This window comes from Mauremys mutica, chromosome 4, assembly GCF_020497125.1.
Source record: "Mauremys mutica isolate MM-2020 ecotype Southern chromosome 4, ASM2049712v1, whole genome shotgun sequence".
NCBI lineage: Eukaryota > Metazoa > Chordata > Testudines > Geoemydidae > Mauremys > Mauremys mutica.
Window position 1 is genome coordinate 54,684,373 of NC_059075.1, and position 72,089 is coordinate 54,756,461.

Consider the following 72,089-nt stretch of genomic DNA (forward strand, 5'->3'; position numbering starts at 1 on the left):
AGCTTATGGTACACTCCAAGGTCCCCATGTACAGCTCATTTCCTGGTTATCCTTTACTCCAGCTCCACAGTTTCATGGCTCAGTGGCTACCTGGGAAAAGTTAGTGTTCATAGCTCAGGAAGCTTTTGGTCAATGGAAGTTATGTTCGAGTTCTGTAGTTGAGGAAGAGGATCCTAATTTAGCTGAGCACAGTGCATTTAATCCCTGGATTGTATCTGATGGGGGCACGGCCCCCTCCCCTCGAGCTGGTATCCTTTGTCAGCGGTGTGACCTGTTTCATGCTGAATTTCTCCCAAGCCACACTTCAGCTCAGTTAGCTGAAGTTCAGGGAATATTCCTAGCCGCTTCTCACCTTGCCCGTGCCCATCCTCGTACCCGGGTTGTCCTTGGCATCGATTCTGCCTATGGGGTATCAGTCCTCACTCGTGAGGGACAGCCACGAGCCCATGAAGAGTTGTGGGAGCAAATTTTCGCTCTCATGTCCAAAACTAAACTCCCTTGGTTTGTTACTCATTGTCCTTCTCACCAGCCTGACAGCAATTCACTTCATACTACCCTTGACCGACGCCTTCGTGCCTTTGAGGTTGAGACCTGTGATAGGCCTGAGGTATCTGTTGCCGCTCCTCCTGGTCCTCAGGATCCTTTCCTGACCTGGATGCATGAGGAGTGGGGGCATTTGCCTGGAAAGGCCCTTTACCGGGTTCTTAAGGTACGCGGGCACGGGAAACCGGAATTGACCCGTCAGCACTGCGTTAATGTCTTGCGCGCCTGCCAGCAGTGCCAGGCGACCCGTCTTACGTCCCGACCCTTTGTTTTCCACGGAGCTCTACGGCCCCAACTTTTCAGACCCGGACATCACTGGCAGTTAGATTTAATCGGTCCTTTAGCTGGGGCTAAATTTTTCCCCAAAGGTTTAGTAGTTGTGGATTTAGGTTCCCGTCAAGTCCATTGTACCCCCCTGAAGCGAACCACAGCTTCAGATGTTAATAAAGCCTTGCTTCAGGTTTTTGCTGCTTGGGGCATTCCCTCTGAGGTGCAAACAGATGGAGGTCCTCCATTTACCAGTCAGAGTTTTGAGACCTTGGTTACCAAGTGGGGTGTTCAACTCCATGTTCACCTTCCTTATCAGCCCCATAGCAACAGTGTTGTGGAGCGTCGCATTGGGATCCTTAAAACACAGCTCCGTGCTATTCTTGGCAAGCCAGACTATAAGGGTTGGCATCTGGTGTTATCCCAGGCCCTTATCACTTTAAATGCAGCCTATAGCCGATGGCCAGATATTGATCCAGAGCCTCCTCCTCCTTGGAAACCAGTTTTCTCCCCGCAGGAGCTAGTGTGGTTGTCTGCCCCAGTAGCATCTGGGCATCCACAACCCCTTCCAGCTGTTGTGTCTAAGCCTGGTCATTTTCCTAACACATACCACGTTGTGTGCACTGGCCAGTCAAAGAGTCGGCTGGTCCACCATAACTGGCTTAGCCGGAGATCACAAGGGGACCCGCCCTAGGGCTCGTCCTATTCTCTCTTCTTTTCGTTTCAGGTTAATTCACAGCGACGCCATCCCCATCCGAACCCTCTAGTCAACTGGACTTTGGCTTACGCTCGTCAGGAACTTCTGGCTGCTAATTGGAGTGATGTGTCCTCCATTCCTCCAGACCACCACTGTGTAGTATGCTCAGGGTCCCTGTTAGACCCCAAGAAACCTCCTTATTTCTTTAAATTCCTTCCCATTTATAATGTGACTCATGAGGAGCCTGCTTCTCGATGTAAGGATCCCAGCTGGCCTTGGCGGCACCTGTTCACCTGTAACTCCATACGATCAGACCGCTTTACAACCCCTAGTGCCCCTATCTCTGTGTTTCATCCCAGGCCACCAGCTGGTCCCTGTTTCGTGTTCTTGGGCCCTGAATCTCTCCGTTCCTGGGGGTCATATCCTAACTGTTCCCATTTCTATATGCCCCCAGCCCCTTGTCAATGGTGTGGTAAGCAATATCATTGTAGTGAGGAACACAATTGGCAGCTACCTACTTCCCCTAATTGGTATTGCCAGGCATTTGAGTCCACTTTAGCCACTCTTCAACAACTTAAGCTCCCTGTTATTATTTTCGATGCTATCTCGTGGTTATCCTCTCCCAGCCGGGTATTTGGCACTCCCAGCCGTGCATTTGGTACTAGACAGGAAACGGTTGGTATTAGGGCTGTTGATTGGGCACATCGTTATTGGATTGCAGTTGCCCGCGACCCCACAGCTGTAAATGAAAGCAATACCCTTAGCCTGCATTCCCCTCCTGGGATCTATTGGTTCTGTGGCAATGGCATCGCGTATAATCATCTCCGCCTCCCCAAGGGCATCTGCGCCCTTGGTCAGGTTTACATTAAAGGAGGAGGTGTTTTCCACAGGCCTCCCCCCATATTTGGTCCACAGAAGCGTGAACTCACCTGGTGGACTCGTCTCAAATCTGCCACTGAAACCCTCTTTTGGGGCTATGTACAGTTTAACCCTTATAGTTATGCTTTCACTCTTAGTCAGATCCGTAGCCTATCTAGAAATTTAGAAACCCTTACTAATCTCACAGCCCTTGGATTTCAACAGGTTGACAATTCCCTCACTATCCTAGCTGAGTATGCTGAGCAGAACCGCCTGATGATACAGACTCTGCTGCATCAGGACTTTTGTGAGGCCCTGGAGAACCTTGATTCTCGTTTTGAGGGACAATGTTGCCTTCGCCTGCGTCCTGGCTGGAACAATGTTTCTGCCATCACCCAGCAGCTGTCGTCCCTGGCGGTCCGCATCCGTGAGGAGCGTCAATCCTGGGACTGGTGGCAAACAACCTTGTCAGGCTGGGGACTTGGACAATGGGCACAATCCTTAAAATATTGGTTAATTGCAGCAGCAGTAATTATTGTTATTTTCTGCTTAAGCCTTGCATGTACCAAAGCTCTAATTAACAGGGCTGTGTCAGCACTTCCTATTCAGACTGTGCACTACACTGCCTTCACGTCAGCTGACGACCAGTCGGGCTCTGAGCTTTCCGCTTGAATTCGGTTTTCCCTTATGTTCCCTAGGTTCGTTCCCTCCTAGGTGTAAGCTGACCCTCCCGTGATGGACCGCCAATCGGCCACGGGGGCATGTCGCAATCCGATTCATAGTTATGGCTATGTATGGCCACTTGTCGGTCCATGGCCATCTTGTCCTGTTAAAAGGACAAGGCAGCCTCCATTTTGGACCAGGTTCCTGTTGTATAAGAGAGGGCAGAGACTCAATCCTGCCCAGCAACACTAGCTGTGTATGCTCTCCTGTGTTTTTGTTTTTTTTCTCTCCTGCTGGGCCATCTAAAGGTCAGGCTAGTTCTGTGTGTGGAGGCCTGATTCTGCCCAGCAACCTGTTTTTTTTGGGTCGGTCGTCTGGAGGTCAGGTTAATTCTGCCCAGAGACTCATTTTCCTGCTCTTTTTTGGACCCAGTCATCTAAGGGTCAGGTTTGTTTACTCGTCAACTCCAGTGTGCCGTGTGCAAAGCCTTCCGACGTGGGGTGGCAACAGCTCGAAACCTGAAGGGAGGAGGGACCAGGGAGCCAATCAGATGCTGACACGAGGGAGTGAGACCCTTCTATAAAACTAGGTTTCCCCCCAAAATTTGTGTGGAGCATCCGCGTGTTAGCTGAAGGACCTGATCACTCGTTCGGCCAGGGTCTCCTCCCGGTAAAGTGCACTCGTGTCGTATCGTTTGGATTCGTTGTCGTTTGGACCCGATCCCTGTCTGCTCGTCATGCTTCTGGTGTCTGTTCTGCTGGTCAGCTGCGCCTGGAGTGCGGTATTTGCTTTTTGATATCTGACAGTTAGCTTATCTAGCCTTTTATTTGTTCCCCTCCCTAACTTGGTACCAAATATCTACTCAGGATATCAGGATTGTATTAGTGAGCTCAGAATTGCACAATTGCTTAGCTAGCTTGTATAATAGTTCTAGCTGTTATTAAATTGTTAATTGCCAACTGCTTTATGTGTTTGAATCACTGCTCTGTCTGTGTCCAGTGTGTGTGTGTGTTTAACTTGGGAGCTGCCTCTACTTAGAGGGTAGCTGACCAAGGGGGTCCAGTCCCCGCGGTCTGAGTGAGTGGAATCTGCCCAGCTGCAGCCGCACCACACTCTGGGTTTACCCTCTGTGTGAAAGCAAGGGTGGCCGAGGCAGTGGCCCGTGGGTCTCTTTTCTGTGTTTGCACCGGGCATCGCCCTGACGAACCCGATTCCTATCTGTGTGATTGGTGTGTCTGCCTATTTGGTGTGGTGTGGTGAGCAGTATAAAGTGTATTATTACTGTGTTTTGGGGTGTGTTTGTACTTTTGATACCATCCCAGCCAAAGTTGCCTACTCCCCCAGCCCAAGTTGTAATTATCCCCTAAATAAACGCAGCCACTTGGCTTTTTAGTGTTACCCTGGTCCTGCCTGTCTTTTCCTCACTCAATACCAAGCTTGACGAACCCCCAGCTAATTCAGACAATGGTCTCACCTGGCATCTGATTTCTTTTAGAGAAACTGTGCCTCTCCCAAGTGGTTTTCTTGCATGGATCTGAGTATTCCTGAATTTTTTAATGGCATTATCCGGTAGTTTCCTGTACCCTTTGTGGTCCCACTGAAATTTTTATTGTCTATCTTCATTGCTACTTGCACCACTATAGAGGATTTCGCCTTCTCCAATTGCCTTCAGATACCACTTGTAGGCAGCACTGTAACCACCTCCTAAAATTGTTGGCTATGTTCCCTTCCAGATGGATGACTGCAAGTTGCTTCATTTGTTCGTTTTGCCAAATAGTTGTTTATTTCTGACATAATGTAATAATGAATGGTGTGACAGACAGGAGTGCTGGTAAGAGACCAGTGTTTATTTTCTGGCTTTAACCGCACGGTATACCTATGGTTACAAAAGGCTATCCCCTCTGTCACATAGTCAGGGTCAGTTGCACCCCCACCCCCACCCCCACCCCCAGGAAATAACTTTAATAAACTGTCAGGTTATCTGTAAGGATGTTGAATTTTTAAAGGCAACATTTTAAAAAAGTCACTTATTTTGTGGCCATGTTCAAAGTGTTTCTTTGGGATGTAAATGTTCAGCAGCTACTGAGTTAAGGGGTATTTGTTTTGCTTTACAGCAGTGAGGTAAAGAAGCCCCATAACCTATTATTTAGCAGTGGGGAGGACCTGTAATTAGAAGATGATTCCAGATATTATGGACTGATAACGCCTTTTTTATTTTAAGAATGTTTCACCTCCTTTAATACTGTGTCAAACCTTTTTTCTCACCATGAGTGAGGAATCAAAGGCAAATTCCACTGTAGACCTACATTTCACAAGAAATAGTTGCCATTACTTCACAGGGCTGCCTGTCAAAATGCTTACTCAATATCCTCAACTAGTTTAAAGGGTAGAAATAATCATTTTGGCATGGTCTGCAAGATATCTTATTGTTTAGCCAAATGCTTAGTCTCAGTGGAAGCCCTTCAAATTCCTGCTTCAAAGTAGTGCTTGGTGTGACACTTCTGATTTTAACAGCATCAAATTATCCCCAATTTGTTTTGTTTGATTTCCTTCTTGTGAACCATTATGTGTTCTTAAAGCCCCATTTCTGTGCATTAATGCACAGCAGGAAGGCAGATGTCACAAGGTGACTTTACTACCTGTAAGTTCTCCTCTGTGATAGAACTAGTTCACATGCCAGTTTTAAATGGCTTCCCCAAAATGCATAATGGTCACCGCCCACTGAGATCTAAGTCAGCCCTGGCTGGCTTGGAGCCTGGCCAAAATTACACCGCTGTGATGCAGAGCATGGCACTTTGCTTCTCCCTCTGATGTGGAAATGGAACTTTAACAGTCAGCAAATATCCCCAGTTTGAATCTCTTCCGTGTAGGATACAGGTTGGAATCTTCACTCCTAGCAGCAGCAACAAGAACAAAACCATCTCTCTCTATGTTTAAATAAACTTTCAAAGGTGTGTAAAAGCAAAGCTGCTGAGTTCTAAAGAGAAACTTGTAGTAAAAGAACAGCCAATCCTCAGAGTAAGAAAATGCATTTTAAATTACTTGTATTCAGTGCTCCATTTCGGAAAGTATCTCCTTAAAAATGCTTCATTTTTTTGCACCTGTCTGTCCTAAGTGTATTTATCCACATCTCCTAAACACTCAGATGCAAGAGACAAGAAGTTTCCCTGACACTCATGAAGACAACTCTAAACTGCCTTAAATTTTAGTCCTGGGGTGAGTCTTCATATACATGTTGTATATTACATCAAATTGTGTCTACATGAGATTAAACATTACTGTATATGAGAGATGACAACATTTTGCAATAAGACACGCAGGCTAAAGAACTTGCTTATTTTTGAATAATGAATCTGCTTCTAATCTAAACAGGACAGAACAAGATAGGGCACTATAGAATCACTCTTATTCTGCCTTATACTAGTATAAAACCAGACAGAGATCTGTGGTGGTGGATAAGATGACAGGTAACATGTTTTCAGCAGCTAAAAGTGACTGCAGCTTCAGTGCTGAGGGCAGGAAATCTCATGGACCAGAGCTGTACAAAAAGTGGGTGGGAAGTACACGGATTCATCACCTTATGCAATAGGCTTCAATTAACAGAGCTCATTGGAGACCAGGTAATTCTACCTGGTCTCCAATGGAAACCTGATGATAGGACAGTAGCAGTGACACCACTTGCTATGTGCCAGAGAGAATCCTCTCTAATTTACCTTTCCCTGTGGCAGAATTGCTGAAATTGGCCACCAGTGTCTGCAATGAGCTTGACATGCAGAAGGGTGTTTTGTTTTACATGTGTAACTCTCATTACATAAAATAAAAGTCTGAGGTCTGAAACTCCTAACTTCTATCTTAGGTACTTGTGTGGCCCCTATGACTGTAGTATGGTAGTGGCTCATAATCTTTAATGCATTTATCCTCCCAACATCCCTGTGAGGAAGGCAGGTGTTATTTTCCCTATTTTACAGTTGAGGAACTCAGGTTCAGAGAGGCTAAGTGACTTGCCCAAGGTCATACAGGAATTTGTGGTGGAGTAAAGAATTAAATCCCAGTTTCCCAAATCCTAGGCTAGTGCCTTAACCAATGGACGATTTTTTTCTTGTAATGGACACAGTTGCTTTGTTGAGGAGAAAGCTCCTAACAAGTGGTTACGTTTTGTAAGTGCAAATTCTAACACAAGTCTTAAGCTATTTAAAGGGTATGCCTAAGTCCTCGTGCCCATACAGATGTCTTCAGGGCCGCCCGGGGGTGGGGGCAATTTGACCCATGCCCCCATGAGAGTTTTTAGGGGACCCTGGAGCGGAGTCCTTCACTCGTTCTGGGGGCCCGGAGAACTCTTCCTTCTGCTCTGGGACCCGCCTCCGAAGTGCCCCAAAGACCCGCGGTGGGGGGTCCTTCCGTCCTGGGATCTGCCGCCGAAGTGCAAATGTAGAGGCTGCCATTTTAAATTTCATTGTTCTGAGTTTAGACAGAACACCATAAATTAGACAGAAACAAAACAAAACAGTAATATTTTTAGAATGCATATTCAAAAAATGGTATTTCCCATTTGTTCGTGAATAGATTATACATGCAAACAAGCTGACTCTCACATGGCAGGTTTTATTCACTACATTTAAGAAGCTTATACAGAAGTACACAATGCTCTGCATTTTAACTATTATTCCATGATAGAGCCTACCGAAAAGGCAGGCTTGACCTATGAATGCTAATAAATGAATTTGACAGATTGGAAGCACAAGCATGCTTTTCAGTAGTTTAACATGATGATCAAATGGGGCTTTTCCATTTAGGTCAACCAGAGAGTGTTAGCTAGTAGTTAGAGAAGAGGACTAGTAGTCAGTAGGCCTGGTTTTATTTTTGACTTTGCCCCTGTTTTGCTGTGTGATCTTGAGCAACTCATTTAACCATGCTTAGAGCCTCAGTTTTCCCATCTAAAGCTTGAACTATTTGTGTCATGGTTTTAGCTATGCTATGGGGGAACTCTCTATGAAAAGTTTGTATTTTAACCCCAAATTCCCATGAAATACAGTTAGAACCAACTAAAAAAGGCCTCATTTTCTAGGGGAAGAATCATCTCTTATTGCTCTCTTGTGGCTCATCAAAATATGTCAGGAAAACTAAAGGTTTTATTTTTTTAAAGGAAATACCCAAGTCAGGTATTTCCTTTAAAATTTGAAATTATGTTTTCAGACTTCTATAGACAAGTACTTTTTATGGGGGCTCAGAATTTTCCTCCCGTACTTTTCCACCCACTTTTCTTCAAATGACTTTATGTTGTTTTTACCTAGCTTGTACTGTCCAAAAGCAGCTTTCATCACCAGACTGGGGCTCTCCGTTCAGCGTTTTTAGTGCAGTCAGGGGTGAGGGTATGGAACTCCCATGCCCATATTAGTAAATTGCAATTTGGCTCCATGGCACTATCCATTGCTCCCTGTGCAGCAACAGATCATAGATTGATTGTAAATCACATCCAGTATGTTTTCCTAATTTTTAGGTTTCGGCTAACAGTCTATCTAATAGTAAAAACATCTGGTCTAGTTTTGCTTTTATTCTGTTTTTTATAGCAGGAACCTCATCACCATGGGACTAGTGCAGTCATACAAGGTCAAATTTTGTACCTGTGCACAGTTAATGTGCAATATATGTGAATAATAAGGAGTTGCTTTATATTTGTGTTATACAGCTTTTATAAGTATAACATTAACAATAAAACATTGATATGACAATCAAATTTAAGCAATAAATTCCAGATAAGTGAAAGGCCTGGAACCTGATATAGCCGGGATAAAATGAAGCAGGGAATGTGACAGCCGAAGCATTTTGATGTAATATAGGTCAGCCACTGATAATAAGTTTGCAGAGACACAGGACATCCGAGCTTTAAAACATTCAATGTCTGTGTTGAATTTTACTTTCATACACAACAGTAAGGCATGCATTACCTGAAAGACTTTCTCATGTACCACTATCCTGGAAACATCACAGGAGAACCAATGTCATGTGAAGTTGCTTTGTTTTCTACACATATTCAGCTTCTGAGATAAAAATACATTGGAAAATAATTCCAGCCCCAATAAATAGAGGAATAAAAGTAACTTTAATTTTACTATTGTGACTGAAGCAGAGCAATTTGAGTGCTTAAAATAACTTCAAGAGGCCCTAAAAACAATATTTTCATGTAAATTTTTCACTTGAAGTTCAGTGTTTAAAATACATTTCTTTTAAAATACATTTGAACATTTTGGAGAATTTTGATAAAAAAACTTCTTTGTTGTTTGTTTTTTGTTTTAATGTTGTGAGACTTCTTCAACTGTCAAAATAGCTACTAATTCACTACTTAGTTATCCATCTCCTATGAATTTGATAGAAATTCAGGGTCATCCAGAGCATCACAGGAGCATGCAGAAATAAATTTCATATAGCCTGGGGGCTAAGAAAAAGCCCTTCCCAAATGTACATTATGTTAGGGGACTTCTGCTCCCCAAAGTAATGTTAATGTTTATGCACTCCTGACTCAAAGTTCCTTTTAACTGGGCCTTAGCAGAAGTGCATAAACAGCAACATTTGTTTAGTCAGCAGGAATTAATTATTGAAATCAATTATTGCTTCTTTCAGATTACTGCAGTCAGTCCACAGTGAGCTGATATAAAAAACAGTTGTCTTGTTTGCTGCCTTTGTGGCAGCAGAACAAAATAAATCATAAAGAACAGGCATTGCCACAGGATTTCTGCTCATTTCTATCACCATAGATTTTTTTAAAAAATTATCCTATTCTTTATTCTGTATTGGCAGGGCAAGACAGGAGTTAGGTTTTGCTCTGGTCCAAAGGCATTTAAAAAAACCCCAATTACAGTCTATTTTTATCATGTCTGTGGTGCTGTATAAAAAGGAAGATGACGGGTACACTAATACAGTCACCACTGTTACAAAGTTGCAATAAATCTAATACAAAGTACGTCATGTACAGTATCAGTGGAAAAGTTATAGACTGCTAAGTATTATTGTCCTGTTTAAATCCATGTATCATCTTTGTTTATGAAGTTATGAATATTTGCTATGCGTTTGTATCTCAAACATGTTGTTTTTTTGGGTGACTCCCCAAGACAGATTTGCATCAAGGCTAGCACCAGCCTCTGAAATGGCCCATTAAGGACAATCAGCTCTCCCAGTGAGCCCCTCCTGGAGATGTTTCAGGGGACACTGAGGCAATGGCTGCCTTATGATTCAGCGAGGCACATAAGGACATATAATAAGGACATGTGATTTAAAAACTCCAGCTTTTGCCAGTAACTTTCCATGCACTGGGGCTGCAAGTATAAAAGGAACCTATGACATCACTTGTCTTAATTCCTGCTCTACATCTCTGGATGTGATTTCTAACAAAGGAGAGCTTTGAACAAAGGACTGATGACCTTCAATCTAATGAGTGAACCAGGAAGACATATTACAAGCTAACAGATTTACAATCACTGCTGTGAACCTGATCTATAGACGCTGAAATCACTTGTAATTTATATGATTCCTTTAACCAATAACTGTCTTATTTTCTTTTTAGTTACTAAAGGATTGGCTACAGGGGTGGTATTTGGTAAGATCTAAAGTATATATATTGACCTTTTTCGCTCTTTTTCTTGATCAGATTTCTTGTTCCTTTGTAGTAATGTGCATCCCCACATGCTGTTGTGATCCAATCCTTACATAAATCCTTTTGTAGATATCTATCTTTTCTGGGAAAGGTGACTTCACATTTCCCAGAATGGGTATTTCCTGTCACCTGTATGTCAAATGGCTTCTTCAAAGATGTGTCACAGAGGGCAACAGCCAGAACTTCCTGCAGCCACCTGAATATTTCACTGAGCATTATTACCCTAGAACTTGAACTTGACATTAGGGACAAAAGGTAACACCACACATGCTACCTTCTTGTGAAATTCAGGAGAAGATCTGACCTTCCTTACCAGCTGTTCTCACAACTCCAGGATGCTGTGTGCTGATATAAATGGTTTGAATTAAACCTTGATGTCTGAGGAAGCCTATTACACACACACACACACACACACATATCTATCTATCTAAATTATTAACAAAAACAATTATTTAATGAGAAATGCAACAGGTTCCTTAATAGTATGGCCTAATGAGCTCAGAACTCTAAAATCTTCAATTAACAATATATCTCTATCTGTGTAATCTACAAATATTTATATCTTTTATATCCAGAGAGAGAGAGAGAGAGAGAGAGAGAGAGAAATTCTGGGTCATGGTCCTTACTTGGTTTAAATTGTCAAAGTGCTATTGGAGTCGATGGATCTATGACAATTTATACCAACAGAAGATATAGCCCCCACCCCCATATTTTAAATTGCATCTTTGACAGCTGTTGTAACACATCTGCTACTTGTTTGATAGATTATTTTACACCTGGCTTATGCTGGCCGTACTACTGCTTCCTGCTAGTCATGTGAAAGGTGCTAACTTAAACAAATATAATACATCACCTCCAACAGTTCTTGGCCTGCAGCAAGTTCAGTGCTTTTCCAAATAGACAAACAGGGATCCAGTTATAACCTTACATAGCAGTCTGACTGGTGTTTGAGACCGCTCGATACACAAAACAACTGTTCAGTCTTAAAAATCAATATTGTAGTCAATCTATGTAATGTCGATGATTTCTGTTCTGGCACTGGATAGACAGGCATCTTACTTGTTATAATGTACCATAAAGCTCCTCTTTCAGTTTGCCATCACACACAACATTTCAAGCAAAAATCTTGTTTCCAGCTCAAAACACTTTGCACTGCCTCAGCCACAGAAAGCAACTGGAAGGTAGCCCTAAAAAGGAGCAGCCAAAGATTCTTCCTAACTGATGGGAATCTTCAGATCATGTAGTTCCAGCATAGCTCTATGTCATCCATTCCTCATGCAACATATAAGATGTATCAGGAATGGGGAAGAGGCATGACACACATGGTTGTGGGTGGGGAGAGGACATGGGACTCTGACTGGCCCTAGCTGGTACCAAGTTTCTTATGGCACCACTGCATATGACATAATTTAGAGCAGCCCCCAGACTGTTATAATTTATGACAGGGGCCTTTTTAGCTTCTCTATAGCCCAAGACTGGGGGAGCGGAAATATGGCTTAGATCCATTTTCTTCCTTAACTCTTTAGCTGAGCTGATTGTTCATTCATCACAGCTGAGGATCTGTCTCTTCATAACACACACTTGTCTTCTATTTCTGTCTTTCTCTTTTCTTTTTGTGTGTTTGTAGTTTTGATGCCATGCCTAATCTAGAGGAACCTTGATATGCTTAATAACCAATATTTAACAAAAAAGCAAACTTTTGCTTCACTCCCCTTTTGAACAAATGTCTAATGGAGAAAAATATATTTAATATATAAATGCAAATCTGCAGTTTAGGTTATCCCCAAATTACATCCTTTCCTGAGAAGGTTGATTTTGCATCCCATATTGATTTCAAGCATTTAATCCTTTTAATTGTAATTTGGTGCATACATTACAGAGCTTTATAACATAAAGCTAATCACATCTGATATAAATGAATGACATCTCTCTTTTGATTTTAGGGTGAACTCAATAGGGTGACAAATAACTATTCAAAGGCAAATTTATTGGTATTTCTGTCCACCACCTGATACATAAAATATATTGCTTGTTATCTTAGTCTGAGTCTATGAGTCTGACAACATAGGCTGCAAGACAACACCGACTGGTTATCTAACAACTCCAGGACTGTTGGTCATTCATTGTTCCACTTGACATAAAATAGTTAATTAGTTTAATGAAACAAGTGTTGTTTGAAAAATACATGCTTGGTTGATTCTTGGTGAGTGAAAAGTTTACTTGCTTTACCCTTTCAATACTTACATCTTCCCAAATAAAGATTACATAGTTCCTGGGACACACAGACAAATATACAAAACTGTGATTTGTAGAATGCTAGTTTTACTTTCCTGATGGATTTTGTTGGCATCATGAGGACAGATTTGTGGCTGGCCCTGCATGAGTATACAAAATGGGGAAAACAAAAGATAACTGCACATGGATTTTTTAAGGAAATCCCAGAAGTTTTAATCATCATGTCACACTTGCCTGTACTCCATGAAACAGAAGGGCTAACAAGATGCAGTATGGTGTGTGGCCAGCTAAAATAATAATGAGAGACAAATCACCTACCTCCTCTCCTAAGGGAAGGTTCAGCAAGTCAACAGATCTTCACAGGGCCTTGTGTTACAGTGGGTTTAAATACCTTGGAAGTGGGTGGATGAGGGAAAAATACATCAATATCAACTCTTCTTCTGCGGGTGTGCTCACCCACAGAGTCACTCTTCAGGGGCCCAAATCAATGCCCATTGAGACCAATGGATGTTAGATCATCTCACCTGGTGAGTGCTATTGAGATGTACTGGCAGGCAGGCTGACCCTGACACTCCTTCTGTCTCAGTTCTTGCAGCTAGAATGTTTCCTCTTCTGCACTGTCTGGATTCTGTGACGTCTGGCTCAGATTGATAGAGGGAAAACAAAGCTCCACCTGCACAAGTACTTCCTAACTCCTTACTTCCTTTTATCTCTCCTACCTGTGAACTTAATTTCTCAACTGTTACTCTAAACTGCCACGAAACCTTCAGGTTTCAACCTTCCATTCAACAGCTCCCCAAAAGCTTTAAAATGCTACCAAGCTTTCAGGCCTCAGTATTTCATCCAACTACAATTGTCTCTTTAGAACCCCTCAGATCCTATTTAACCAGCAAAGAAGAGAGAAATAACATTATCACACTGTCTTCCTGTTTCAGAAGCTTTTCATCTCTCTTCATTGCTTCACCCTCTTCCTTTCACCTACTTCTTCACCTGCTTTGGCCACAAGTAAAAGGAGAACGGGAATATGATTAACTAGAGATATTTCAGCAACTGTGGACAAGAAATCATATTGGTAACCTCATAGAATAGAGGTTTATGTTTCCTTTTGGAGCTCAAATGTACACTATACCTAGTGTATGCAGTATTATTGTAGCTTTGTCGGTCCTAGGATATTAGAGAGATAAGGTGGGTGAGGTAATATCTTTTATTGGACCTACTTCTGTTGGTGAGAGAGACCAGTTTTTTCACTTAATCAGAGCTTTTCTTCAGCGAAGACACTTGTCTTTGAAAGCTTGTCTCTCTCTCACCAACAGAAGTTGGTCCAGTAAAGATATTGTCTCAGCCACCTTGTCTCACTATACTTAGTGTATCTCTGAAAAAATTCCATTTTTTGAAACTTTGTTCAGTGTTCTTTATCTGGCTTTTCACTTTTTGTTGATTACTTGTGACTGATGTACTGGCCTATTAACAAAAATTGGACTTATATTTGATAAATTTTAATGATCTTCCCTTCAAGAAAGAAAGAGAGAAAGGAAATTTTCAAAATATCAGCTGAGTAACTTCCAACACAGAGAATCATGTATTTCACCTATGAGGAAAGCATTTAAACACAAAGTCACTATTTATTTTCTGTATCATCAATGACCCTGAGGCTAGAGTATTAATGGTCTTTGCCATTTGTGAAGTAACTGGTCTTCAAATCAATACACATACTTAGCTGCTTGCCATTAAAATTGATCAGTACTGCCCTTCCGATTGACGTCACATCCAATTGTAAATATCATCAACTGAGCTGTCACCTTATTTTCATTATGTGTATTCTTCCTTTCAAAAGATAGATTTCTTCTCTAAGACTGAACATTAGAATTCTTCTTAATTATTTCTGACATTTCCCCAAAGGCATCAGGATCTTCCTCTGAGGACAGAAATGTCTGGCCAGTATCCTTAAAGAGTCAAAAGAAAGACCAGTACTACAGGATGGTACTGCGGGCAACTAAAAGTTCTACAATTAACACTATAACACAATACAAAGTTCAGAAGAATGATTCAACAAATGAATTTGGATGTAAATTGATCATTTAACCAGTAGAATGACTTTAATGCCTGAAGTTTTAAATTGCATAACTTACGTATCCATGTACATATATTTCCAACTTCTGTACATATGAGACAAATTCTACTGCCATTTACCTGTATATTAATAAAGACTAATTCCATTAATTTCAGCTGAGATGGTATTCAGCCATATGGTCTAAGGGAGCCATTCACAATTTACATCAGGAAGAAAAAACATTTAAAACATAGATGTTAAAATGAATAGACATTGGGCTTGATTAACTCCCATGGATACAGAGCAGTGCACATAGCACCCTTTGTACCTTTGGTGGAAAATACACCAATGAAAACATACATCCCATTCCCAGGGAGACGACAGGTAGTGATACTGCTACTGCTGTTTTATACTGTAGCTGGGCTCCATAAAAGGCCTTCTGGGAAATACATTGAATCATCATATTCTCTGAGTGTCCAGGCCATCAACCTCCTTGGCTGACCTGCCCCACTCTCTGGGCTGTGCCAGCCATCTCTGGGGCCTCTGGTGGACTGTGTATTGTGGATTATTTCTGTTGCTGTGACCCGGCTCTGTGCAGTCTTTCACTACCAGGGGTCCGCTGGCGTGGTTGTGCCAATGGAATCAATCAGGCCTCAGAGTCCAAATCCAGGCCAGATTGCTTCTGGCACATACATATTGTAGCTGGATTTACATAGCTCTAGTCTGTATTTCATACTTGACAAAATTTTGATAAGTGCAATTTCAAAACACTTCACATTCTGTAATGGGGACTATGCAGTGCTTGCTTTTGGTATGTTAAGCAATCTCAAGTGTTTAAATAAGAAATTAAAAAAAAAAAAAAGAAAAAAAAAGGAGATTCAATTTACCCGAATAACAAAACTACAGCTTGTCTGTTATTTATGACTTCCATTAGAAGTCTAGGGGAGGATCCTGACTAAAAGAAATAGAATGACTCATAATTTGACTTTATATAACACTGTTAGGGTACATTTAGATCTAATTTAATGACTGACTGATGCACATTCATATAGCTCCTTTCCTTCAAAGATGCCAAAATACTGGACAAAGTTTACAAATAAGTTGCAAATTGTACATATACGATTGCTTCATTCATCACTGAAAGGCAGCCACCTCTATGGTGCAATACAGCAGCAATTAATGAGTGCCCCTAGTAACTCCCCAGTGGCTCAAGGCTGAGAATAAGATATCTTATCCAACTGAAACTGCATAGGAATCTTAGGCAGGCATTTTATCCCACTGGAATTTGGCCATGATGACTTGGCTATCATTTCAAATCTTGCAGAAATTGGCAGGAGATTTTAACTAGGGGGAGGGATAGCTCAGTGGTTTGAGCATGGGCCTACTAAACCCAGAATTGTGAGTTCAATCCTTGAGGGGGCCACTTAGGAATCTGGGGCAAAATCAGTACTTGGTCCTGCTAGGGAAGGTAGGGGCTGGACTCAATGACCTTTCAAGGTCCCTTCCAGTTCTAGGAGATAGGTATATCTCCTATTATTAACTAACCACAAGTCATTAAGAGTTTGGTTTTAGACCTCACCAGAAAAATAGCATTTTTATCAGCCCCCTATTCCCATTCTGGAGTATTGGTACAGTACTCACTCCGAGGAGAGAAGGACACCTACTGAATCACTAGTCCAACTGCCTGCAGCATCCTGGCTTTGACATAGAGATGTTCAAGAACTTATGCTACCCATATCCTGAAATTGCATACAATTTGAATGGAAAAGTGGTGAAACATGGCTGACTCACTTAAATATGATGCTTATGGTGTCCCTAATAGACTCTTTTCAGCACTGTGAGATTTGCAGATATAAAGTTCTATAGAGTTAGGGGTGTTTGTGTGTGTGTGTAATAAAGCCATTCAGGATAGACAGCCCACCTCTGTGCTTTTCTGTCAAATTGGGAGTGTTTTATCAAGTCCTTACATTGTAAGTATTGCTCCTGCTACTGAAAGAGAGAGTTACAAAGTTTCCCCAAGCAGTTTCTAAGGGGAACTAACACCTGCATTCAGGATATGATTACAGTTATCCAAATGTTCTGGACTTCTCCTGGAGAACACCTGCAAGATTCCAGCAACCTCATGTCTCTAGCTTAAAGCCTGAGGTCTGTTTCCCAGGGCTAAGTGGGTAAGTGAAGTGTCACACAGCACATTTATAAAGATTTATAAAGATGATTAAAAATAATATTTAGATTTTATCTCTTCCCCACGTACTCTTTTGTCCCCTGGTCTCCTTGTATTTGTTTTTCTCTCCATTTGAGCATTGCTCCATTTTTACCTGTTCTTGATTTTTGCCCCTGTCCTTTCTTTGCTTTTTGTTTCTTCTAAAAGAAGAACGTGGACCCAATAATAGACTTTCAGATTGAACACTCTACTACTCATCACAGCTGAAGGGTATTTGTGTTTGGTGAGGGGTGGTTTGGTGAGGGGTGGTGGTTCCATTTGGGCAGATGAAACCACACAAGTCTTGGGTGTTTATCTGAAGTATCTGAACCTACGGTGTTGGCAAAATGGGATGGACATCTAATAAGAACTGTCCCTCTCACAAAACTTCTCTTGCTTCCTGCTTCTGGTCACACTAGAAATACCCAAATAACTGTTTTTTGTAGGCTTTTGTCACATCTCTTTCTAATCCCAGCAGGAACTAAAAAATACAGAGGAGTGTGAAAATGAAAAACAATTAAAGCCAAAATTCTCCAAAACCTTATTATTTTCCTTTGGCTTTCCTTTAGAACTGGACGTCATATTGAACACATCAACCATAATTTAGGCAAAATCTCACCTAATGGCAATTCAATTCTCCATGTTTTGACATTCTTAGGCAGAATACCAGCCACCTAAGAAATCTTTCTTTCACCATAGAGAATACACGCTATTAAGAGATCCATATACCTAGAGACTCTGATAACTTCCAAAGACTTTCACTACATAATTCAACATAAGAGTGCAACGTACCCTCTTCCATCACCCTAGAAGAATATGAAAGGAATTGTTCTTTTGCAGTCTACACTTAAAATGACATGACTAGAATTTGTCAATGACCTGAACCCTGATTCTGTCATCCATAAGCTCACCATATTCACATTTTAGCTATTCCCTTAAGTCCAGTAGTTACAAAGACATATATTGATTCACCCTGCTCTTGAGTTACTTGTCTAAACACACGTGCTTCAAAGGTATATTTTTCTCTGCCTTCAAATATTCACTTAGTCTTTTCATAACCTTGTTTGAAATCTCCAGCATGACCTCCAGCATTTCAAAGACATTTTTACCTTATGTTTGACTACAGGAGAAGTTAAGGTAAAGTACTAGTGAGATAAGGCCATTGTTCATTACATTAGCACAATTATCCATTTCAGAGTGACTGTTTCCTAGTCACTTAAATTACTCATAGCAAAATGTTACATGCCCTGTGATTAACAATGTCCCACTGCTGAAACATAAAGACATTGCATCAACATCAAATTGGACTATTTTGTTCACACAAAAAATGAACAAAGAAATTGTGAGTCAAAGTCAGGCAAAATAGTATGTCATTAAATTGTGTCTATCTTCTGTAATTAGTAGGTCACTCTAGATGGCTTCTGTTAATTGTCAGAAATTCACCATTTGAGTGTTCAGACACTGAGGAATAGATAGAAGCCAAGAATATGCTAGATGTAGTCAGTGCAAGGATTGGCTAGTCATTAACAACAACTTTCAAATGACTTCCACTGAAGCTCTGCTCCTGGACTGGATAGCAAAGCCATTATTTGGAAGATTTTGGCCAGGATCCTTCATCAGATTCCTCACACAAAGCTGCACATTCTAAAGCCACTGATGCTCAACTCTCCTGCATTTCAGTTCAAAGTTAATATATCACCAGGTCCACTCATAAATTCTCTTTAATGATTGACTAGTGTGGTCCTTAACAGGATGGGACAGATTATAAATGAGAAATATATTTGGGGCATAATTATCATTTTAGTAAAAATGTCTGTGTACAAATGAGGATCTCCAAGATAATCTGACCATAATTTATATTTTGCTGTGCATCACCATTATTCTAAAGGCTGATCTAGACTCTTTTTCTTATCTTATCCTTTTATTCTCATTTTCCCTTATCCCCCACCTCTAGGGAGTTGTACTAATTCCCGCTAATTAAAAAAAAATGAAGTTGCCTTTATAAAATAACACCTCTACCTATTAAACGCTTTTCAGTAGAGTTTTAATTTTATGGGTAAAGTGTGCTTACTTACCAAGGAGATAGGTGCCTCTAGGGATACCTCAGATAGATAAGATATATTGTATACATGTGTTTCCTTTCAGAGACCAAGGTATATGAAAAAATACATTATTTAGGTGACACAGAGGGTCATATTCATCCCTGGTATAGCTCCATTCAAGTTAAGTTGTTTTAAAAATACATTCTTATTCAATTTTCATTTTTTTATTTATTTTGTGTTGAGTTATAATTTAGCTATATTACCATTTGCTGGAAATCCCAACTCAGTAACACTCTGTTAAGTTCAATGAACAGTGAGTATCCTGCAAGAAAGATCAGGATTAGTCTCCTTGAAAGAGACTATTTCTTTACTTTATACTCATGCTGAGCCTCCCAGGGCCTGAGTGAGTTTGAATTATCCTCAACGGAGAGGACAATATTTTAATTTGTAAACATTAAAATGATTAATCATCCTACATTCAAGAATATACATTTATATACTCTCAGATCACACTGAACATACTGTACACATTCCTGTTTTCCATATCCTTTATTTTAGATGAAATGTTTGATCTTATTTAGTTTACTACCTTTATTATAATTGCTTTGCTTTTTCAATCACAACAGGTACTCTGTTTTAATGTGGTGTTTAATTTTCTCCAGTCTTGACAAATGGCATAAGCTGCTTACAGTTTCCATTCTGTGTTGTGGGTTTTCTGTTTTTGTTTTTTTTCCCTTCCATTCACTTTCCATGGTTGCTTTTATTTATTCTCAATTAATTTATTAATTTACAAGTAATTAATTAATCCCTCTCTGACAACTTTTTAGAGGCATCACAACTCATATTAATAGTGGACTGCCCATTCTAATTAAAATCAATATGTAGTCCTTAATGCATTTACTCCTAGCACTACCAGCAATACTGGATCACTAGGTAGAAGTAATTTAGTCACTAAATTGGAGAGAGAGCTGTGTGATCTTTCCAGTTGATAGCTAGTGGAATTGTGGAAAGAACCACCTTTTTCTGGTTTTACAATCCAAGATTACTGGGTACATTTCTAGATCAATAAGTATATACTTTATAGGAGACCATTTTAATTACATGTAAAGATGATTGTAGCCCTGTTCTGAAGAAGCCTGATCCAAAGCCACTTTCGGTGATCTGTAGAGGGCTGAATTTTTTAAATAGCTTGAGGATAAAAAACAAACCCTGGGACTAATTCTTGATTGCAAACTTGAAAGCACTCCTGGGAGCTATTAGGCTATATCATGACAGAGGCTATATTGTATGCTCCATTATGTGGCTTCTATACAAACTCCCCAGTGGGACTACTCACTTGAAGTTAAGTACATGTTTAAATATGGCTTTGCTGGGTTCAGGTGAGGGTGCTTAACTTCCTGAAAATTTGAGTCCACAGAGCTGCCCTATTGCCTCCTCAGAAAAAGTCCCTGGTACAAGCACTGCCTGCCATTTCCCGGAGTGATTTCTCCCTCAATGTTTTGGTCTCTCCCTCTTTCAACAGGTATGAATCAAGCCAAGTGCATTCAAATATTCATTAACATGTTTCTCCTGACTCTGCCTTGTGATCGCCTCCTTTTCTTGTTAGAGATTATTACATTAAATACCCTGCTACTATTATTTTTACTGAATACTGTAGCTATTAAGCATTTCCATCTTTGTTGTTCTTTTAAGTAGCAGATCAATATTTTTCTTTGTCATCCTTCTACTACAGTAATCAGATGTTGGAACCTTTTCTTGTTCCCACTGATATACTTTGCAAATAGCATGACCCTTCATGTGCCCCCCACCCTTACTATGTTTCTATATTCACCATGTAGTTTTCTTTTTCCCCATGTCCTATTGCTTGTGTGAACTTTAATTCATTTTCAGGTGTCTAAGTGCAGAATAATTGCAATCCAATCTTCGAAGACAGGAAGTCTAAGTATAGTATCTACTTCTATACTGCACCAGCATGATACAATCTGGTGTATTTCTCCCTAGAGATCCACAGTATATGCTTTTTGGGAGCCCCAATGGGGTAATGTAAAGAAGACATTCCTTCTCATTATTGCCAATACTATACTTCATTTAAAACTACATGAGAAATAATGCACCTGGTAAATCTAAAGACCAGTGTAGTTTGTCCTTTCAGTGAGATATACTGAGGTAACAGATCTACTTTTTAGGTTTAGGAGCCTCCTGAGCTTTCTCTTTTTAATCAGAGTATCAGACTATTGATTTTCTCCCAACATTCATTATCTAAAACTTGATCACTGACATAGTTTTCACCTTCATACAATGAAACACTCTGGTAATCCCAATAAGGTATGTTGAGGCAGATAGAGTCTCCATCAAAAATACAAATCTGGCATTATTTTGTAGTTAGGGGGAAAAAATACCTTCAGCCACATAGGTAAACTATGGGAATTGCAAGGTAGAGTGATTTGGCATTTGTGTTGCTGTTTACTAATACAGGCTGTAATAAATATAGGCATCTACCCATTAAAAAATTTGGTTCATTTTGTTTCTTAAATAAACATGCTAAGAAGCATGTTTTATAGAGTTCTACAAGATACTGAGCACAAGTCTTGTGGAAAGTAATCCATATGTGCACAAATCCACTTCCCAGAAAATGGCCTTCAACATTGCTATAATGGAATAATTTCCTACTCCACCAGTAACCAGACTGGAGAGACAGAATTAGGAAGAATAACTGGCACCACTGTGGTCTAGCAGAACTTTGCAGAGAAGTGAAGAGTTTGAGCCCACCTCATAAAAAGATTTAACTGAATTATTTTATTGAATTTCTCAGATGAGGGAATGCATTGATTGATACTCCTGTGTCAATAATTTGATGTGTCACTCATGAAATCATCTGAGAGCATTGCTACCTCCTCATTTTGTTTCTGCTTCCCATTTTTTCTTTGCTGTCTCCTGATCCTTTCATGGGTCTTGGTGTTCTGCCAATACATCCACCACATCTTGGAAAACTCTTTAAGAAGGTACCATTTTAGTTACTTTTCACAAGTGAACTATACTTTAAAGTACTTAGGATCTATTGCAATCCAAGTAATACAAAAAAGGCAATATGCCCTTACAAGAAATATAATCTATAGTTTTTCAACCGCTCTACAGATTTTCTCTTTTCCTTTCCACCCTCTACCTCCTTTCTAATATTTCTAATGCATTTCTTCACTTACTGTACTTGGTAAAAACAAACACCCCACCCTCCAACAATCAAGGATTATGTTTAGAGGTAGAGGAAAACATTAGGAGGTGCTTTTAACCCTGTGGATGTGATATGCCAACAGCTAATTTTCACTTGAAAAAACAAATTTCTTAAAAAAAATAAAAAAATAAAAAGCCTGAGGCAAACAAAACAAGTTATTATTGGAAAAATTAAAGATATGTATGCAACTAGAGGGAATTATATTTTTTTTGTAGAAACATGCTGTTTGATCTGCCTGCAGAAGGTAGGGTTAGGTTGATACAATCAGTCTGAAAATAGGGGGCATTAATTAAACAAGAATGATGACAGAGCCAGATATTTTCTGGGGATTAATGACCAGCCAAGAGGAGCAAGATGATGACCCAAGATGCAGATAAAGACCCTTAAATCTATCCAGTCATTTATCCCCAGGAAATATCCTATACTGAAGCTCTTCATTGCTATTATAAGCTGAAAATGAAGACAAAATATAATTGTACTCCTGCAGCACCTTTGATCTGTCAGTTTCAATGCATTTCACAAACATTAAGGAAGCCTCATGATAATGGTCAGAGGAAGGAAAATCTTATCCCCACTTTCCAGATGGAGAAGTAAGCAGAGAGAGGTTCAGGCCTGCATTTTCAAAAGTGGCAGCTAATTTTCAGTGCTTCAATTTTAGGATGTCTAACTTTAGCTATGTTGAAGCCTGATTTTTGGAAAATGTAGATCGTGATGACTATTACAGATTAGACAGAAAGTCTAATATAACTCAGTTTTCATGATTCATTGTTTTTTTATAAGATGACAGATCATTTCATTTATACAAAGCCTTTCTCAAATAATTATTCCCTTGCATATATGTGAATCTGCTTGCTTGAATCATCTTTCAATGTTTCATGCAGTGTACAATACTGCATAGCACAGATTAGAAGATTTTTTAGAGTAGAGGTGGATTGAACAGGTATCATGAAGTTGGAATGATTTCAGAACACAACTGGCATGTAAAAGCTATTGAGACCATAAAGGTGTACATGGAGTAAAGCTTTGGTAAAGAAAAATATATATTTACATTTCGTTTGGGTGCATGAGTTGGGCACCTTTATTTTGAAGCAATGGAGAATGACTGGATAGTAATGAGATTCCAAGAAGACAGAAAGTGCCAATTTACCAGAGGAAAAGAAGCAGATGAAAGGAAGATGTAGTCTATTGAAAAAAATACACATACATTAAAAATAAAGAATACAGAGGGACTGTCAGCCAGCACCGATCAGCTTAGACAGATAGAAATTAATTATATTTTGTTTAAGAAGCTTCCTCTTCAGCCTTGGTCAATTTTAAAAAGCACATGAGAAGATTTTTCAAACTCACTTTCCAATTACCTTGGATGGCAGGCAAAGTGCTTTGAAACAAAAACTTGTTTTAAATTGGTAAATGCAACCAATCCTGACTGACAGTATTTTCAAAATTCATAACATTTTGTTACTGGTCAAACTAATTCTAAAGGGGACACACAAAGATATGCTGTCTTCTATTAATAAGAGCATGAAGACAGGGATATCCAAGGAATAAATGCAAAAATTATTTGAGATGAATTGGAAGAAAAAACTAGAAAGGAGGAGAGGGTTTGCCCAAGTGAGGAACAATTTTACATCATCTGTAGGTATTACAAAATTAAATACCAGTCCTTCCAGGCAACCACAATCTTCATGGACAATATACCATTTCCTCTCAATCACTTTTCCTGTGACCCACTAAATATTATAACATGTACCAGTTGGCTATTGCTTTTTATTGGGCCTTGTGGTATATGTGACACCCATGAAAGGTAAATCAGCTGTCAGAATTGCTAAGCAATAGATTCCTGCCCTTAGGATGTCTAAGCAGCCAATGACAGTTATGCTGATTATGTAATGGATCCACCTTGTGTGTCATTGGGGGGATATAAAGTGACAACACAGTCAGCCAGAGAGCTATGTGGGTGGCATCCTGAAATGAGCCATAATGTTCCTGCTTCAGCCATTTGTGTCATTTACATTTAAGTTCAGTTGAATTTAGTTCTTAATAAACTTGTTATTTTTTTCTAATTTACCTCCATGATTTTTAATGCTATTAACACAACAAAACAGAACTCTTTAAATTCAGGGCATTCTGTTAAAGAACTGCCAGAGAAAACTCAGAGAAATGGAAGGAATCATCAATACAAACAATAAACCTTTAATAAGGTTTTAATTAAAGCTCTCAAGCAACAGAAAAATAGACTGTGTCCTGTTTCTACATGGCAGATTATATGTATTTATGTATACATACATAGAATGATTTGTTGCTAAGTTGTGTTGCGATCACTGCTGGCTTTTCCTGAGCTCTCAAAGCAAAAACATTTTGTGGGAGAAGGCCATCTATCATATTTATGTCATTTTAGACTCAAGGCATATAGTTTCCTAGCTGCTGATATAAGGTGCTTTTTTTAAAAAAGCAAAACAATAAAACATAGATCACAGCATTAAATGTATATGCACTGGGATATGTTGCAGGATGTCCAATATACTGCATCTTTCTCTCAAGCTGGGAAACGATGCTGTTCATAGAATAAGAATGAAGAGGGACAGGCTCTAATGTTAAAAATGTTAAACAATCTAGCAGTGAACATCACCATTTACATCTTTGAAACAACAGTTTTATTAGGGAAATTAAAATATGTCTTTGGTTTAACACTTAGCCATCAGTAGTTTTTCTTCACTGTTCATGCTTATGCAATTGCTAAATTATAATACTTAAAGAAGGAGGACAGAACTTCCTTAATAAAGAACGAAGAGGCTCTAAGAAAACTCCAGTCAATCAGCTGTGAAAAAGACACCTACCCTTCCTAGCTAATGAAGTCAGGTGACCCTTGCTAAATGAGATCATCAACACCCTCTTTAAAGTAAACAAGAAGATAATCTAGCCAATTGCCTCTCTGACTCCAACCTCCCTTTTCTTAGGGTATGTCTACACTACGGGATTATTCCGATTTTACATAAACCGGTTTAGTAAAACAGATTGTATAAAATCGAGTGCACGCGGCCATACTAAGCACATTAATTCGGTGGTGTGGGTCCACGGTCTGAGGCTAGCAACAATTTCTGGAGCGTTGCCCTGTGGGTAGCTATTCCGTAGCTATCCCATAGTTCCCGCAGTCTCCCCCGCCCCATGGAATTCTGGGTTGAGATCCCAGTGCCTGATGGGGCAAAAATCATTGTCGCGGGTGGTTCTGGGTAAATGTCGTCAGTCACTCCTTCCTCTGGGAAAGCAACGGCAGACAATCATTTCGCGCCCTTTTTCCCTGGATTGCCCTGGCAGATGCCATAGCATGGCAACCATGGAGCCTGTTTTGCCTTTTGTCACTGTCACCGTATGTGTACTAGATGCCGCTGACAGAGGCGATTCAGCAGCGCTACACAGGAGCATTCATTTGCTTTTGCATGATAGCAGAGATGGTTATCAGCCGTTCTGTACCATCTGCTTCCATTGTAAATTGACAATGAGATGATGGTTACCAGTCCTTCTGTACTGTACTCTCTGCTGCTATCATGGATGCCCCTGGCTGAGGTCAGCCAGAGGCACAGAAGACAAAAATGGGAATGACTCCCTGAGTCAATCCCTCCTTTATGGTATCTAAAAATAGAATCAGTCCTGCCTAGAGTATGGGGCAACTGTACTAGAGAACCAGTGTATCAGAGAACTAGAAAGCACAGCTTCTCCGTGTCAGATCCCGCAGAAATGATGAGCTGCATGCCATTCACAGGGGGTGCCCCTGCAACAACCCCACCTGTTGCTTCCCTCCTCCCCCAGCCTTCCTGGGCTACCATTGCAGTGTCCCCCCATTTGTGTGATGAAGTAATAAAGAATGCAGGAATAAGAAACAGTGACTTGTTAGTGAGATAAAATGAGGGGAAGAGGCAGCCTCCAGCTGCTATGATAGTCCAGACAGGACATTAAGCAGTGTGGGGGAGAGGAGCCCAGCATCCCGCTGCTATGATAGTCCAGGCAGAACAGAATCTTTTCTTTACACATGAAGGGTGGGGACTGATGGAGCTCAGCCCCCTGTTGAGATGATGAAGACGGTTACCAGCCGTTCTGTACCATCTACTGGGAAGTAGTAGCACTCATGGGCTGATGATGAGGACGGATACCAGTCCTTCTGTACTGCACCATCTGCCACAAGGCTGATGATGACGATGGATATCAATCATATTGTACTATCAGCCACCAAGGAGCAGGGGTGAGGATGCTACAGTTCACTGCCGCAGCATCATGTCTACCAGCAGCATTCAGTACACATAGGGTGACATTTAAAAGAGTCAAGAGACGATTTTTTTCCCTTTTCCTTCTGGGGGTGGGGGTAGGGGGTAAATTGACGAGCTATGCCTTGAACCACCCCGGACAATGTGTTTGACCCTACAGGCATTGGGAGCTCAGCCAAGAATGCAAATGCTTTTCAGAGACTGCAGGAACTGTGGGATAGCTTGAGTCCTCAGTCCCCCCTCCCTCCCTCCATGAGCGTCCATTTGATTCTTTGGCTTTCCGTTACGCTTGTCATGCAGCAGTGTGCTGAGTCCCTGCTGTGGCCTCTGTCTGGAGATTTTTAAAAAATGCTTTGGAATTTTGTCTTCTGTAACGGAGCTCTGATAGAACAGATTTGTCTGCCCATACAGTGATCACATCCGTACGGTCCATGCTGGAGCTCTTTTTGGATTTGGGACTGCATCGCCACCCGTGCTGATCGGAGCTCCACGCTGGGCAAACAGGAAATGATATTCAAAAGTTCGCGGGTCTTTTCCTGTCTACCTGGCCACTGCATCCGAGTTCAGATTGCTGTCCAGAGTGGTCAAAGTGATGCACTGTGGTATACCGCCAGGAGGCCAATACCGTCGATTTGCGGCCACACTAACCCTAATCCGATATGGTAATACCGATATTAGCGCTAGGAGTACAGAAACCGGTTTAAAGAGCCCTTTATATCGATATAATGGGCCTGTTAGTGTGGATGGGTGCGGCGTTAAATCGGTTTAATGCTCCTAAAATCGGTTTAAACACGTAGTGTAGACCAGGCCTTAGGCTATTGAGAAAGTAGTGGCACTGAAACTTCCATAACATTTTTTTCTCTGCCAATATTTGGATTAATCACAATCAAGTTTCAGATGAGGATACGGCACAAAAATGGCTTTGTTCAGCAAATGGACCAGCTGCTTTCACATGGCCTTAGGAAACAACCCAAACTCAGTGCTCATATTGTTGGAACTCCCTACAGTCTTCCATGCATTGATAAATTCTCACTGACCTCAGTGGTGATTATTTATCTGAGTAAGAAGTGAGCACAAGCTGGGAAGGGACCTCAGGATTTGACCTAATTATTGCTAACCTCAAGCATTCAAAAATCATGATTTAGTCTGCTAAAAGCTTACAGTCTCAAAATGTTCTATTCTGAAGGCCATCGGGGAAGGTAGACGATTTGTGATCCACAGGCAACAATTTGAGAACAACCATATCAAATTAGTCCTCAAAAAGAAGTAGTGACATTTCCTTTACATGAGATTTAAAATTAGTTTAGACAATATGTTGATCTAGAACAAATATAGAAATAGGGAACAATCTTGCATAGGAAGGATGATGGAATGAACAGGCCTTTTCCACCTCCAACGTCTATGAGTCAAAGCAAAATTGATAACGTATACTGCACAAAAAATGTTTCTACAGGGTCACAGATATGTGAAAAATCACTACTGTTACATGGCCACGGTCAATGAGAGCTATGGAGATCTTCTGTATGTTTCCTAGGTTTGAAACTACAATGCCGAGAATGTCCAGGGTTCAGTCTTTTGTAAGTCACACATGTAGATTGTCCTGCCATGAGATGTAGGCTCTATCAAGCTAGCCCCCTATTCTGCTGATTTTGTTTCTTGTTGCCAAACAATAATGCAAACCAAGTGAGATCTGAAGAAAAATTACACAAAAAATTCTGGGAAATAATGCAAAAAATGTATAAGGCCCTGCCTTCCTAGCACCCCAGTTGGTGATTATTACAGTTATAGATGCCAAATTACACAAAGGGAAAATTGGGAGTATGCACAGAGCTAGTGTCAATCCAGAAAATACATTATAATTTATTCTCCTGTGATGTGATATAATCACCAGAGAGAGGCACCACTCATGAAACTGGGCAAAAGGAGAAGGCTGATTAGAAATGTTTAATTGCAAATATCTGAGCAGTCAGCAATGATGGAAAAGAAAATACAGAACATATACATGACAGAAAAATGAAGGTATGATAAAATACTGATTTTTAAAGTATCCTGGAGTATGCAAGTAGTTCTTCAATGTGAAAGTAGAAAACATGAAGTCTCAGAATTTTGTAATTCTTTGTTTCCCCTCTCACCCTTTGTCTGTCTTGTCTACTTAAACTGTAAGTTGTTTGAGGCAGGAACTCTCTCTCAATATGTATTTGTACAGCTCCTAGCACAAAGGACCCATGGTCTCATAAACACTTGCACAGCTAATAGAAATTAGATAATAAAGATCTCTTTAATCTAACAGGTGTAACAGCAGCCAATGGCTGGAAGCTGAAGTTAGACATATTTATATTCAAAATAACGTGCAAAATGTTAACAGTGAGGGTAATTAACCATTGAAAAAAATTACCAAGAGTTATGGTGGATTCTCCATCACTACAAATTTTTAAATCAAGATTGGATGTTTCTCTAAAATTGATACTCAAGTTCAAACAGGAATTAATTCAGGGAAATCCTATGACCTGTGTTACAGAAGAGGTCAGACTAAATTATTACAATGATCCTTTCTGGCTTTATAATCTATGCCTATTAAATTAAATAACACATTCTACAGCTGCAAAGGATGTGTCTATTTTGTCCTCTAGCAGTGGTTACAGAAACTTGCTTTTAAAGTGCTTTTTTGCCTTCTCAAGGTGGATATGGATTTCTTTTTGTTAGAAACACATATCCAATATGTATAATAGCACTATACTAGCCTAGATGTATGCTGCCCTGAAACTGCTTAAGTGGTAGATCAAAACTGCAAAAGGATAAACAAATGATTATCTGCTGCTTTTATAACACCAAATGCAGGCTATAGGTTGCTAGGCCTGATATTAGGCAAAGTCAAACAGGCCATGTGTATGGAAAATTAAGATTGTCATGCTTTTCTCTTAGTATTTTCTTTATATCTCTTCATAAGAAAACAAAAAGGGGAACAAGTTCCCCGTTTCAGGACAGATTTAATCTCTCTAAATTATTAAACCCAAATATATCCATCTAGTTACTTCCCATCCCAAACCCTTCTCTTCTTAGTAGCCCACTTCTTGAGGATATGCACCAATGTGAAACCAAGAAACAACCCTTTCCTCTTCTTATTTATGCCTAGATAGTTTTAATGAGGCAATTGTGTCTTAACTGATCTCAGCAGATTCTCTGATTACAGGACAATCTCTCTGCTTTGATTTGCCCTAATTCCTATCAGCTGAGACAACAAGTGTGGGAAGGGAAATTTTTCTTTCATTACTCCCTTACAAGCCTTGACACACGCCTTCCTCATTTATGACCCGTAACAAAAAAAGGCACTTAGCTGTTATCCCAATCATTGAAAATTTCATATACTCCAGTTTTCTCCTCCACAAAATTCACGGGTCCTTTGATATGTGCAATAGATTAAGACAGCAGTCAGTCTGTTAAAACTGCCAGACCTGTTGACACCAGGCATGATAGATTTCAGGCAGTGTATCAATTAGCATAATGGGCATGGATGAGTGGGATTTACCAAATATTTTCCAAGAAGTTCTGAAGGAAAGAGTTGGAAAGCATGGTAAGAGGAGACATCCAAAGATTGGGGGGGGTGGTTTATAGATTTTAAAGCCAGAAAGGATCATGGCCCTGATCCACAGGAATCTAGGCACCTAAACCCCAGATTTAGGCACCACTGTGATCCACAAAACCCCACTTAGTTGCCACCTAACCCTGTAGGAGCCTAAACTTAATTGGTGCCTAACTTTTTGCAGTATAAGTTCCCTTGGTGCCTAAGTTTCTGCCTCTAATTCTCCACACAATTCCTGACTTTAGATGTTCTGATACCTATCTCATGCACAAGCCCCAGGAGGATCCTCAAACCGGGTGAAGTTAGGTGCTCCCTTGTGTAGCTTATCCTGTAACTATGCTCAGAGCATTAGTTATTGCAGTAGGAAGATGGACCCAGGGTCTCCCACCTCCCAGGTGAGTGGCCTAATCACTGGACTACAGACTCATTCCCACTCTCTCCCTCTGGTCAAATGACACTTTAAATATTTATTTAAAATGGAACAGCTTCAAAAGGAGTGACTGAGAGAAAACAACATCAGAGCTTAGTGGGAGACCCTAGTTCAATTATTTTCATCTCATCAGGCAGAGAGAGGAATTGAACCTAGGTCTCCAATATCCTGGAGGAGTGTTTTAACTACTGAGCTGAAAGCTATAAGGGAGCTGATACTGCTGCCAAAAATTGGCTTAGGTGCCTAAATTGCCTGATTCCAGGAGAGAGGGGTGTCAGTTCTGGATTATCTCCTTGCAACCTGGATTTAGGAGCCTAACTCTGTAAGAGGGGTGGGGGTTAGGACACACTTTTCTTGTCAGCATCTCCCATTAGATAGCTTAGTGCTCTCCACCGACTATGTTGGCTTTTATAGATCTCATTCTTAAGTGCCTATGTCTTTCCTTACTTGCATAGGGAGCCTAGGCACCTAATTCAGGATTTGTGGATTTTCTAGGCACCCTTTGTGGATCTGGTCCCATTAGATCATCTAGTCTGACCTCTTGTATAACACCAGACATACATTTTCATCCATTTATTTCTGTCTAGAGTATGATCACCTATGTTTGATTACCGGATATCTTACAGAAGGGCATCCAGTCTTTATTGAAGGATTTCAAGAAATGGAGAATCCACCATTTCCCTTGATAGTTTGTTCCAAAGATTAATCATCTTCACTGTAAAATGTTGTGCCTTATTTCTAATTTGAAACTCCCATTGATTTCATTAGGGTCTGGATTTCACACACACACACTTACTTCTGTTGGGAGGAGAGAGAAAGCTGGTACATAAAGAAGTCTGAGATGAGACAAGAAGGAGAGCCCCATAAGCTTTAATATTGGAGTAGAGATGTCGACTTATCTGTACAGGATAGAATGTTTGATTGCCCATCACTAATGCAGAGGCCAATGTCAAAAGTGTTCAGTGATTTTGGGTGCCTCAGTTTTTGCATGACCAATCTGAGATACTTTGGGTATGATTCCTAGCAATGGTAATATTGACTTGACTTGTGATACTCAACCCTTTTGAAAGAAGGTACTTCACTATGAACACTCAAAAAATGAAACACACCAAATCAGTGGCCTCTTCTGAAAATTTGGCTGCAAGTGTGTTTTATAGGTTTGGTGTGGGCCAGCTCCTAAAAATGGCAAATAATGCCATACATCTAGTGAGTAGGAGAATGCCCATTCTTGCTTGCATGTTTCTACATATCTAATCTCACCACATATACTTTCAAATCAACACAAAACGAAGAGATTTAAAAGAGTTTAACTTTTCATTTATAAACTTTAACACTTTTTCAATTATCTGTGTTTTAGCAGTTAATAGGACTTAACAAAAACAACTGGTTTTCCATAACATTAATTAAAGGAGAATTAAGGTCAACTCTATTTTATATAACTGTCTCAACTAAGAAAAAACATCTCTCTTCATTAATCAAAAACATCCAGCCCTGCGTTTCCTCTACTAATACAGGTATATATAAAGTGCCTAACATTTGTAACCAATCATTGCCTGCTCTAATGGATATTTGGAGCCTTTATTGATTTGGGTAAATTTGCTTCTACTAAGGTCAATAATGATAAATGACTCGTTCTGCATGAAGTGCCTTGGTCCTTTGAAATTAAATGATTGTAATTATCTGTAGTTATTCTGTAACTGCAACCGTTACTGCTGCTGACAAAATGCCCATGGTAATTGTGATAGGGACATTTTTTTCCTTTAAAAATGCTTGAATTAATTTAGAACCAATGACCTGACCATACATTGTGATTGCAAAGTTCTGCATTAAACTCTGTGAGTTCTCCTTCATCTTGACCTGCAACACCTTTGCTATTTCAGCCCATAGCTTCCACTCAGCAAAGACTACCAAACATACTAAATTATGCCTGTTATGATTTTTTAGCGTGGACAAAGAAGTTCTAGTTGTATGAGACCTAAGTCAGAGTACGCTTTTATGTCTCCAGATATAAAAGTTCACCAGCCCACTGTTCTTTTAAAGTCCCATGATTGAGACTTTTTGTGGGTTTACACAGTGGATATATTTGTAGTGTTCATGGGCCACCCATAAGCAACAAGAAAACACCTGTTTCCCTCAGCTTTTGCTATACTATCATCTACAATAATCTTTCATAGTGAATAACCTCTGACCAAAATACTGCACACTTAGAACTCAACTGGGATGTTGAATGTATCAGACATAAATGAATGTTAGAAAACCTAGTGTTGTGGTGAGCCATTCAAAGGTGTCCAATAATATTGAACAAATATTCCAAGGTCCAAGGTTACAAGTTCATGTCACTTAAGATGGCATTTGGTGGGAAGAGTGCTGCTATTGCTAATAGTGAACAAGCCTCATTCATTAGCATCAGATGGACTCAAGATCAATTGCTTGCATTTACAGTAGGAATTAGCTGATAAACCTTGATCCTTGTTGCTTTCTTGATCCTTCAGTCTCTTCATATGTTTCTAAGTGATTCCAGTTGATCTCTACAGCTCTGAATCTGATGGAAGCTGTGTGTTAATTCTGTGAAGATTTAAATTTGATATTATATTTGGGACTTGTAAAGGAGCAGAAGATAAAGACATTTTTATATTCAGCCTGACACAAAACCTAGCAGTTTTGGTTTGCAGGAGTTCATGCAAGATCTGTTCAGTTCTTGTGAATTAGCATCCCTGACTTTCATTGTGTATTCTGAGTTTGAATGTGGCGCTCAGCTAAAACCAAGTTTTGCCTCCTTAAGAGCTGAAGCCATTTTAAACATTTTGTGATGTTTCCATTGAAATCATAAATACCTCAAAACTCAGTTCAAATTCACTAGCAACTCAGCCCAAATATACCAAAACATTTTTTTCTAGATCTTTCAGAAATCCTGGACCAAATGTCAGTTTTGTAATGAGTAGGCTAGAAGAGTTCCACCTGCATTGGGATTTCCTTTTCAGTGTTTAATATAGCATGAACAACAGAAATTGCAAAAAAGACAATAGAGTACAGTAGACCCTACTTCTTGGGTTCCTCCTGCTTCCGTGGGAAGAAACAAATAATATGTGATTGCAAGTCTGGAAACTCAGATCTTGTCTTGTTGCTGATGTAATCATGTGTACCTATGCAAAAGAATGCAGATTAGAGGTGGAATATTATCCAATCAGAATCTAGTTTTTTACACCTTGTCTGCATTCCTATTTTCACAGCTGTAAGGGCAAGGCAGTAGAGAATCAGGCCTGTACTCACCCCCTGGAAACAGTGTATCCTTTCCTATATTCTGTTGGTTAGCTGAGCTGAGGAAAGCAGCAATAAGCTTTTTCAAATTCATCTTACATTGAAGAAACTATTAGAAGAACAAGAACTGCTCTAAATCCAAGAACTAATGAGCTTAAAGCAGGTGTCAGTATGTAGCCATCTAATTCATGTTAAACAATCTTCTCCCAAGTATCCCGAGTAATGGACTCAGGAGGAAAACAGAATTAAAAAAAGAATTGGATAAATCATGACGAATAGGTCCATCCGTGGCTGTTAGGTAAGATGGTAAAAGACACAACCCCATCCTCTGGCTGTCCCTAAACCTCTGACTACTCCAAAAATCAAATGTGGTCACCAAAAAGCAATTATTTTTAACAGAGATGCAGCTGAGAAGAGGGTGGATTTTGGGTATACACTTTATTGCTGATTTCTGATGTATAAAGAAGGCATCATGGGTATGTTTCTTCCCTTTATAAAATGTTTCTATTTGTTCTTTACTTTAGGGTCAATAGGAGTGTTGTCTTGTCTCCCTTGTTTCACAGAAGACAAAGAGAGACATGGGGCGAATGAAATCCTGGCTCTCCTGAAGTCAATTGCAAAATTTCCACTAACTTCCATTGGGGCAGGATTTCACCATAGTTCCCGCTACTAAAGGCTTAAAATATAAATTTATTAGTAATATGACAAGTGGGAGAGAAAATCCAGTGGGAGGGATTGGGAAGGAAGGAAAAGGCTTCAAGGAATAGGATCACATGATTACTCAATTAGGACACATGTACATCATGATTGGTTAAATAAGTATAAAAGTTAAGAAGATGGTTATTTGTGTACCAGACAAAATGCACAGCTGTCAGTTTGCCACTGCTGGTTATTTTGCAGAACCTCATATCCCATGTGTTTACGAAGGGCTAGATCCAGGGCCCTTGGTGAAGTCAATGAGAGTTTTTCCGTTGACTTTAAAGGACATTGAATCAGGCACTGTAGTTGTAAGGACCTTAAAGACAGAAAGTATGGTTGGTGTAGTTTAGTAGTTTGTGTGTGTGTGTGTATTTGCTGTACTATTCTCCCCTTCCACCTCCAGCCCTACCCCTTGTATAAGTATACAGTATTGACATAATCATAAGCACTGTTCTAATTAACCCATACTTGCTCAACTCTCAATATAACAAAATACTATAGCACTTGCACAGTCAGAAAGCATATTAAGTTGGATTTGTGAATTTGTTGAACTTCACCCTCCCTGTTAAAGAACAGGCTGGTGCTGATCAGAAGGCTAGAACAGTTTGATGTAATTTTCTTTTAAAGCAACAATGCTTGGCTAAATTGCAGTAGACAATCCTTGAAAGTAATACTGCGACTTTCTTGTTTGCTGCTATTGAGGGTCAGGGAATAAGAAAAGGCTGTGGTACATAACATATATATAATATTATGATTTTTCAATTTAAATATAAATCATATACGGTAGTATCACTTAAATGAATAAGGCACATGCTTTTCATATCCAGTCAAACTTGAAGAAAATGAAATATGTTTGCCCATATCAACTTGCCCCAGTAGACAGGAATACACATCACAAGAACACTTAATTGAGCCCATTTGGCAGTCTCTGCTCAGCAGGGGCCCTGTAATGAAATAACATGTAATAATATACCTCTCATCCATAGAGATGGTGTCCCTCCAGGTCAAGGTTGAGGTCATTCGAAGGACAAGGTTGGGGAGCTTACACTCTGGCTGCTGTCACAGCATCAAATTGTACCTGGGGTAAAAAGGGTAAAATTCATTTTACAGGCCATTTTCTAACCGTTCACTCTCTCAAAGCATGTTTGCACTGTCTCCTTGCAAAGAAATTCGTAGATGATAAGGAAAAACCCTTTAAAATGAGAACAGCACATTACCACTGGAAAGAAATGTCTCATGAAAATGACTCAATTTTGCATATTAGTATCTTGTAACACTATAGTTTTATACTATTCCCACTGGATGAGCTCAAGACACACTATCTTTTTACATCTACAAAGGAGAATTACTATAGACTGAGCCCTTTGGGCCCCATCATGCAAGGTGCTGAATGCCTCTCAGGAGATGCTCAGCATGATGCAGAACTGGACCCAGGTTAGCCAGGGTATTCAGAGTTTACAAAGATTAGGTAGTGAATACAACTGAACTTCCTGGTTATGGTCTATGATATTATAATACATTAATAAAATATCTTCATAGCAAAATAAATAATTGGCAAGAAAAATCTGTTTTTATAATTGGTTGTAGTCACATAAAAGTAATAACATGCATTATTCTTATCTTCCTTTGAGAAAATGTGTTACAACTATAAGTAATCTAAAATAATTAATGGAATCTCTATCTTTTGAAATTATATACTCAAATTATGGCCAGGATCTTGTAATCAGATATGAATGGGTGACCCTTTGTGGGAGCAAGAATCCACCCATGTCAATCCAGTTGGAGGATCAGGGACAGGATTTGTAAGGTGGATATAAACGGAGTGGTTATAGTCTCTCTTAATTCTTTTCTTCACTGAGAAATCAGGACAGAACTTTTCTGTGTGCTGTATTTATGAAATCAGAGAAACAGAATCATTTTCTGATTTAAGACTAATTTTCTTTTTTCCTGAAACAACTGAATCTTACTTAGGTGAAAAATTGTGATATCCATGCCCTGTGATGAAACATGCAAAAGAAAATGAAAATTACATTCAGTTCTACTCGACCCCATGTGAACGACATCATTGTTCTATGGAGAATGTCATGTTAATGAGACAGAACATATGGATATCATTACATCATGAACTACAATGGGGTACATAAAATATAGGTAAGTTCAATTTTTATACATTTAATTGTTTTTTGCTGTTTCAAGATTGTTTATCAGAAAGACTTTGAAAATGATCTGTATTTCTACTAAACTATGGATCAGGTCCTCATCTGGTGTAAATTGGCATAGTTCCACTGAAGCCAACAGATCCATTCTATTTTACATCTGTTGAGGATCTGGATCTACCAATTTCTTAAGTCACCTGCAGTTTCTGATATCATACTGTGAGTTTCCTCAAAGAAAGAAATCAACAGTCATTCTCTCAAACCTTTAAGGCTGCATATATCATCTTTTCCTTTGAGGAACTCATAGTACTGTGCACTGAGAAAACATAATCAAGAACTGCATGTGTGATATCCCAGTAGTCCACTTTGGGTGTCAAGGTTATGCCTTTCTTGACTGATACAGGGCGGGGTAAGAGAGCAGGAGACAGTGCCAGCTAGCATTGCTTTCCTAGAGCAGCTCTCTTTAGCTAATGGCTGGAGCAGGGTTGATAGGTTGGTAAGGGCATCATACCTAATCTTATTCTTACATGAACGTAGTGCACACAAGTTCCAGCATTCACTAGTGCTCCCCACAGCCTCAATGGCAGACTGAGCAGCATGTTCCCATGTGAGTAGTCCCAATGCTAGTAAGGGTGGTCAAACAAGGCCTTCAGTAAACTGTAATTTGTGTGTATTTGTCAATGTAGGGAAGAGAAGGGATGGAGAGCAAGCAACTGTCTATAAATTAAATTGAATGTTAATGGGTACTGTCGCAATCCGATGCACAGTTATGGCTGTGTATGGCCACTTGTCGGTCCATGGCCATCTTGTCCTGTTAAAAGGATAAGGCAGCCTCCATCTTGGACCAGGTTCTTGTTGTATAGGAGAGGGCAGAGAGTCAATCCTGCCCAGCAACACTGGCTGTGTATGCTCTCCTGTGTTTTTGTTTTTTTTCTCTCCTGCTGGGCCATCTAAAGGTCAGGCTAGTTCTGTGTGAGAAGGCCTGATTCTGCCCAGCAACCTGTTTTTTTTGGGTCGGTCGTCTGGAGGTCAGGTTAATTCTGCCCAGAGACTCACTTTCCTGCTCTTTTTGGACCCAGTCATCTAGGGGTCAGGTTTGTTTACTCGTCAACTCCAGTGTGCCGTGTGCAAACCCTTCTGACGTGGGGTGGCAACAACTCGAAACCTGAAGGGAGGAGGGACCAGGGAGCCAATCAGATGCTGACACGAGGGAGTGAGACCTTTCTATAAAACTAGATTTCCCCCCAAAATTTGTGTGGAGCATCCGCGTGTTAGCTGAAGGACCTGATCACTCGTTCGGCCAGGGTCTCCTGCCGGTAAAGTGCACTCGTGTCGTATCGTTTGGATTCGTTGTCGTTTGGACCCGATCCCTGTCAGCTCGTCATGCTTCTGGTGTCTGTTCTGCTGGTCAGCTGCGCCTGGAGTGCGGTATTTGCTTTTTGATATCTGACAGTTAGCTTATTTAGCCTCTTACTTTTCCCCTCCCTAACTTGGTACCAAATATCTACTCAGGATATCAGGATTGTATTAGTGAGCTCAGAATTGCACAATTGTTTAGCTAGCTTGTATTATTGTTCTATTAGTTATTGAATTGTTAATTGCAAACTGCTTTATGTGTTTGAATCACTGCTCTGTCTGTGTCCAATGTGTGTGTGTTTAACTGGGGAGCTGCCTCTACTTAGAGGGTAGCTGACCAAGGGGGTCCAGTCCCCGCGGTCTGAGTGAGTGGAATCTGCCCAGCTGCAGCCGCACCACACTCTGGGTTTACCCTCTGTGTGAAAGCAAGGGTGGCTGAGGCAGTGGCCCGTGGGTCTCTTTTCTGTGTTTGCACCGGGCACCGCCCTGACGAACCCGATTCCTATCTGTGTGATTGGTGTGTCTGCCTATTTGGTGTGGTGTGGTGAGCAGTATAAAGTGTATTATTACTGTGTTTTGGGGTGTGTTTGTACTTTTGATACCATCCCAGCCAAAGTTGCCTACTCCCCCAGCCCACGTTGTAATTATCCCCTAAATAAACGCAGCCACTTGGCTTTTCAGTGTTACCCTGGTCCTGCCTGTCTTTTCCTCACTCAATACCAAGCTTGAACGAACCCCCAGCTAATTCAGACAGGTACCACACTCAATTAAGAATTGTTTTAGTTTAAACCCCAAGCACAGTTTTTGGACTCTCTAAGAGCCATATTATATCTATTTATCAATCATCAACATAACAGTCTTCTTTTTCATATGAATAAAGTATCTTCCTATTGAATGTGGAGCTTGCCAAGCCAATTTGAGGCAGTCTAATAGCCTGATTGGGAGTTTCACCTTTCTTAAAAACATAATGATATTGTAAATGGATTCATACAGAGGACACACAGCATAAGAGTTTTAGAAGGAAGGAACATGAATTTTAATGTAAATGTTTTAGCATCATTAATAGGCAGCATCCAAATGAGATCACTGCACTCTTCATGAAGGATGATCAGACTGACTGAGTCAGATGTCTGAACCTTGCATTACTGCTGCCCAGGCTATCCACATAGTAGTAAATGGAGAACTTCATACTACAAATGTCAATCGGAAAACTTTCATGAACACTATTTTTCAGATTTGCATTTAAAAGATTAACATTTTGTTTGTGGAGTTGTGCTTTTTGTTGAGGTGGCCAACCAGCATCATTGTAATTAATAGTAGAGAACAACCCATTGCTTGAATCTTCCTCCATCTTAGCTAAAACATGTAATCATAATACACCTTTACCTAAGGATAATTTTATGTAACCCAGGTTATATCTCAATGTATAGAAATAATTAGAGCAAATTATATTATAGGAAAGTTTAATTAATCAAGCACAGTTTTGAATTAAAGTGCAATTTCTTTGGAAATTGGAAAAGCCTAAGTAATTCTTTACTTCGTTATATCATAGTTTAACATCATACATAATGTTAGTAAACATGAACAAGCAAAATGGACTTCCATACTCTATGACCCAAGCTTTAGTTAGTGCAAAGACATGCTGTTGCTCTTCTAGGGTTGTCAGGGAAAGGTCCTATGTCTTTCTTTGAATAGGAAAAAGTACACTAAGCCAGTATTTGCCTGGCTTCGTAATATAGTTAGGCTTCTGTAACATACTTCCACAGTAAAGTACTGGTACTCTCAGCACGATTATTACTTTTTCCACATAGTACACATAATTTACTACTAATACTGAAAACTCCATGGTGAGATATTTAATTCAACATCACTTTATAAAAGTGTCTAATTATGATTGATTGTCCCGGTATTTGAATTTTCATTAAATATGGTGACTTAATTTGGGTTAATGTGGATGTAATCTTGTAATTTGATAGGAATTTAGAACAAACTAATGTCCATGTATTGCAAAGAGTTATTTATATATACACAAGGACCCTCTTTTGCCCCTAAATTGACTCTCAGATTTAAATTACCGCCATGTGAATTCCACCATCAGTAAAACAGCACAAGAAAAGTCACAGGTGATGCACAGTGTGAAGTGTAAGGTCACAGTGCACACAAGTTCCTGCACTCACCAGTGTTCCCTACAATTTCAGTACCAGATTGAACAGCATGTCTCCATGGTGGGGAGGGATAGCTCAGTGGTTTGAGCATTGGCCTACTAAACCCAAAGTTGTGAACTCAATCCTTGAGGTAGCCTTTTGGGGGGAAAATATATATATATAGTCTGCTTTGAGCAAGGGGTTGGACTAGATAACCTCCTAAGGTCCCTTCCAACCCTGATATTCTATATAAATAGTCCCAATGTGATTTGGGATTTCCAAAAATAAGCCTTTAGTAAACCATATTTAAACAGCTTTTGTCAAGAGTATAATACATAGCACAGTTATGAGTAAAATGGAGATTATGTTTAAGAGTACTTGGAAGAGAGATAGAAGAGAGAAGAAGAGGGCAGAGTGGAAATAAAATGAAAGTGAACAGATCATGACAGAGATGGAGAAATGGAGCTAGGAAGGTGAAAGAGAGGATGCAATGGTCAAATATCACCAAGAGATTACAGCTGGGGAAGGGATAGTTTCAGATTATATTTTCCTGTGCTGCAAACATAATCTATTCAATTTACATTAAAACAACAGATTTAACATGCTTATTGATCAGCTCCTTGGCCTGGCATAAATTGTTGTGGCTCCTGTGAGGTAGGAACTATTTAGGATCTAGCACTAAATTCTCACAAGTTAAATTATTAAATATTTTGTAAAATACTAGTAGTTTCTAGGAACGTTCTAAGAGTTTCACAAAATCAGACATTAATCTGAATATTCACAAAATATTGTAAATATTGTAACTCATTCTCACCATATAGATTTAGATATTTTGTGACAGGATGTGCCATGGACAGAAAACAATTGCATTTTCTACCTTTGGGATGAAACCTTGGCCTCGCAGCAATCAGTAGCAAAACTCCCATTGACATCACTAGGGCTAGAATTTCACCCTTGCTTTCCTTCATTTGTGACACTCCTATTAAGCATCCTCCAAAGTAACTTCATATGTTTAATTTGATTTAGAAAACTTTAACTAAAACTTCAGAAGTATTTTTCTGAACTAACACTGATTTTGGGAAATGCACCTATTTGGTCACTGGTAACTTCTTACAGCAATGGCTTTTCTATTTTATATTGGAATGAAACTTGGCTCTTCATCATCAGCATCCCAAAATAATTTGCTCTTCTGTATAAGAATCAATTGCTCCAACTCTGCAATAAAACATTAAGTGGATCATGTCTGAAATAGTTCTGTCAGGCAGGAAATTTGAATCCAGTGTATTTTTGAATTATTTCCTTTATTAAAAATTGCTTCCTCCCACCCAATACGCTTGCATCTCACTTTCAACTTGGCTCCTTTACTCAATGAAGTCACTTTGTGGAAGTCTCTCTCTATAACCCAGAGGAAATGCCAGCAAAGTTCTTGACTGTAAAAGATAAATTAAATGGAATGGGTGCTTAATGCACTGTCTTGTTCCTGGGTTGTTGGTTTTTTTGAAACTGAGTTTTTACATTACTCACTGTGGATCATTTCCTCAGTTGGAGTAAACTGGGATAGCACAACTAATTTCAAAAGAGCAGTTGTCATTTCCACTAGCTGAGGATCTGGCCCTATAATATGTATGTGAAAAGGAGTGAGGCAGAGAAATTATGAGACTGATATTGCCACCCTTGCTCCTGTTCTGTAGTACCCTACTAATCAAAGAGTTCAGCTGAAATCAATAGAGCCACTCACAGATAAAGGCGCTACTAACTATGAGTAAAGGTCTGACCCCTGAGAAAGTAATGTTCAGATTGCTTTCATTTTAATGACTAGGAAATTCCTTCCATATATCCATGTATACATTTTGGGAAACTGAGTATTGTCCATTAAGTTACAAGATTTATGACTGATGTCCAGTCCAATTTCATTAAGAAGAAATTGTTTACAAAATTGGTTCTCTGCCTTTAAAATTAAAACCAGATGCAATACAAAAAATCTCAATTGACACAGCTACTGCTAAATGGTAATATACTTATTTAAATAAGAAAACATTATTAAAGACATATTTACTATTTAACAAGGATCTTTTTTAAAAAAATAAGCAGAATTTGCCTTTATGATACTCCCTACAGGCTCTTGTAGGGGAACTCCATGCAGTAACTCAGAACTGAAATTCAACAGTTTGACCCTTTGGGTCTACAGCCAAGGCTAGATCATTATGCCAAAAAGTTTCCAGCCTAAGGTCACAGCACAGCCTTAGACCCTATCCCCAGCTAGAGAGTGGTTCCAATCCCCTTCTCATCCCAAATCCCATCATTCAGCCAATACCTCTGAGACAATATACCCTAAATCTGCATTGCATAGCAGCTAGGTTGACCACAATAAGACTGTGTCTTTGTAGTTTCAAATATGTGAGATATGAAATGTCAGCTCCAAATTTCTGATCTTTTTAATGTGATCCAAATACTGTTCATTACAATGAACACTCATTCCCCTGGACTAAGTTTTCCTGGTAAACACAGAGCAAATTCTATTACCTTCTTGGTATTTCCAGAAAAAAGTCATTTCAGAATCAAAGTGGTTAAAGATCTCAACCCAGCATCCATCCATAGATTTATCATTCACTTACTAGTCATTTACCAAAAATGTCTAAGTGACTTAGGAGCCTAAATCCCCAAGTTAATGTGACTTTTTCTTCTAAATTATTAGGGTGCTTCTGGAAATCTCATCCTTATTCACCTAACCATGGTCTTAGGAGTTTACTTTTATTACCTTTATCTTAGTACAGCAATACATCCTGCACAAACGTTTTATTGATGAAATGAAAACTAAACAAGGGTTTGTGGAGTTCACCCCCCAAAAAAACAAAGCAGTCCTTAGGACTGTGCTGCAACCTCCACAGCCTCTTTTCCAGGACACCAATGGGACAAGGTGTTGTTTTCCTGTACCTCTGTGATTCTTAGGGCAGGATTTTTCAGCCACCAGATCTGAATAAATCCATCAGCTATCCCAATGTACCTGCCTATTTGGCATCATTGGACAGAGCCTCAGGTATGCAAAGACAGACCCCTCCTCCCAAAACTCAGCTGCTTCACCTGAAGATTCCCACCAAAGAGCATAAGTGGTAATAAGAACGGGGATGGGGGGCTTTGAAACTGGATGCATTTAGGGCTGATTAATCTGGCTTTAAATACATTTTGCAATGTGTAGCAGCACCCGCATCCTTAAAACCACACCCATTTTGTTATGCACAGAGAAAGTTAAATCTCTCTAAGAATTTCTTGCTAATGACTTTAAATGCATTTATTTCAATAAGGGTATGTACTTGCCTTAATGCACAAGGATTTAAGCAGTTAATTTAAGGGAATTTAAATCTATGAATAACGGCCCAATGACAAATCATTACCTAAGCTCATTGCCTTGATTCTAGAAATGACAGAAATTTAGGAGCATAGAGTGCGTTTTTTTTTTCAAAAACACATGAGGGTGTTTGGCACCCAATTCCCAATTAATTTAAATGGGGATTTGCAATCCTAACTCCTTGAGCAACATTTGAAAATTTCATCCATAGTTTTCCCACTGAATAAAAGTAACTACTGTGCACGGGGCCAAGATCTAGGTCTATGTGTTGGATTGGGAGAGGAACTCCCTTGGACAGCAAGCTGAGACTTATCCATATTAGTACAGCTAAAATACATACAACAATATATCACTTGCTATGAAATAAATATGACTTTTGTGCTCCAGTGGTCCCAAGGAGTGAAGTAATGCTATTGTAAGATGTTTGGAACCATTAGTGTAGAATATGGTAATACATCTTTATAAAGGAATTAGGAAATTGAGGAACTTTTCACCAAGAATATGTGGGGACATTTTTAAAAAATCGACTTTATTAATTTAGTTTGTTCTTAAATAAAGGTGCTGAACTAGCTCAGAAATATCTGAATTTAATTGGGAAGTTCAGGCACCTACTTTGTAAGTCACATACCAGGTATTTGTTCCATAATGCAATGTGGTACTGCCATTGAGGGCAGATTACACAGAGCTGCCAACCTCTGCTGTTCTAAATAAGTGACAAATCATTAACAGCAAGTTTCTGGATCTCTGTGCAGTGAGGGGTTCCTGCTGAAGGGAGGGAAGACCAGAGGAAGAACTGTAGAGATCTGAGTAGGTAGATGCTGCTAGATTAATGACTGGAATTGTCAGCACTGAACTATGGGGATGACTGCAAAAGCTTCACAGACTCACCCCTACTAGTGGGTGTTGCTATGGGGACCATCTTAGAGGTGTCATATAAAAAAGGGAGGGGGAAAGATGATGAACAACAAAAGGAAATAAAGAATATGAATGCCATAGCAATATGAAGACATAGCCTTCCTACACAACAAAAATGTCTTACCATCTGTTATAGAGAAATACAAAAAAATAAAAGAGAGCGAGCTAGAGAAAATTGTTGAATTACCAACAAATTACCTAAGGAAATAACACCACTTGCTTTTTGTGAATGTTTGGATTTAAACATTATTGTTTATTATTAAACGTACGGGCTTTTAGATATGAAAGGCAATCAGCTCATGAATCTCAGCATTATTTTAAGAAAGAAAGGGAGTATTTGTACCATGCAATTAGTATTAATTAACTATTAATTAGGCGCATGCACAACCTACAATAAAACACATTTAATAAATTAACCTAAGTTGACCCAATTTCAGCTGAAAAACTCTCCAAATTGCAAAAGCTAAAACAGAGAACGGCTCAACCTACTCCACGTTATGTCCTGGTTCAGCAGAGTACATTTGCCCTGGCCTAACTGCTCCTAACTTCAGTGGGATTACTCACGAGTTTAAAGTTAGGCATATGCTTAAAGTACCTTGTTGAACTGGGGTGCAGGTGAACTAGCTGAGGTATCACGGTGTAGTGTGTGCACTGCAATAATTTAGTCTGGAGATGACAAAGTCACAGATAACTGGTGAGGTCCACATGAGGGAGGAATTTTCATAATGCCATAGCTAGATGTAGGTGCAAAAACCCTCTTTTCGTGATTGCTGCTATTTGGACTTTCAGGAGCAGTTGTGGATTTGGTAAGATACCTACATTGCCATCTTTCATCATAACGGCAGACCAAAATCCCCTAATTTGAAAGGACAGATATTATTTTTGCCATTTACTCTGGTTGCTTCTATCTGCCTAACAACACCACCCTCACTGTATTTGGATTGAGATTCAACCAGCTAGATCTCATTCAAGCCCAAAACTGGATAAGATACTATGAAAGCTGAGTGATTGCATCAGCTGGATCCAAATAAACAATTGTAGCATCATCTTTTCTGTATGTCTTCACTATATTGATAACAATGTTCACCATGTCACTGATATTCACTATCTTCCCCTGTAGCTTTATATTAACATATTATTCACATACATGTTGCTTTGTTGTTAGTATGTTTTGGGGTGTGTCCAAGAATTCCTGGTAACCTGTGCAGATTCTCCCTTGAACTAGCCTCTTGTGCACCAGAACTACATCATTTCTGTGGCATTAGACCTTTATACACCAGCATAAATGCCCTGAAGGTCTGGACCGTGGTGATTAATCAACTACCTTGCATTTGTTATTTGGGATCACAAGTATGTTGGAAGTCATAACAAACAAATCATAGCAACTACTGTGAAACCAGTGGAAATGAATTGCAAAGTAAGTACATGATGAAAGCAATTCGTATTCCAAGGAGAAGGAAGTGCCCATAAACCCATAAACATATATACTTTAGAAAAGTACCATATAAACAACAGATTAAAATTCAGAAACATTCCTGAAGACATTTTAAACAATATTGATGAGAAGATTATATATTTATTGCCTGATCCTGCAAAGGCTTATTACCAAGAATTGTATTATGGAATCAGTTCTCTGCCCCCTCAACAAAGGGAGCAGAGCTAGACCTAAGTCCCTACCTAGGATACCTCCAATCTGCAACAGATATAGCAGAGAAGCTTTTCTGTTGCAAAATTGCCACCTTTAAGTCTGTTACTGAGTGGCCAGAGAGGTTGAAGTGTTCTCCTACAGGAATCACAACATTCAAAAACCAGTAGGAGAACACTTCAACCTCTCTGGCCACTCAGTAACAGACTTAGGGTACGTCTACACTACGGGACTATTCCGAATTTGCATAAACCGGTTTTGTAAAACAGATTTTATAAAATCGAGTGCGCGCGGCCACACTAAACACATTAAATCGGTGGTGTGCGTCCACGGTTCGAGGCTAGTGTCGATTTCTAGAGCGTTGCACTGTGGGTAGCTATTCCGTAGCTATCCCATAGTTCCCGCAGCCTCCCCCGCCCCTTGGAACTTCCGGGTTGAGATCCCAGTGCCTGATGGGGCAAAAATCATTGTCGCGGGTGGTTCTGGGTAAATGTCGTCAGTCACTCCTTCCTCTGGGAAAGCAACGGCAGACAAGCATTTCGCGGCTTTTTTCCCTGGATTGCCCTGGCAGATGCCATAGCATGGCAATCATTGAGCCTGTTTTGCCTTTTGTGACTGTCACCGTATGTGTAATAGATGCCGCTCACAGAGGCGATTCAGCAGCGCTACACAGAAGCATGCTTTTGCTTTTGCATGATAGTAGAGATGGTTACTAGCCATACTGCACCATCTACCATACCATAAATTGGTAATAAGATGGTCATGGTTACCAGTCCTTTTGCACTGTGCCATTTGCTGCTGTCATAAGTGCCCCTGGCCGATCAGCCAGGGGCGCAAAAGCCAAAATAGGGAATGACTCCTTGAGTCAATCCCTCCTTTTTGGTATCTAAAAATAGAATCAGTCCTGCCTAGAATATGGGCAAGTGTACTAGAGAACCACTGTATCATAGAGCCAGAGAGCACAGCTGCTCTGTGTCAGATCCCACAGAAATTATGAGCTGTATGCTATTCACAGGGGGTGCTCCTGCAACAACCCCACCTGTTGATTCCGTTCTTCCCCCAGCCTTCCTGGGCTACCATAGCATTGCACCCCCACTTGTGTGATGAATTAATAAAGAATGCAGGAATAAGACACAGTGACTTGTTAGTGAGAAATGAGTGGAAGGCAGCTTCCAGCTGCTATGATAGTCCAGACAGGACAGTAAGGAGTGTGGAGAAGAGGAGCCCAGCATCCCTCTGCTAGTCCAGGGGCAACTGAATCTTTTCTTTACACATGAAGGGTGGGGGCTGATGGAGCTCAGCCCCCTGTTGCTATTATGAGGATGGTTACCAGCCATACTGCACCATCTACAAGGAAAAATTAAGGCCAGGCGCCCTTGATTGACCTCACTGATGCTAGTCGGCATGGTTACCAGCCCTTTTGCACTGCCCCATGTGCCAATAGACTGATGACGAGGACGGGTATCAGTCGTATTGCACCATCAGCCACCCATGGCGGGGGGGGAGTGAGGATGTTAGTGTTGACGGCTGCAGCATCGCGTCTATCTGCAGCAATCAGTAAAGATAGGGTGACATGTAAAAGAGTCAACAGAGGATTGTTTTCCCTTTCACTTCTGGGGGTGGGTGGGGGGGTGCGTAAATTGCTGAGCTATGCCCTGACCCACCGCGGACACGGTGTTTGACCCTAGAAGCATTTGGAGCTCAGCCAAGAATGTAAATGCTTTTCGGAGACTGCAGGAACTGTGGGATAGCTTGAGTCCTCCAGTCCACGAGCGTCCATTTGATTCTTTGGCTTTCCGTTCCGCTTGTCACGCAGCAGTGCGCTGAGCCCCTGCTATGGCGTCTGTCTGGAGATTTAAAAAAAATGATTTTGAATTTCGTCTTCTGTAATGGAGCGCTGATAGAACAGATTTGCCTGCCCTTACAGCGATCACGTCTGCATGGTCCATGCGGGAGCTCTTTCTTTATTTTTCAGAGGGGTAGCCGTGTTAGTCTGGTTCTGTAAAAGCAGCAAAGAATCCTGTGGCACCTTATAGACTAACAGACGTTTTGCAGCATGAGCTTTCGTGGGTGAATACCCACTTCTTGCATCCGAAGAAGTGGGTATTCACCCACGAAAGCTCATGCTGCAAAACGTCTGTTAGTCTATAAGGTGCCACAGGATTCTTTGCTGCTTTTTCTTTATTTTGATTTTTAACTGCATCGCCACACGTGCTGATCGGAGCTCCACGCTGGGCAAACAGGAAATATTCAAAAGTTCGCGGGGCTTTTCCTGTCTACCTGGCCACTGCATCCGAGTTCAGATTGCTTTCCAGAGCGGTCTGTGGTCCACTGTGGGATACCGCCCGGAGGCCAATACCGTCGATCAGCGGCCACACTAACCCTAATCCGATATGGTAATACCGATACTAGCGCTACTCCTCTCATTAGGGAGGAGTACAGAAACCAGTTTAAAGAGCCATTAAAATCGATATAAGGTGCCTCCTAGTGTGGACGGTTGTGGCGTTAAATCGGTTTTACGCTCCTAAAACCGATTTAAACGCCTAGTGTAGACCAGGCTTTAAAGGTGGCAATTTTGCAACAGAAAAGCTTCAAACACAGACTCCAGCGAGAAACTGCTGAGCTTGAATTAATTTGCAAACTAGATACCATTAATCTGGGCTTGAATAAAGACTGGGAGTGGCTGGGTCATTACACAAATTGAATCTATTTCCCCATGTTAAGTATCCTCACACCTTCTTGTCAACTGTCTGGAATGGGCCATCTTAATAATCTCTACAAAAGTTTTTTTTCTCCTGCTGATAATAGCTCATCTTAATTAATTAGCCTCTTAGAGTTGGTATGGCAACTTCCACCTTTTCATGTTTTCAGTATGTATATATATCTTCTTACTAAATATTCCAGTCTATGCATCTGATGAAGTGAGCTGTAGCCCACGAAAGCTTATGCTAAAATAAATGTGTTAGTCTCTATGGTGCCACAAGTACTCCCGTTCTTTTTGCAGATACAGACTATCACGGCTGCTACTCTGAAACCTGTATGTTTATCAGGTACTCTGCCTGCTGGAGCTCCTACTAGGACAACAAACCTCTGCATCCCTCATACCACAGAAATGTTCCTTCTCAGCACAAATAAATTCATAGATTAAATACCTCCAGTAACTGTGACTCTGAGTAGATAAATAATAACCTCATCAAAAATAGATGGATTTGAGGGAAATGGATCATTTAGGGGATTAATAGATTACCAAATTTCACCTCCATTTTGCTTGTTCAAAGCCAGCCCAGGTTGCTAGTGACTGAAAGCTGTTACTAGCTGATGGCTTTTTAGGGGTCTCTATGAAGTTGTTTGCACCTCAATGCCTAGTGAACAAGAATTCACATCACCTCCCCCTCAATGTGGAACCCTTGTCTGCAGTGTCAGTGGAGGCACTAAGGACAATACTCATGCAGACTAACCTACCTACCACCCCTAGAAGTAGGCCTTCCAGCTCAAGTAGATTTTCAACAGAAAACTTTAAAGCTCTTTCACCTGTGCTAAATTCTCTCTCTCTCACACACACACAGAGTGCAGAATTAAAATGAAGGTAGGAAAAAAACAAAGGAAGAATCTTGCATCCCAAAATACCTATATATCCACAGAAGAAACTTGACCTTTCTCTCTCTCATTTTGTATATTTTGATTTTTAATTACATACAAATTTGCCATATTGTAATATACAATGTTCATAATGTAACCCCCCATTTCCTCCCTGGGTTACGCGGGAGCAGGCAACACTCACCTGTGTGCCTGTGCGCCTAATGTTGTTGACGTTAAAGGAGATCCTGAGTATCCCAGTGGTGATGTTGGATAAGTGGGAATCCTCTATCCACCCGTCTGCTGCAATCCCTTCACTCCTAAAGGAAGTTAAAATTGGCAGTGCCTCCATCTGGCTGCCCTGTACACTCTCAATGGCGGGCCTTGAGAACCTTCAGGAATAAACCCCTTAAAATAATAAATAATAATAATAATTAATAACCTGTGGCATGGGTCTAACTCAAATACCAATTATAAATAACATATATCCAATATACTTAAATTAGAGCTAACACTCCTTTACTGAACAATTTAGAGAAGGAGAGTATAACAGACTAAGATTAAATGTCACTACTAATTTAAATCCAGAAGGGACAGTTGAATAAAATCAATTAACAAATATAATATACAGTAATAAATGAAACGTATGTAACTAGCATTTATCTTGCTACTATTTACCCCACCCCACAGTGCACACTCCTCTGGATTTCAGAGTCCTAGACGCTTGTGTGGGCGCGCTTGAAGATCTGCAGCTGGTGAAGCACTCTGTTGGCTCTGTGTATCAGTCCAGCCAAGGCAATAAGTGCACAACCCCTCTGAAATTGGAGTCAGCCCCACCAAATGTCAGCAGCTCTGGGTCCTGGTTCAATGGAAAGATCACTCTGCCTCTCCTCAGACTCAGTCTCTCTGCTGTGCCCCTTCCCTTGCAAGTACTTTCCCAAACCAGAGTGGGGGTTACTCACAGTTCCTTCACTGTAGCCCACCTCAGTCAGCTCTAGGCACAGCAATAGTCTCTGCTCTGACTCCAGTGAAGCCACCAACAGCCTCTGAGGCTCCCTGCTCTATCAAAGCACCCGCAGGCCCTCATCAGCAGCTCCAGGTGTGGACAGAGCCCCACAATAGCAATCTCACTCCTTTCCCCAAAATGGAGTCCACCCCTGCTCTCCCTGCACTGCCTGGCAGAGAAAGTCTCTCATTCTTTCCCCAAGGCATCACGGGAGCTGTAGTCTCTAAGGCTAGATTGCAGCATACAGGATCTTTCCAACTGGAACACTTCCAATAAAGATCAGAGGCTCCTCTAGTAAAGGGGGCCTACATTAACGTAACATGGCAAATGGGATTGTTACATTATCCACGTAAAGAAGGACTGTGTGCACAAATGGATAGCAGGAAACATACAGTTGATAGCTTTCTGAGGCAAAATAACAGGTTACAAAACACACTAGTAGGAGGCTGTTTAAAAAATCAATTCGCTTATTAGATTCTCTAACTCCTTGAATAGCATCTATTATCTGGCAGATGGGGTCATCTACATACTCTCTGTCTTTTGACAGAGAATCAAAATGTTTTTATTGTTGTCTCTTTTCAAGGTAGAATTTGTCCATGCTTATGTGAAATTGTTTTGATACACAGCCCAAATTAAGCCTACACTAGAAAACAGGCTGCACCTTTAAATATCACATGGCATTTCCAACCATCACAGTAAAGTGAGGGTGATAACAGACAAATCCCTCCGGCTATTGCATCTTCTCCTCCTCCTCAGCACAAAGACCGTATGAGGGAACACAGCAGAACCACAAATTACTGTACTGCGCAGTTCCTACTTAATAATGACATCCCATACGTTAGCAAAAAATCTGCCAACATCTGCAAGCTTCTCTACACTGCTGTGAGCCAAAGTTAAAAATCATGTGTGACAGTGCTGTGGAAAATACAATTGATTCCATTCTGATTGTGTCAGTTCCAAACACAGACAATATTGATGATGCTATACAGTAATCTTATTGGGCTTGGGCCCAACCGAACATTGGTCTTTGTCAACTCATTATTCCTCTATCAGAAGGATCTCGGTAGATTGATCTTGCCAGAAGCTCTTGATGTGTCTCACAAATCACTGTTCTGCTCTTGGCAGGCAGATTTGAGTACTGAACGGTAATTGCTCTGTTTTTTTTCCTTCCCCCAGAAGGCAGTGACTACATATTGCAAGTCATTGTCATATGAGAGAATATAACTGTCCTAACAAGATAATGTAGTTAACTGTGCAGTATCCGATCATGCCAAGAGATATGGTCATGCCATAGATGTTTCTGAACTGGCAAAATAAGGTAAAGTTATGCCTTTCCTGTTTTCTCTTAAATATAGATCTAAACTTTTTTTTTCCCAGTGTGCAAACTTATTTGCATAACAGTTTTAGTTTTAAATTGGGGCCCAAATTTCAAATAGTACAGATGCCTAACTTCTATGCATGCATACATAGGGATGTCCCTAAGCAGCAACTCTCAGGGAACATTGGGCATTGCACATGCAAAACTCAGGGGCACACACTTGAACATTTAAATCTGTTTAAAAGTGATTATATCTTAGATTTTTTTCTTTATCCAAAGGAAAAAGCTTGTTGTCTTGTAAGCAGTTAAACTGATCCCTAAGAACCATCCAAGCAAATTAACGATAGCCTTTGAACAAGGCATTTCTTCCTGTGTGATATAATCAATATATCCACTGGCTAATCTTAGTAAGCATGAAAACGAAACCAAATCCATACACCTGATACATTGGGTTGAGTAGTCTGGGTAATAACATCAGTGTGTGCTGAAGTTTCCCCAGTAGAGTTTAGAAATATGCAGACGTCACGTAAAGGTCCAGACCCTGGCACCCAGCTCCAAGGGAAGGAGAGTAGCACTAAAAGGGGATTGCTCTGACATAACAGAATCCCTGGAGGTCTTAAACCTTGAATAGTCATCTGTATATCACCCCAGCCAGATGGAGTGGTTCCTAAATGGCATAAATGAGAGCTATCTGAGACATGAGATAGTAGTGCCATGCTTTACCTCAGCAAGGTGGGATGGAAATTCAGGAAGGCTTTCACATGTGAGTCAGTAGGAGAGGATGACAGTATCATCTCACTTCTGTTTTGGTATAACACCATCTTTCAGACCCTAAATCAGAATGATGTATTCTTCCCCATTTACTTCCCAATGTACTTCCACCATTGTAGTCCAGCAATTACTTAGAGGCTATCGACTCAATTAGCAGCCAGCACAAAGCAGCCGAAATGTTGACCTGAAAGATGCTGCTATGGGGTACCCCTGAGGCAGGGGAATCCTCAGATGGCAGGAAGCTGCCATAGCTGCCTTTTCACCACCTGTCCCCCAATCACCAGTGTAGGGAGCCAAATGGAGGTGTAGAAAGAGGTGTGCCAGAGGGAGTGAGCTAGATCCCCTTTTCACTCTGCCAGATCCTCAATGGCCAGGAGAAAAGGTGGATTAAAGCCATCATCTGTCTTTACCTCGGTCTACAGCAGTTCTTAGTATAAACCCAGTGCAGCTGACAACTGAGCCCTGTGTTTCTCTTTGCCGTGCTTCACTACTGTAGTGACCTTCTGCCATGATGTAACAAGTGAAGAAACACAAGGAAAATAAGCAATGAAGTTCCAGAGCAATGGGTCAGTTCATTTTAAAAACATACAGGTAATTAACGAAAGAAAATGACTGATCCAGGAAAGCTCTCTATTCGACTTCCTTAGAGGCTTAGTGATTTGCTTTGACAGGAGATTCAGATTTCTGAATTAAAGTAGATGTGAAATAAATTTCTGTCAAAACACATTTGATAGATTTAAATCAAAATTAGAGGTACAACAGCTAAAACATTTAAAATTTGCATTAGGGTGTTGACTAAAAGGTGTGACCATATGAAGTCTGATGAGTGGTACATGTGAAATGAGTTGATCATCTCACACCAGCTACTAGTGCACAGTTTTCCACATCCTCCAAAATAACCATCCTAAGAATATCAAACACTTAGCCTCAATTCTGGCTTGGGTTGGGGCCACTATATTGGTACAAATAACTCTAAAACTAACATAGCCAGCCAGGGGAGGGTCATCCCACCATAGACAGGAGCCTCTGATGGCTTAGAACCACGTTAGGGGTTCCTACACTAGGATGTGGCTAGAAGAAAGAAGGTGTGACAGCTTTTGGGGATGTTGGCAATAGACATAAATTAGAGCACCTGCTCTGATTTATGCAGTGGGGAGAGCACAAATCTTAAAGCTTCCTCAATATCTTCCCTCATGAGTTGTGTTGTTTGTTCCCTGGCAGCAGCCAATAGCTGAGATCAGAATCTTCAAAGCTCTGTACACACAGTGGCCAATTAATCTTCACAACACCCACATGAGCTACGTGTTTTGTTCTTTTTACAAGGAGGAAACTGAGGGAAAGCCATTTTGTAAGTTTCCCATGACACAGTTTATGTCATTGTCAGAACCAAAATTAGAATTTGCGAGTTTCTGGCTTCTAGATATGTACACAGAGCATAAGACTGTACCCCGTGTAGTATCATCTGTCTATACTTAGTGACATGACTTACATTTATGCTCTTATAGATTGCATTAGTAAATATGATAGGTGAATCTAAAAGGTTTGTTTTTATTAAGAATCCTAAAAATTGGATTATCCAAAGTATATCCAATCCCTTCTCTCTCTCCTCAGACCTCCTGCTTCCTCCTCACTGCCTTTCTTAAAAGTTATCACAGCAATCCAAGATCTACATTTTCAGAATTGTTTCTTGTGGCAAAACTTCCAGTGAAATGTTTGGAACCTATTGCTTCACCCAGAGAAAAGATACATTGTTATGCAGAGAAACATAAGTGTGCTATACAGGCAGAACAATGCAGACCCTTTAATTTGTCTTCAGCCAGTATTCCTATGCCCCATTTAATAATTTGTCCACTAGATCCATTCCACCACCAAGTGTGTGGAACTAGCGGGTCTTGACTTGCAAGTGCTTGCATCTTTTCACTAGTATTTGCTAGTCTGACACCATACAAACGTTCACTTTCCACTGAGTAGAAAATGGGAAAAGTGGTAAATATCTTTGATCGGCATAATCTAAGGCTTTTTTATTCTCCATCTGGCAACATCAAACTGCAGCAGTAGTACAGTCTTGAGATCCTCTGTTTTGGACTGAGAGGAGAATTTAAATCTATGGGCCTGATTCTGCACCCCAGTGCAATAGCTTTACTCTGAGGCCTTGTCTACACTACAAGACTATTTCAAATCAACTTAGTTCGAATTTGTGGATTCGACCTTATGAAGTCGAATTTGTGTATCCATACTAAATACACTAATTCGAATTTCTGAGTCCACATTCACGGGGCCAGCGTTGACTTTGGAAGCGGTGCACTGTGGGAAGCTATCCCACAGTTCCCGCACTCCCCGCTGCCCATTGGAATGCTGGGTAGAGCCCCCAATGCCTGCTGGGGGAAAAAATGTGTCGAGGGTGGTTTTGGGTAAGTGTCGTCATTGAATCGTCAATCACAACCTCCCTCCCTCCCTCCGGGAAAGCGCCTGCGGGCAATCTGTTCATGCACTTTTCTGGTCAGTGACAGCGCGGACGCCACAGCACTGCAAGCACGGAGCCTGCTGCGATCATCGCCGTTTTCTCCTCCTCGCACTTTATCGTCCACGTCTTCCACAGTCAGCTGCTGAGAAATTGGGCTACTTTTCAATGGTGCTGCAAGCACTGGGGGACCATAGGGTACGTTTTACAAACATCAACGTCGGGTGGCCGGGCAAGGTTCATGATGCGTGTGTTTTCAGGAACTGTGGGCTGCTCAGATGCCTGCAGGAAGGTAGTTTCTTCCCGGACCACGAAATAACTGTTGTGGATGTGCAGATGCCTATAGTCATCCTCGGGGACCCAGCCTGCCCGCTAATGCACTTGCTCATGAAGCCCTATACAGGCGCCTGGGACAGCGACAAGGAACTCTTCAAATACCAGCGAGCAGCGAGACCTGTGACTGTTCAGTTTCTTTACAGAGAAGCTGAACCTGCCCCTGTTTCTTTACCCACTGACTGTTGACTCTCCTCTTCGGTTACATACCCCGTTCACCCCGTTACCCCCACTTCCAGCACACGTGTAAAAATAAAATACATGTCCCATTATTACTTAACAAAGGTTTCTTTATTCATGACTGTTCGTGAAAGGGTTGAAACTGGGACGCAGGCTGTGCTGGGTAGGGTGTGCGGTGATGTAAAGACCGCCTCTAAACTCAAGGAATGACAGGCTCCTGCTCCTAGAGCGGTCCGCAGTGCCGGAATGCTTCTTTCAACGGAGCCTGCCATCCCTCTTTATGGAATTCTGTGTGCGGGCGGATATGTGACCTTGTGGTGGAGGAGGACGGATACAGATTCCTCAGCTGCGTGACTCAGCGGTCCAGGACAAGGACCGCTGTATAATATCTGTAACCGCCCTCCCCCGCTGCAAAGTCACATCTCCCCCACCCACACAGATCCTGGAAACCACCTCCAAAAACCGACCAGGTTGCCTACTGACTGCACCGTGTGTGTGACCCGCTGCTGATCCTGCCCCCGTGTCTGTACCCTGGGAAAGGTGACTGTCCTATGCAATTAACCACCCCTTTCCCCACGCCCCCCATTTGAACACAGTATCCTTTGAAAAAACATAACGGAAACAGTAATTAACAGCAAAGCATTTTTATTAATTAAGTAGACAGTTAGGGGATGGGACTGGAATTGGGACTACTGTGAGTCTGGAAGTGAAGGACTTCGGCAAATATAGGGTATGAGAGCTTTTGGGTACTTGAGCACTGTGCTGTGGTGCAGTGACAGTATTCACGTCCCCGGCCGCCCCTCCTCCTGATTATTTTCGGTGAGGGGGGTATGGGACTTTGTGGCGGGGGAGGGCGGTTGCAGATACACTGCAGGGGGGCTCTGTCCTCCTGCGGTCCTGCAGAACATCCACAAGGCGCCTGAGCGTGTCCGTGTGCTCCCTCACTAGTCCAAGCATTGTTTCAGTCGCCTGCTTGTCTTCCTCACGCCACCTCTCCTCCCGTTCGCTGTGTGAGCGCTGGCACAGAGAGATGGTCTCCCTCCACTGGCTCTGCTGGTCCGCCTCTGCTAGGTAGCAGCCCATACGTTCCTCGAACATCTTGTCCCTTGTCTTTTTCTTTCGCCGCCTAATCTTCGCCAGCCTCTGCGAGGGGGATGCTGTGGCAGGTCTGGAGACAGTGGAAGCTGTGAGATGGGAAACAGGGAGTGAATTCCTTGCAAAGATACATTTTTGCGAACAATTAACTGAGTCTAGGCTGTCTCTGGGAATTCTGGGTTGAGACCCCTGTGCCTGCTGAGGCACAAATCATTTTCGCGGTGGATTCTGGGTAAATGTCGCCAGTCATTCCTTCCTCCGGGAAAGCAACGGCAGGCAATCATTTCAAGCCCGTTTTCCCAGAATTGCCCTGGCATACGCCATAGCGTGGCAACCATGGACACTGTTTTGCCTTTTGTGTATGTCACGGAAGTTGTATTGGATGCCGCTGACAGAGACGGGCAAGCAGCGCTACACAGCAGCATGCTTTTGCTTTTGCATGACAGCAGAGATGGTTACCAGCCATATTGTACCATCAACCATACCATAAATTGGTAATAAGATGGTAATAAGATGGGCATGGTTACCTGTCCTTTTGCACTGCCCCATTTTGGGGCTGTCATAAGTGCCCCTGGCCGAGCAGCCAGGGGCGCAAAAGCAAAAATTGGGAATGACTCCCTGAGTCAATCCCTCCTTTTTGGTACCTAAAAATAGAATCAGTCCTGCCTAGATTATGGGCAAGTGTACTAGAGAACCACTGTATCATAGAACCAGAGAGCACAGCTGCTCTGTGTCCGATCCTGCATAAATTATGAGCTGTATGCTATTCACAGGGGGTGCTCCTGCAACAACAACACCTGTTCATTCCGTTCTTACCCCAGCCTTCCTGGGCTACCATAGCATTGTCCCCCCACTTGTGTGATGAAGTAATAAAGAATGCAGGAATAAGACACAGTGACTTGTTTGTGAGAAATGAGTGGAAGGAAGCCTCCAGCTGCAATGATAGTCCAGGCAGGACATTAAGGAGTGTGGATGAAGGAGCCCATCATCCCTCTGCTAGTCCAGGGGCAATCGAATCTTTTATTTACAATGAAGGGTGGGGGCTGATGGAGCTCAGCCCCCTGTTGCAATGATGAGGACGGTTACCAGCCATATTGCACCATCTGCCATCAAAAATTAGGGACGGGCGCCCTTGATCGACCTTACTGATGCTAGTCGGCATGGTTACCAGCCCTTTTGCACTGCCCCATGTGCCAATAGGCTGATGGTACAAAAAAATGGAAATCCATCGTCATCATCAGGCATCCATAGCGTGGGGGGAGCAAGGATGTTGGTGTTGAGTGCTGCACCATCGCGTCTATCTGCAGCATTCAGTAAAGATAGGGTGACATGTAAAAGAGTCAACAGAGGATTGTTTTCACTTCTGGTGGTGGGTGGGGTGTGTGCGCAAATTGCCGAACTATGCCCTGACCCACCGCAGACACTGTGTTTGGCCCTAGAAGCATTTGGAGCTCATCCAAGAATGCAAATACTTTTCGGAGACAGCAGGAACTCTGGGATACCTTGCGTCCTCATTCCCCCCTCCCTCCATGAGCGTCCATTATATTCTTTGGCTTTCTGTTACGCTCGTCACGCAGCTGCGTGCTGAGTCTGTGCTATGCCGTCTGTCCGTAGATTTATTAAAAATACTTTGGACCAGGCGTAAAATTACAGTAATTACCCTAATTAGATGCAGGAGTCTCCGAGCGAGATCACCCTGAGGAGGGTCACTGAAGGAGATAGAGAGCGCATGCTGCGTGAAAGCTAGCACGAACCAGGGCCCGATGCAGCCGTGCTCGGGGAGGCAGTGCTCCCTGAGTTCCTCATGAAAGCCTCGCGTGGAAAACTGTGCTACCACGGAGCACCCAATAAGGCAGCTCTCCCCAGGAACCTCCTGCTGATGCTTTTCGATTAACGCAAGGAGAGCTTCATGGAGATCTCCAAGGATGATTTCTGTTCTATCCCCATATCTAGAGAGAGACCTCCTTTTCACACAGTTAAGATTCCTGTTATATTAAGAATAAAAGTTAACATGGTTAAAGCACTTACCGACTGCTCCTTCCCCTGATTCAGGGTCCGGGTTAATGGCCGGGGAGGGTTGTTGGGGGATCTCCGTGACGGTGATGAATAGATCCTGGCTGTCGGGGAAACCATCGTTGTAAGCGCTCTCGCCTGCCTCGTCCTCCACAAACCCTTCCTCATCTTCCCCGTCCGCGAACATCACCGAGGAACTGGCCGTCGACACTGTCCCATTGTCAGAGTCCACGGTCACTGGTGGGGCAGTGGTGGCAGGCTCCGTAGCGTCCGTTTGCCGCTTTGATTTTTTCGTAGCCTTGTCTGGGGTCCTTGATTTTCACGCGGCGCTGCGTTGCATGCCGCCTGTATCCTCTGTCTCTCATGGCTTTGGAGACCTTCTCGTAGGTCTTCGCATTCCCTGTTTTGGAGCGCAGCTCCGAAAGCACAGACTCCTCGCCCCACACACCGATCAGATCGAAGAGTTCCCAGTCAGTCTATGCTGGGTCCCTCTTTCTATTCACAGATAACATGAACTCCTCTGCTGGAGAGCTCTGCATCGTTGCAGGTGCTGCGGAGCTCGCCCCGATGTCCAGCCAGGACGTCAGATTCAAAGTGCCCAGACAGGAAAATGAATTCAAATTTTCCCGGGTCATTTCCTGTGTGGCTGGTCAGAGAATCCAAGCTCGGACTGCTGTCCAGAGCGTCAACAGAGTGGTGCAGTGTGGGATAGCTCCCGGAGCTACTAAGTTTGATTTGCATCCACACCTAGCCTAATTCGAGCTAGCCATGTCGAATTTAGCGTTAGTCCACCTGTCGGGGTGGAGTACCAAATTCGAACTAACGAGCCCTCTAGTTCGAATTAAATGGCTTCCTGGTGTGGATGGTTGAGCGGTTAGTTCGAATTAACGCTGCTAAATTCGAATTAAAGTCCTAGTGTAGACCAGGCCTGAGGGAGCTGCATTTGGTGTATATCTGCGCTAATGGAATCGAGAATTAGTCCTTTAATTTTTACTGCGGACTCACAAAAAGTCAGGTATCATATTTATTCTGGCAAGTTTCAATGGCAATTAAACTCACTTCATGTGGCACCGTCACGCTATAATGTTAGATATAAGATTTTAGTTGTAGTTTTACAGACATTATACTACTTGTGGATCACTTAGTCTGAGAGAAAAAGGAAACTTAATAAGGGATTAAGGGAATGTGAACTGGCACAACAATCCATGGCTGTATATGTACAGATACCGGACCTGAAACTTAGAACCATGTGACCAAAAAGAAACTATGTTGTCTGTCAATAGTATTAAGGCTCATGTGCTCTTTGTAGGCCTGCAATTAGAGGATAACAGAACTGCAAACATTGAACAAGTTTGTCTCCATCCAAGTCAGTGCACAACCAGTACATGATAGTATGACCTGCTCACTTCAAATAAAGGGGTGTCCACTCCAGGGCACAATTGGAACGGTCACATTATTAAAGGTTAGTAAGTCTTCCTTATAGCCATTCAGCTAGTTACATTTATTTTTTGGAAGTAAATTTGTGTGTGAAATACCTAACTGATGGTAGTCTGGGTTAATACACAGGCATTTGGGTGACAGAATGACAGATCAGATATTTTCTACCCCAGTTCCTTCTTTTGTCAACTCCTTGTTTTATTTAACCAATATTGCCAGTATGTAAACATTACTGTTTGCTAAAACCACTTCCTCTGTCAGATACTTCTTGCTCAATGGCTTCATTATATTAACCAAAAACACCAGAAAACAGAGATTCACAGTGTGTGTTTATGCAACCTCTGCTGTATGGCAATAAGCAAATTAACCTTTTTATTAACCTTACACTCTTCACTGATGCAGTTACAGGGATGCCAGCCTACATAATCAAATCAGTTGAAAACTGTATTTTTCAATTTTTAGGTCCCAATCCTTCTCCTATTGAAGTTCATTGTAAAAAGTGAGCAGAATCTGACCTTTATTGACTTCCAGAGTGTAGAAGTAGAACAGAATATTGAACATAGCTTCTTTGGTTTCATAAACTATTTCTGCATATCAAAGGACTAACAAAGATAACCACAAGTGCATTTATGTTTATACTGCACAGTGGTTGAAATAACTAAAGCTTTGTGAATGGCATGGTGTTTTGTAAACCACTTGGTTTCCCCCACTTGATTCTGTATTATGGAAACAGACCATGCACGATAATTTACAGTAACATCCATCAACACTGATATAAAACTCCAACGGCTTGATTTTCAGAGTTGCTGAATACCCACAGCTCCCGGTGACTTTGGCTGGAGTTGCAGCACTCAAAACTTCTGAAAATCAGGGCCTAAATATATACTGGGAACCCTGACTCATATGTGGTGATTGGACCCCATAAATACAGTTCAGTCTCTCTTGTATATCTCACATGTGTTACAGAGGGATTTCAGTTGTACCTGGCTCTTATTTGCGCTGTATAAGAGAGGGAAGTTTCCTCAGGCTCGCTCTCTCTCTGCACACACACATAAGGCAGTGTTGCCAACTCTCATGATTGTAATTACAAGTCTCATATTAACTGATGTTCTCCTAAGAGCCCTGACTCCTGGAGTCATGTAAGTAAAGGAGAAGCTCACTTTTCTTTTCTTTTCAGCTAACTTTCTAATCCTCATGGTTGCAAAGAAAACCATGAAACTATGAACCCACAATATCCTAAAGGCTTGAAAATCGGAAGGCAAAGAAAGAGAGAGAGAGAGAGAGAGAGAGAGCGCAAATGTATTTTAAAAAACCCAACTCATGATTTTGAAGCCAATCTCATGATTTTCCGGAGCCTCCCTCAAGAATTTTGGCCAGTTGGGATTAAAAATACAGCAGTCCAACCTTATGGGGTTTCTACGTTCAAAGAAAAATAACTTCATTATGAAAAGTTCAAATAAATTCTTTTTTTAAACCAGAGCAAGAAAATGTAAAAGATATTTGACAGTTAGGCAAAGGCAGGTGAAACGCTGAATCTTGCTATCTGACAAAAAAGCTCAGCTTCTTCCATACATAGTGCCCTCAACTTCAGTAAGAACTGTTCTTTTAAACCTTTTAGATTATTAGTTTATCCAACCGGGACCTTGACTGCAAGCATACAGCATTAAAGGTTAGGCTGAAAACTGGCAATGTCAGGTTTCATAGAGGAAACTGGTTTATCTTTTACTAACAATCTTTAGCAATGTGCAGTGACTGCCCTTGGAGTAGTGGTTTAACAACCTTTGTCCAAGCATTCTGTGGCTCTTCTTATATCTTTAATAGTTTACTTGATGGACTATGAAGAGCTGCCAGATGACAGTCCTATTTCATTTTTGTCACTGCATGGCGCTCTGTTTTTCTCTCAGTCTTTTTCTCAAGGGCACAATTCTATAAGTCAATGTGGCAATATTCAAGACAGGTATTGCTCTTTCAGCCACTGTATCTTGATGCCCTATGTGCAAGTAACAGGCATGTCAAGATTCCAGGCCTTCAGAAAAATATAATCATGGAGCACTTTATAAATTCTAATGTCCTTCCCACTGATGGCAAATTGAAACTAGGAACTGGGATCCTGTATTAGGGATTTACTTGAGGCATAAAAACCTTTGATGATTAATATAAGATCATCTATGTTACAAATAAACAAATGACATCTCTTTTATCCTTATACTAATTGATTATACAAACTAATACTTATTTAGTGGTACTAGACAAGTCTATGGCTCCTATGCTCCCCTTAACTGTAAGGCGTAGAGGGGAGCAAATAAAAATAAAATGGGACAGACCATCCCAGAAAGGTGTGAAAGAAGGGAGAAGTATATGTCAGACCATTTCGTGCACAGTTTCAAAAGGCCTCTAAAAATTCACAAGCAAATTTTCTATGTGCACCTTTTTATAAGTGCAAGTACTGACATTTGTATTTGCAAATTAATATTTGCATATGCAGATTGGGTAATTAAAGACATGCATGTTTGTATGTGTAACTTTCTGTTTTCATGTGCTCGTCTGGGGAGTTTCCTCTTGGAAAAGAGTTAAAATGTATATTTTGTGGGAACATTTTCAAGGGCAGCCCTTTGATATTGCTTACTGTATGTTTAGTTGCATTTTGATTCTTTAATAGATTACAACTCCTGGGTCCCAGGCTTTTAGACAATGAACATTTTCCTAGCACACAGATTGCAGTAAAACATGATTTGCTAAAAACAGGGATTAAAATTATATTCAGCAAATAAAATGGGATTCATAACACATCTAAACTGAAATTCTGCAAAACAGAACCAGAAAAGGTAATTATGGGGCTCCTGACTTTGCTGCCAGCATGCTATGCCTGCACCATGGCCCCAACCCTTATTTTGAGTGTCAGTGGCAAGAGGCTCACCTCCTTCCCAAGGAGGCAGAGTCAGTGGCATGAGCCACCTTCATTCTATTCAAGAGGAAGCTAATGAACTCTTCTGGGTCAGCCAGCACTAACCAGACACACCTGCAAGACTTGTTCTGCCTGAAGGGAGGACATGTTAAAGGGGAAAACCTGCCACAGGAAGGGATGATAACTAGGGGACATAGCTGTGCCTCAGAGAAAGCTGGTTGCAGGGTTAGACCAGCAAAGAGGGAGATAGTTGCTGACCCTGCTTCCCCTGAGACTACCTGAACAAGTTACTGGATGGGCACTACAAAAATTGGGGGGAATGTCTAAAGAGAGGCTCTAATGCTAATTAGGACACTAAAAAAAACCTACTTACAAGCAGGGTCCTAAGGAGTGATTGAGAGACTGTTCAAGAGCCTGAGCCACTTTTTTTCTCCTTTTTCCTTCTGATCTTCTCTGTCCTTTTATGTTTGGAGAGAATCTTCTATACTCTGAGTGGGGGAAGGACTCTGGGAGTGCTAGAGAAGCAACTCAAACCATGGTCTGGTGGGGACTCAAGGATCCCCACAAAAAACAAAAAAAAACCCCAAACAAAACAAAACAAAAAAAAGAAAACAACCCATATAGGGAGAACAGAACCCAGCAGCTGTGAGCAAGATGGAACCTTAGTGGTGGTGAAAATGGTTGGTGAAATGCAATGGCGAGCAGCTCAGCAATAGTAGTTCCAGCAACAATTGCTCCAGCAGTGCACCACCCAATGGCAAGTCAAAGAGATGCAAATGCAAAAGTTGCTGAGGGAGCTGATGACCCAGAAGTAGGACCTCTGCAAGGAGATGATACAACAGATAGTGCTCTCCAGGAGTCCCAGCAGGGTATAGCTCCACCAATACATGTGGAGCTAATCAAGATGGGGCCACGATGATCCTGAGGCCTTTTTAATTACCTGTTAATTACCTTTGAGAAGGTAGCACAAGCATCTCTATGGATCTGAACCATGAGCTTTGATTTGGGCTTCAGACTTGACAGGTCCAGCACAGGCAGTCTGGGACTGGACTTGGAACAGGCTGAGAAATATAAACAAGTAAAGTCCAGTATTTTGGGCTATTTCTACATTTCCAAGGAAACCCATCACCAACATTTTAGGTCTGAAAAATTATTCCTAATATTCCAGTCTCAAGGCAGTGGTGCAGTGTTTGAAGGAACACTGTTGTGAAAAGGATGTGGCTCTACCCAGAAGAATGATCCAGGGCCTAGTTGATTGTCACAGAACAATTTGTAAGGATATTGCCAGCAAAGAGCAGACAGTGGGTATTACAGTACCAGCTAGTACTCTATCAGCTATAGTGTGGTTAATGGAGAGCTTTCTAGAGGCAGAAGGGTTGCTACAGATGGAATTCCCCAGAGACTTGACACTGTGCAAGTTGTTCCTGAGAGAAACCTGGGGGGTGAGGCAATGTCAAAAAGGTAACAATCACTCTAAGGAGTCCACCCTTGGGAATGAACTCCAGGGCAGTCAGACCAGCCTTAGACCATAGGAAATCAAGGAGGGGGGCTATGGGTTGGGAGGTAACACTGCCAGTGGGACCACCAGATATCTCAAGCAACGGAAGTAGGACCCACAGAACAGGAGTCAGTCACTACTCCACAGCCAAGTTCACCTCCAGCTAAAACAGATACCATCAGTGCTAGCCCAGTAATGTGCTTCTTCCATGGGCAGACAGAACTCAAAGAATGAATGCCCTTTCATGGAATGTAAGTACACCTAGGGCTGGACTGCAAACACCTGTGCATGGAAAAGGGCTCCCCTCAGTTTGACAGTTCTGGTGATGGGCCAAGAGAAGAGAGTTCAAGGACTTTTGGACTCCAGCTGTAGTCAGGCACTGGTCTCCTTAGTAAGAGACAATGACACCCCTAAAACATTATTACTCTACAGTGCAAAAATAGCAATGTGAAAACATACCCAGCCAATGTTTACAAATGACCATGGGAACATGTATCAAAGTAATAACTGCAAAGAATCCTGTGGCACCTTATAGACTAACAGACGTTTTGGAGCATGAGCTGTAGGTTTGGCTGAGAAATTGGCCTGTTCATTATCATAGGCCGGGACTCACCATTTTTTGGCAACTCATTAATCAACAGGCCCACCCAGCGAACAGGTGTCTGGGTCAGTCATTGCAGAATGATCCCAAAAGTCTGGTAAATCTCAGGGAATTGGAAGACTCTGAGCAGCGAACATTGTGAACAACATGACTGTCAATCCCAGCAGGGAAGGAAGCAATAATCAACCCAGAACCTCTCCTACAGAGTGGGAATTTTGTGCAGGAACAGAGTTGAGTCGTGCATATGACCTCTGTACATGGGGAAGAAATGGAACCTCAGCCTGTCAAGCAGTAACCACAATTCATGTTCAAGAAAGAGCACCTGTACCAAGTGGAAAGAGATCAACAAACTGTGGTAGTAAAGACAGAGCTGCTGGTGCCATGCAAATATTGCCAGATTGCAGCCCACACATGACATCCCATACACAGGGCACCTGGGAAGAGAGAGAGAGAGTATAGTCATGGATACTAGCCCCATTGTACTGGCCAGGCTTGCATCAGGAGTTGAAGGAATATTAGTCCTCCTCCCACAGAGTGCCAGCTGTCCAGCAACAACTGGATCACAAGGCCCTCTTGATCCCGCTGCCCTTGATTTAAACACCCTTTGAAAGAATCAGAATAGACATGGGTATGTTGTTTTGTATTTGGAAATAAAAGTGGCTAAAATCCTGTAATGCCTTGTCTGTCTTGACATCTAACTTTCCTAAAGCTTCAAAACTATCCTGGGATTTAAGATTGTTTATATGTAGAAAAAATGAATGAGAAATAGCTGAACGTATTATTCAAAAGGACCAGTGCAGGCAGCAAGACCAAGAAAGGCAGTGGACCTTGCTTGTTCTATCTGTCACTCTGATTCAAGGACAGGGAGTCATGACTGGAATGGAGCCTTTCATGATCATATGGAGTTTCATTTAGAGGGAACTTTTTTAAGTTCCTGAGAGTTAGGAACAGGCATCAGGATTTTTTGAAATGGGAAAACAGGCAACCTTAACTAACTATAAGCTAGTTTGCTTTACAGGCTTTGAGTGGCTTTGCTCAATAAAGTTCACATATCTAGTGAACAATGTTCCTCTGTTCAATAGCCCAATCACAACTACCATTGAAATCAACGGAAGGATTCTCACTGACTTCAATGGGAATTAGATCTGTCTTCTGCTCACAGAATAATGGTGAAATCATGGACACTATTAACCATGGGCCTGATCTAGTACCTGTCTAAGTCAATAGAAAGAGTTCCATTGATGGTTATTGAGCACTGGATTGGGCCCCATTGTAAGTCACAACTACACATGGGTCAGTAGCTTTTTCCCACAACAAAATTATAAATCCAGTCAATATCTCTTTTATTAGGCCTTCAAAAAAGTGGGCGCTCAATGACCACAGTGGCAGAATATTGCCTAGTAATGGGATCCTTTCTCATGGCAAATACCACAGTGCTTACCTGTGCTTTCTCTTACTTTGATATTAAAACCCTTTTGTAGGATTTACTTAAGTATTTTCACAAGCACTGTCATTCATACAGAGTGACAAGCTGCTAAAGGCCCCGACCCCAGAGCCAAGGCTTGCAGAACCCCAGATGGATTCCAAGCTGCATGATGAACTCAGAGAGGGAGCTGTGCTGTCAGGAGCTACCAGGATCTTTTTTGTTTTGGTTAGGTGTTTTGTGTGTTTCCTTGTTTGACTTAGCCTCCTTAATCAATATGTTACAGGCAGCCAAGCACCATTAATAAAAGTGTGGAATGATAGACCTGTTGTCCGTCTTTTTTAGTCTTATACTTAGATAGTAAACTCTTTGGGGTAGGGACTACCTTTTGGGGATCTTGGTCTTTGGCTGGGCTGGAAATCCCATGGAAAATGCTTTCTTAAGAGATATATATAGTCAGAAGGTATATCCTTCTTCCAGCTTGTTTTGAAAGTTGAGTGCAGCCTTTCATACTGTTTTTTGGCTTACAGCTGAGATGTAAGTAGTTCAAATTTTTAAAGCATGCCATCCTTCTTGTCTGCCAGTAGAAAGAATTGAGACTCGATCCAAAAGTGATCTCAACAAAACCTAAACTAATACTAAATATAACACATTCTAATTCAAACCATTATTCTACTTTTTAAAACTTCAATGGCTCACAGCAACAGCTAATATAAATTGTCATTGAAGTCAATGGAACTATGACAATTTACACCAGCTGAGGATGCAGCCCCATGACTCCAAAATCCCTAATGAACTGAGGGAATGGATGAAGTACGGTAAGTTCTGGGACTGCTCCATCTGGCAGATCAAGAGGAATTAAGGATAATGGTGAGCTGGGTCTTTTATACCTATAGGCTAGAACATTCAGATTTCCATTTGATGAGCAATTGCCCCTTTGTCAGTCTACTGCAATCAGTGATACCATGCCTCGCAAAACATGGCATGTGACACCTGCCGTGTAGATCTGCTGAGGCAGTTTCATGAGGGAGAACAAGAGAGTATTAGCATAACATTTCCAATACATATTTGACTCTGGAAATTTACAGCTAAAGTATGTGGGTCATAGCTCACAGTCACTTGATTTCACATTTTACATATCCCCTAGATGTTTGAATGTTATATACTCTGTGAATTGGTCTTTTTAATATATTTGACAGGCCCAAACCTGATGTGGATGGGACAACATTTAATACGTATAGTATGAAAATACATATTCATAATATAAAATCTAAAGTATTATCATTTCAGTTCATTCATGTCTGTAAGTACATGTCAGGTGAAAGATGGATAGAGGAGGTTAAGTGATGTTCTTGTAGATTCACTATGATGTGTAAGATAAAAGAGACCCATTAAAATGTATATCTTATTTATGGAGAAGCAGAAGTAGCCCCTACGGATTGTCAAATACCATATGAAATATCACCAAGCATGGTAATGTGTTCTTGCTAATAGTTCCATTGTTTATCTGAGGCTCAGCTCTAAGACAGATACTCAATAGATGTTTAATGGTTCTGTACCTTTTAAAGGCATTTTCTGCTATTTTTTATAATTAGACTTAATCAAATAATTTTTTATCAGATTCAAACAATATTTAAATATATCAGTACACATGACTTGTATTGTTGGCACCATGATAACTAGGTGCTTATATAATAAAATATCTGTTGTATTATACATAATTTTTCTCCTTTTTTGATTTTTTAAAATTAAATTATCAACTCTTCGATGGCCTTCATCCAGTTCCTACTTGATAGGTGTGCACACCACAGAAGTACAGCCCCACTACAGCTAAAAACATTAGCACTCTAGTTTGAACTTTCAACACAGAGATCAATAGTTTGACTAGTCATAGAGCCTGCACTATGCTCTCCTTGCTAGATGTAAACCCTCCATGTCAAGGAAGAGAAATTTTGGTTGGTCAGTGTGACGAAGTTTTTCCCTGTACCAAACCTGTTCTATGGAAAAAGAAAGTCCTTTAGTCTCAAGGACTATAAGTCTTATACAATTCACTACAAAGAAAAACTGTGGGGCTAATAGAACTAGCAAGAAAAATAACTTACTCACAATATAAAGCATAATCCATGATCAGGACATTTACTCATGATCTTTTTTTTTTCTGGTTTAGTAACATTCCAGCTTTTCATATAAGAGAATTGATCCTTCTTTTTAAAATACCAAGGCATTGTCTTGGAAATTCTTGCAGGGCCGATAATCTAACCCCAAATAATCATGAGGTAAGAGATATATAATGCCATGGATTAAAAACTACTTTAAACTCAGTGAGTATGCATAAATAATCTTCTTTTGCCATGGTAAAAGATTAACAGTGATACCCAAAGGTTCCATAGTAGGACCTGTGTTGTTTATATAAACCCTCATGTTTCATGGCATTAAAACAATCAATGATGGGGATTAATAAGAGGCTTCTTCTATGGACAGGTTATTTCATAATTGTTCACTTGAAGTAGGTTTCATGATGCATATTATAATGTCCACTGTAGTGCAGAATACTGGACTAGACTGGTGTAATGGTGTGGCTGGAGCAGTGCCCCCTCATGGATCTTCTGGGCACACTGATGTGGCAGCGGGTCTCCCTGTGGGAGGAAATCTTTGTCTCCAGTGTACACCGAGGCAGGTTCTGCCCATTGGCTAATTGTCCCTTCAGTCTCATTCCCTTCTAGGCAGGGTTGAGAGGCTCAGCCCCAAAAGTGTTTTATGACAGAAAAGCAAATGTACTGGGCTGTCCCCCAGTCTTCTGGGGTGGAAAGGTCACTCCTGCCATGTCCTTCAGGCTTCATTCCACACAGCCTCTACTTAATGCATGGGCCACTCCTTGGGGTCTTGCTATTCCTCTGCAGTGGCTGTTCTGGCTATCAGACCTATCTCTGCAAATCCACAGGTGAAGCTCACTCAGACAGAGCTCCATTCTCCTTCCTGGCTAGTCAGCCCTGAATTGGACCAGGCTTTCTCCTTTTATTTCCCCTCTGGGCTTGGTGTTCGGTATGGTGTGGTTGGGCTAGCTGGACCCTTTTCTGCTGGTCAGGGGCCTCTTTGCCCCATCACACATTCCCCCCCTGACACCAATAGGGGAACATCCCTCTCCTGCTGACTCTCCCCCATCACAAGAAAAAAATAGCATTCATGTGAGCTCGTTCGGCTCTGTGCTGGATGTGGAAGGAGAAGGACTGGCAGGACAGGTACAACCTCATAATTTGAGACTGGTGTCCTTTATGGCATGGAGCCAATGGAGAGAGACATGGTTGATGGCTACGATGAAATGAGTGCCAAGAAAGTAGCACCAGAGTGAGGTCATTGCCCACCTCACTGCCAGTGCTTCTTTTTTGATTATGAAGTAGGACTTCTCCCTTGAATAATTTTCTACTTAGGTGGAGGATGAGGTGTTCTTCATCTTCCATCACATGAGATAAGACTGCCCCAAATTTATTGGTGAAGTCAGGGCTATATAAGACTGGTTCTCGGCAGAGATGGTTGTTAAGGATTTGAAAAGCCTCCTAACAAGCATTGATCCACTGGATCTTCTTTCAGCTATTGTTTGTAAGGAGATCTGTAAGAAGAGCCGCAAAGATAGAAAAGCCTGGAATAAACTGTCAGTAGATTCTAGCCAATCCTAAGAAATGGTGTACTTGTTTCTTTAAGGTTGATGTGGGGCATATATGGAGGGTTTGGACCTTATTAACCAAGGGTCATGCTTAGTCCTGGGGGAATTCTGTGCCACTGTGCATATGGAGAATTTATGTCCCCCGCAGATTTCTTTGCTTCCACACAGAAAAATGACTTTCTAACAGGGAAGTAAAGGGAAGCCACAAGAGTGGTCATGCAACCCTCCCTAGCAGTATGTTTTGGGTGCCCAGGGCAGCTAGCAGAAATCATTGTGGGGCAGGAGGTGGGACCTGGCTGGTGGCTCCTACCCTGTGCCAGGCTCAGCTGCTAGTCCTGGCTGAGCTGGGGAGGACAGGACTTCCTCTTCCTCTGCATGACATTCAGGGCTGGGTCAGACCCACCCCTAGATGTCTCCACCAGCTGCAGAAAGCTCTGGGAACTCCCCACCCCTCGCTTCCTGTACCCAATCGCTCCTCAGCTGCATGAGGAGGAATCCCTGTATAGGGAGTTGCACCCCCATATGCCCAACCCCTATGCATCCAAACCCCCCTCATACTGAGACCCCTAACCAAGCCTCAACCCCTGCTGAGCCTCACCCACCCTGCACTACACCTACACATGGACCACCCCAATGAGCCACCTGCACCTTGATCCTCACCCCACAAAGCCCAACTCCCCCAGTATCTGGATCCCCCATTGAGCCCCTCATACCCAGACTCCTGGATGCACTCTATCCCCCCCTGTACTCAGCCCCCTCCCCACTGAGCCCCAACCACTTTCACCTGGATGCCCTTGCAGAGTCCCATTACCGTTGCACTCAGAAACCCCCAACAAGCACCTGTGCATATAGATCCCCCCACACCCAGAACCACCACTTAGCTGCCCGCACCCTGACTGCCCCAGACAGAACCCTCTCAACCTACACCTGGATCCCCCACACACTAAGCCCTTCCACACTTGGATCCTGCCTTTCGGAGCCTGCCTACCCACACAGAGGGGCAGGGCCCCGAGGTGTTTCTGGGGCAGGCCCGGTCTCTGCGCTGTGTCAAGGTTGTCTGCAGCCTCACTGCTAAGTCCGTGTCCTGGGTGGGAGCTGCAGGGTGATCTCCCACCTCTGCGTAGCCAGTGGCCTGTGCTCCCCACTGCCATGCTGGAGTCTCCACATTTATTTGACAAATAAAATTTGTAGAATTTTAAAATATTGTGCACAGAATTTTTATTTTTTTATGCAGAATTTTTATTTGTTTTTTACACAGAATGCCCTCAGAAGTAGTCATACATTGACCTTTCCCAAGATAGGTCATTTCATTTTTGACCAGATGGCATTAGTGGGGTTTGCTATCAGGCGGACCACCTTGAGGGACTGGAGTATAGCCATTACATTTTTCAGGTGGTCTTGTCAGGTTTAACTATAGATTATGAAGTTGTCTAGGTATGCAGTGGCATAACTAAGACAGTAGGATCTCGTCCATCAGTTGCTGGAAGATGGCAGGGACCCCATGTAATTCAAAAGGCATAGTCCCGAATTGAAAAAAAGCAAAAGGGGTAGCAAAGGTAATTTTCTATTAGGATTCAGGTGCTAGGGG